Source organism: Pleurodeles waltl, chromosome 10 (genome assembly GCF_031143425.1).
Source record: "Pleurodeles waltl isolate 20211129_DDA chromosome 10, aPleWal1.hap1.20221129, whole genome shotgun sequence".
In the NCBI taxonomy this organism is placed as follows: Eukaryota; Metazoa; Chordata; class Amphibia; order Caudata; family Salamandridae; genus Pleurodeles; species Pleurodeles waltl.
The window spans coordinates 75,723,052-75,794,380 of record NC_090449.1 but is presented as its reverse complement, the minus strand read 5'-3'; the positions used below and the strand labels follow the sequence as shown (position 1 = coordinate 75,794,380).

Here is a 71,329-nt window from a genome sequence, read left to right as displayed (position 1 = left end):
GCCATATCCTGGAGAGTGCAAAGCCACAGTCTCTCAAGTCTCTACAGTGGGTGGCTTGCCCACTGTCCCATCCTGGGGAGTGCAAAGCCACAGTCTCACAAGTCTCTACAGTGGGTGGCTTGCCCACTGCCATTTCCTGGGGAGTGCAAAGCCACAGTCTCTCAAGTCTCTACAGTGGGTGGCTTGCCCACTGTCCAATCCTGTGGAGTGCAAAGCCACAGTCTCTCAAGTGGATAACAGTCTCCACTGGTACTGGAGGGGGACTAGTGCCCAGAGTGCTTCGTGCAGCCCTGCCCGACACAGATGCGGGCCTGCCCCTTCTGCCAATGGGCCAGCCGTGCTTGAGATGAAGGGCCCAGTTCAGCGGTGCTTGAGACGGCGGTGCCCAGCGGAGCGGTGCTTGAGATGAAGGGCCCAGCGGAGCGGTGCTTGAGATGAAGGGCCCAGCGGAGCGGTGCTTGAGACGGCGGTGCCCAGCGGAGCGGTGCTTGAGATGACGGGCCCAATTCAGCAGTGCTTGAGATGAAGGGCCCAGTTCAGCGGTGCTTGATTGAAAGGGCCCAGTTCAGCGGTGCTTGAGACGGCGGTGCCCTGTTCAGCGGTGCTTGAGACGGCGGTGCCCTGTTCAGCGGTGCTTGAGACGGCGGGGCCCAATTCAGCGGTGCTTGTGATGAAGGTGCCCAGTTCAGCGGTGCTTGAGACGGCGGTGCCCTGTTCAGCGGTGCTTGAGACGGCGGGCCCAATTCAGCGGTGCTTGTGATGAAGGTGCCCTGTTCAGCGGTGCTTGAGTGAAAGGGCCCAGTTCAGCGGTGCTTGTTTGAAAGGGCCCAGTTCAGCGGTTCCGGCCCAGGCATGGGTGTCACTCGCCACCTGGCATGTGGCTGGCAGGGCCTTCCTGCCCATCTGTCCGTTGGCTTGCGTGGCCCTCCTGGGCTGCCGTACCGGGCCTCTGGGTGTCCTCCTGCACACCTGGGAGGGGGCTGGTGGGGCACTCCTGGGCAGCTGGCCTGCTGCCGGACTTGTCGGCCGTGCTGCCCTTCCCACCCTTCCCTGGTCATCTGTGGCCCTTTGATCCCTTTGGCGGTGTGCCAGGTGGCACCCCACTTCCAGACGGAGCCAGGGTAGGGATTTTGGTCCCTGGTGTCCGTGACCTCTCGCGCCGGGCACTGCTCACTTTTGGGTGCTTTTCCAGGGGTGGGCTGGGCGTGCCTTGGCTCCTCGCCGGAGTTGTTGCCCTTGAGAGTGGGGGACTCCACAGTCCTTGGACAACAGTCCTGATAGGTCCTGGTTTGGTGGTGGCTGAGGTGCTGATTGCAGTCTTATGAGATGGACGGGGTGGGGGAGTTGTTGGAAAGAGGATAAGGTTGGCAAGGAAAAGCAATTTGGAAAGAGAGTGACGGGTAGGTGTAGTGGGTATGGGAGTGGAGGAAGAGGATGTGGTTGTAGGAGTGTGAAGTCTGGTGTCTTTGGGTGCAGGTGCTTGGGCTGGAGGCTGTCGTGAGGTGGATGGCTGTTGGGTGGGTGGCTGCTTGCGTTTGTGTGGTTTGGAAGAAGGGGTGACAGACACACTGGGAGAGGACACAGGGGACGTGTACATGGTAGTGGGGGTGGTGACTGCACGTGTGCGGAGTGTTCTGGTGGGTGTGCTGGTGATGGACGTAGTGGCTGAAGATGTTGTGCATGCAAGTGTGAGTGGAGACGTCACAGGGAGGGAGGAGGGAGACGAGGAGGAGGGGGACACAGTGGAGGCAGTGGCTGTTGGTATGTCTGCATGTGGATGTTGCCTGTGTGAATGCTTGTGTGATGTGTGGTGCTTATGTCTGGATGAGCTTCCCTTGGGTGTTGAGGTGTGTGCAGGCTGGTCTGTAGGTGTGTCTGGGATAGGCAGAGGTACAGGGTCTGGGTGGAGGAAGTTGGAGGGGGAGGCTAGAGACAGGGACAATTGCTGCCGTCAGTGTTGAAGCCAGAGCGTTGAACGATCGCTGATGGGCAGCATGACCCGAATGAATGCCCTCCAGGTATGCATTACTCCAGTGCACCTCCCTTTCTACACCCTGGATGGCATTCAAAAGGGTAGACTGACCAACAATGAGCGTCCTCAGGAGGTCAATGACCTCCTCACTGAGGGCAGCAGGGGTGACTGGGGCAGGGCCTGAGGTGCCTGGAGCGAAGGAGATGCCCACCTTCCTGGGTGAGCGGGCACGGGGCGAAGGCTGAGGGGCTGCTGGGAGGGCGGTGCTGGTGCGCTGGGTGGCGGCTGTACCTGTTGTTGCGGGGGGCACGGATGTTGCCGCCACCACAAGGGAGCTCCCTTCAGAAGACGAGTCGCTGCCACTGACATCAGCACGAGTCCCCGCTGTGGAGCTCCCCTCGCCCTCCGTCTCACTGGTGAAATCCGACTCAGTTGCATGGCCCGCCATGGCCATGTGAGATGCAGCTCCCTCGTGCTCCGATGCCACTTCTCCTCCGCCTGATGATGCTGATGCACACATGAACAGGAAGACCACAAAAAAGGGGGGGGAGAAATGAAGACATGTTGAGTGCATGGATTACCGCTACCGTTGGCGGACAAGACAGACACAGAAGCCCCCTGCACTACGCCGCGCACTTGGGGTCCACTACGCAATCCGTGGGACATGGCCTACAAGCCTATCGATGACAACTGCACACATAGATGAGAAAGGGCCATGGATACCTGAACTTGGCACCCTACAGAGGTGGGGGGCGGGGGCACAGGGCCATGCCTTACGGAGGGGCCTAGCCTACAGAATTCGCCCTGGCCTAGGGAGACCCACAGCCCTCCTCCCCCACCCAGACACCTCCACTGCGCGCAAAGTCACCAGAATGAGACTGTACTCACCCCCTTGTGTCTGCTGTGATGTCCTCACGCGCCCATCCAAATCGGGGTAGGCCACCGCCAGGATCCGGGACATCAGGGGGGTCAATTGACGACTGGCACCCCTCCTACGTTGGGAGGCCATCCCCAGCAGAGCCTCCGCCGTCTTCCTGCTCCCGCGGCGGATGTCCTCCCACCTCTTCCGGCAGTGGGTGCCCCGTCTGTTGTGGATCCCCAGGGTCCAGACGTCCTTGGCGATGGCATGCCAAATCGCGATTTTCTGGTGGGCGCTGACCTATGTGACATGTACAGGGAGAAAAAAATTGTCATCACCTTCTGCATGCTCAATGTGAGTGGCCCCCCATCCCCACCCTTGCCATGTGGCACATGCTCTCATCTGTCGTCTGATGCATGACTCAATCGCTCCCCTCCTCACCATCTTTCATCCACCCGACTCAACCCAGGCATTGCCCACAAAGCATGGTCCCAGTGTACTTACCTGTTGGTCTGGAGGACCGTAGAGTAGCGCATACTGGGGGAGGACCCCATCCACGAGTTTCTCCAATTCTTCAGAAGTGAAGGCAGGGGCCCTTTCCCAGTCGCAGCAGCCATTGTCTCTTCCAGACCGAGGTCACAGCAGCACTTGCAGTGTAGGTCCTCTCCTGTGGAAGATCAGGTATCGAGTGATTAAGCTGATAGAAAATGGCGGTCACGCCTGCGGCGGTACGTACCGCGACCGCCGGCGCACATCGTCATTGGCTCCTGAAACCCATAGGATTCAATGTGAACCAATGCGGCTTTGCGCCGCGGTCTTCGACCGCCTACCGCCACGGTGTGCCACGCCAGCGCATTGACCTCACATCCCAGTGTCACACTTCACAGGTCAGGCAGCCGTTATTTCAAGGGCCCACATGGCTTAAATTCTACTGCGTCACACATACCTAGGCCTTTCCTAAACACTCATACACACCATTCAATGCATAGTGAATCGTGTTGTGTGCAAGCTGTGGGAACGTACCTGTGGGTTGATTGACTCTGTGCTCGCTGTTGTCCTTTCTAGGCACCGTCCGCTTGGCAATGCGAGGAGATGGAGGAATCTTCCCGTGTACGGACCGCTGGTGGACCTGTCGACAATGGAGGAACGACATGTCATTCTGACATACAGGCTTGACCTAGCCACTATACATGAACTGTGTGCCCAGCTGGAGGCAGACCTGATGTCACCCATCCGCCAACCCACAGGGATCCCCCCTCTAGTGCAGGTGCTGTCAGTACTCCATTTCTTAGCAAGTGGGTCATTTCAAACAACAGTGGCCATATCATCAGGGATGTCTCAACCTATGTTTTCCAAGGTGTTGTCCAGAGTGTTGTCTGCCCTGCTCAAACACAGGCGGAGCTACATCGTTTTCCCTGAGGTGGGGGATTTGCCTACAGTGAAGGGTGACTTCTATGCCCTTGGACATATCCCCAACATCATAGGTGCCATTGATGGGACCCATGTGGCTTTGGTACCCCCAGAGAAAGTGAACAGGTGTACAGGAACAGGAAAAGTTATCATTCGATGAATGTACAGATGGTCTGTTTGGCAGACCAGTACATCTCCCATGTTAATGCCAAGTTCCCTGGCTCTGTGCATGACGCCTACATCCTGCGCAATAGCAGCATCCCGTATGTGATGGGGCAACTCCAGAGGCACCGTGTGTGGCTATTAGGGGACTCTGGTTACCCCAGCCTTTCCTGGCTATTGACCCCAGTGAGGAATCCCAGGACCAGGGCAGAGGAACGCTACAATGAGGCCCATGGGCGGACTAGGAGGGTGATCGAACGCACCATTGGCCTCCTGAAGGCCAGGTTCAGGTGCCTCCATATGACAGGTGGATCCCTAATGTACTCACCAAAGAAGGTGTGCCAGATCATCGTGGCCTGCTGTATGCTTCACAACATGGATTTGCGCCGCCAGGTGCCTTTTCTGCCGGAGGATGGTCCAGATGGTGGTGTTGTAGCAGCTGTGGAGCCTGTGGAGAGTGAAGAAGAGGAAGCCGAAGAGGACGACATAGACAACAGGAACACAGTAATAGAGCAATACTTACAGTGACACACAGGTAAGAGTACACACCGGCATATTACATTTACTTAAAGACTCCTACCTCTCTACTGTCTGACTTTTTCCCCCAGTGTATGGTAACTGTGTTGTGACTTTCTCTTCCGTTTTCAGAGCTGTGGACCCCACTGCGTGACATCTGCTTAGTTTCCCCATGGACTACAGCTGTGTGACAGCGTTTTTTTGGCATCACTATGTGAATAACAATTTTGCCACTGTCATGTCTAATACATTTGTTAAAATCACAGACAGACTCCAGATTGTTTATGTGCAATAAGTGTGTTTATTCAAGTGCTCTAATTTGGATGGGTGGTTGCAAATCGGTGAGGGGTGATGGTGGAGGATTGTCCATGGCAGAGTCCAGACTATCAGGTTCACAGGTGCATTGTCCAAATGCCTGTGGGAAGTGGAGCAGGGGCAGTTTAAGATTGGACAGGGTGACAATGTGGGACAGTGGGATGACAATCAGGGCGGTATCCTTTGCTGGCGGGGTCTTGACATGTTACTCTGTCTTCTTCCTGGATCTCAGGGCCCGCTTGCGGGGTGGTTCGCCTTCTGCAGGGGGTGGGGTTCTGGTGGCCTGTTTGGTCTTCTGTCGGGGCCTCCTGTCCACTAGCGCCGGCGGAGGTGGTAGCCTGTTCTTGGTCCATGCTAGTGTCAGGGGCCCTTTGAGGTGCCACAGTGGTCCGCAATGTGGAGATTAACTCATTCAGGGCCACTACGATGGTACCCATGGCGGTACTGATGTTTCTCAGTTCCTCCCTGAACCCCATATACTGTTGTTCCTGCAGAAGCTGGATTTCCTGAAACCTGGCCAGGACCGTCGCCATCGTCTCCTGGGAGCGGTGGTATGTTCCCATGATGGAGGAGAGGGCCTCGTGGAGAGTGGGTTCCCTTGGCCTGTCCCCCCCTGTCGCACAGCTGCCCTCCGAGTTCCCCTGTTTCCTTGGGCCTCCGTCCCCTGGACCGTGTGCCCACTACCACTGCCCCCAGGTCCCTGTTGTTGTTGGGGTGGTGGGTTACCCTGGGTTCCCTGTAGTAGTGGACACACCGCTGATTGACGTGTCCTGGGGACAGAGGTATGGGCCCGCTGGGTGGGTGCTGTGCTGGTGTTCCCAGAGGGGGGAAGGTCTGCCTGTGCCTGTCTGAGGGGAACCGACTCTCCCGAGGTCCCCGATGGACCGGGCTGGTCATCTAGATCCAGGGAGACAGCTGCTGTCATCAATGTGGGCCTCTTCTGGGGGTGGAGGGGACATCTGTGGACCCTCCTGCGCGATGACCTGGCGTTCGGGTCCTGCAGGGGTATAAAAGTATGGTTATTGCTTCTGTGTTTGCCAATGGCGTGCAATGGGTGGGTGCCTGTGTACCCCAGTGCTGGCATTCCTTTGTGGGGGCTGTTGTGACGGTGTTTGGGGGGGGGTGATGGGTACGTGCATTGGGCATGCTTTGGTGATGGGTGTCCATGCCTTGGGGCCGCATGCAGGGCTAAGTTTTGGGATGGGTGGGTTGTGATGGTGAGACATTTGAAAGGGGTAGATGTGAAGGGGGTGAGGGTGGGGGTATGAGTTGGCATGCAGGTGGGGTGGGGGGGATGAAGTAGTGAAGATGAGACTTACCAGAGTCCATTCCTCCGCCTACTCCAGCGAGGCCCTCAGGAGGCAGGATGTTCAAGACTTGCTCCTCTCATGTTGTAAATTCGGGGGGAGGAGGTGGGGGTCCGCCGCCAGTCCGCTGTACCGCGATGTTGTGCCTTGATACCATAGAACGCACCTTCCCCCGTAGGTCGTTCCACCTCTTCCTGATGTCATCCCGATTTCTTGGGTGCTGTCCCACAGCATTGACCCTGTCCACTATTCTGCTCCATAGCTCCATCTTCCTGGCAATGGTGGTGTGCTGCACCTGTGTCCCGAACAGCTGGGGCTTTACTCGTAGGATTTCCTCCACCATGACCCTGAGTTCAGCATCTGAGAACCTGGGTGTCTTTGAGGTGCCATGGGGTGGTGTGGATGATGTATGGGGTGGAGTGTGTAGTGATAGGTGGGGTGCTATTTAGTGGTGTGTTGTGTGAGGTGCGTGGAAGTTCTGTGGGTATTGGTATTGTGTGCCTGTGGATGCTTGTTTGTAGACTGTGGTGTCTCTCTCTGGTCTTCGTTCGAAATTTCTGGTCGTAGGGGATTGTGAGTGATGTGGGTGTGTGTTTTATAATGTATTGGGTGTGTGGGAGTGGTGTGTGTATGTGTATCAGGTGTGTGTATTTCGAATTGTCCAATGTGGTAGTGTTTTGTAGGTGTATGTGTATTTCGACCGCGGCGGTGTGTACCGCCAATAGAATACCGCGGTTGAAAGACCGCCGCGTGGATTCGTGGGCCGTAATGGCATGGGCGTATTTCTGTTGGCGTGACGGTGGAGGTTTGGTCATCGGCAGTTTATCGCTGACCTTTGGTGTGGTGGACTTTTGTGGATGGCGGTATTTTAGCGGTTTGCCTAGTGTGGGTCAGAATGACCGTGGCAGTTTACCGCGACCGCGGCGGTGTTATGGCGGTCTTCTGTCTGGCGGTAAGCGCCTTTTACCGCCGAGGTTGGAATGACAACCTTTATCTTTATGACAATATGCCAAAAGTATCTCAGTGAGTACCCTCAGTATGAGGATGCCAAATATGCACAAGATATATGTACACAATATCAAAAATATGCAGTAATAGCAAAAGGAAGTAATGCAAGCAATGTAAAGTTACAGTAGATTGCAATAGGAGCACATAGGTATAGGGGCAACACAAACCATATACTCCAAAAGTGGAATGCGAACCACGAATGGACCCCAAACCTATGTGAGCTTGTAGAGGGTCGCTGGGACTGTAAGAAAACAGTGAGGGTCAGAAAAATAGCCTACCCCAAGACCCTGAAAGTAGGTGTAAAGTGCACCTATAACCCCCAGAGAGCACGGAAGTCGTGATAGGGGGTTTCTGCAAGGAAGACCAGCAAAGCAATAACAGTGGATTTCCGTACCTGAGTACCTGTGAAACAAGGGGACCAAGTCCAAGAGTCGCGACAATGTCGAGAGTGGGCAGATGCCCAGGAAATGCCAGCTGAGGGTGCAAAAAGCTGCCACCGGATGGAAGGAGCTTCGGTTTCTGCAAGAACGAAGAGGTCTAGGAACTTCCCCTTTGGAGGATGGATGTCCCACGTCGTGAAGAAGCTTGCAGAGGTGTTCCCACGCAGAAAGACCACAAACAAGCCTTGCTAGCTGCAAGGGTTGCGGTACGGGTTTTTGGATGCTGCTGTGGCCCAGGAGAGACCAGGATGTCGCCACTTGGATGAGGACACAGAGGGGGCGCCCAGCAAGTCAGGGAGCCCTCACAGAAGCAGGCAGCACCTGTAAAAGTACCAGAACAGGCACTTGGAAGAGGAGTGAACCGGAGTCCACCCGAAGACACAACAGGGAGTCCCACGACGCCGGAGGACAACTCAGAAGGTTGTGCACTGCAGGTTAGAGTGTCGGGGACCCAGGCTTGGCTGTGCACAAAGGAAATCCTGGAAGAGTGCACAGGAGCCGGAGCAGCTGCAAATCACGCGGTACCCAGCAATGCAGTCTAGCGTTGGGAGGCAAGGACTTACCTCCACCAAACTTGGACTGAAGAGTCACTGGACTAGGGGAGTCACTTGGACAGAGTTGCTGAGTTCCAGGGACCACACTCGTTGTGCTGTGAGGGGACCCAGAGGACCGGTGATGCAGTCTTTTGATACCTGCAGTTGCAGGGGGAAGATTCCGTCGACCCACTGGAGTTTTCTTCATAGTTCCTGGTGCAAGAAGGAGGCAGGCTACCCCCCGAGCATGCACCACCAGGAAACAGTCGAGAAGGCGGCAGGATAAGCGACACAAAGTTGCAGTGGTCGTCTTTGCAACTTTGTTGCGGTTTTGCAGGCGTCCTGAGCAGTCAGCGGTCGATCCTTTGGCAGAAGGTGAAGAGAGAGATGGAGAGGAACTCTGGTGAGCTCTTGCATTCGGTATCTGAAGAATTCCCCAAAGCAGAGACCCTAAATAGCCAGAAAAGGAGGTTTGGCTACCTAGGAAGGAGGATAGGCTAGTAACACAGGTAAGAGTCCATCAGAAGGAGTCTCTGACGTCACCTGCTGGCCCTGGCCACTCAGAGCAGTCCAGTGTGCCAGCACACCTCTGAATCCAAGATGGCAGAGGTCTGGGGCACGCTGGAGAAGCTCTGGGCACCTCCCCTGGGAGGTGCAGGTCAGGGGAGTGGTCACTCCCCTTTCCTTTGTCCAGTTTCGTGCCAGAGCAGGGCTGGGGGATCCCTGAACCGGTGTAGACTGTCTTATGCAGAGATGGGCACCATCTGTGCCCATCAAAGCATTTCCAGAGGATGGGGGAGGCTACTCCTCCTCAGCCCTGACACCTTTTTCCAAAGGGAGAGGGTTTAACACCCTCTCTCTGAGGAAGTCCTTTGTTCTGCCTTCCTGGGCCAGGCCTGGCTGGACCCCAGGAGGGCAGAAACCTGTCTGAGGGGTTGGCAGCAGCTGCAGTGAAACCCCGGGAAAGGCAGTTTGGCAGTACCCGGGTCTGTGCTAGAGGCTTGGGGGATCATGGAATTGTCTCCCCAATGCCAGAATGGCATTGGGGTGATAATTCCATGATCATAGACATGTTACATGGCCATGTTCGGAGTTACCATTGTGACTCTATACATAGGTAGTGACCTATGCATAGTGCACGCGTGAAATGGTGTCCCCGCACTCACAAAGTCCGGGGAATTTGCCCTGAACTATGTGGGGGCACCTTGGCTAGTGCCAGGGTGCCCACACACTAAGTAACTTAGCACCCAACCTTCACCAGGTGGAGGTTAGATATATAGGTGATTTATAAGTTACTTAAGTGCAGTGGTAACTGGCTATGAAATAACGTGGACGTTATTTCACTCAGGCTGCAGTGGCAGACCTGTGTAAGAATTGTCAGAGCTCCCTATGGGTGGCAAAAGAAATGCTGCAGCCCATAGGGATCTCCTGGAACCCCAATACACTGGGTAGCTCAGTACCATATTCTAGGGAATTATAAGGGTGTTCCAGTATGCCAATGTGAATTGGTGAAATTGGTCACGAGCCTGTTAGTGACAATTTAGAAAGCAGAGAGAGCATAACCACTGAGGTTCTGGTTAGCAGAGCCTCAGTGAGACAGTGAGACAGTTAGTCATCACACAGGGAACACATACAGGGCACACTTATGAGCACTGGGTCCCAGTGACACATACACTAAAACAACATATATACAGAGAAATATGGGGGTAACATACCAGGCAAGATGGTACTTTCCTACGCAACCCCCCCCAAACGAAGGACAATAAGACTAGCCATGACCTGATGAGTCTTCATTGTCTAAGTGGAAATATCTGGAGAGTCCATCTGCATTGGAGTGGGTACTCCCAGGTCTATGTTCCACTGTATAGTCCATTCCCTGTAGAGATATGGACCACCTCAACAATTTAGGGTTTTCACCTTTCATTTGTTTTAGCCAAAGAAGAGGTTTGTGGTCTGTCTGAACAATGAAGTGAGTGCCAAACAGGTATGGCCTCAACTTCTTCAGTGCCCAGACCACAGCAAAGGCCTCCCTCTCTCTGGCAGACCAACACTTTTCTCTATGGGTCAACCTCCTGCTGATGAAAGCAACAGGTTGATCCTGGCCCTCAGAATTGAGTTGTGATAAGACTGCCCCTACCCCTAATTCAGATGTATCAGTTTGAACAATAAATTTGTTGGAGTAACATGGGCTTTTTAGGACAGGTGCAGACCACATGGCCTGTTTCAGCTCCTCAAAAGCTTTCTGACAGCTAGCTGTCCACAATACCTTTTTAGGCATTTTCTTGGAAGTGAGATCATTAAGTGGGGCTGCAATGGAGCCATAGTTCTTAATGAACCTCCTGTAATACCCAGTGAGGCCTAAGAAGGCTCTCACCTGAGTCTGAGTTGTAGGGGGAACCCAATCCATGATTGTTTGGATTCTCCCCTGAAGTGGTGCAATCTTTTCTCCACCTACCAGGTGTCCCAGATAAACCACTTTCCCCTGCCCTATCTGGCACTTTGAAGCCTTGATAGTGAGACCTGCCTTCTGCAGGGCCTCCAAAACTTTCCACAGGTGGACCAGGTGATCATCCCAGGTGGAGCTAAAGACAGCTATATCGTCCAGATATGCTGCACTAAAAGCCTCCAACCCTTGCAGGACTGTATTCACCAACCTCTGAAAAGTGGCAGGTGCATTTTTCAAACCAAAGGGCATTACTGTGAATTGGTAGTGCCCCCCCAATAGTCGAAAATGCAGTTTTTGCTTTAGCATCCTCTGGTAACTTGATCTGCCAATACCCTGCAGTCAAATCAAAGGTGCTTAGATACTTGGCAGATGCCAGTGTATCTATGAGCTCATCTGCCCTGGGTATAGGGTGAGCAGCAGTTTTAGTTACCTGATTGAGACCTCTGTAATCCACACAAAACCTCATTTCCCTTTTTCCATCTTTGGAGTGAGGCTTTGGTACAAGCACCACAGGAGAGGCCCATGGGCTTTCAGAATGTTCAACCACTCCTAGTTCAAGCATTTTATGAACTTCTTGTTTTATGCAGTGCCTGACATGGTCAGGCTGCCTATAGATCTTACTTTTGACAGGCATGCTGTCTCCAGTATCTGTGGTGTGCCCACACCAAGAAGTGGTGCCTGGCACAGTAGAAAAGAGTTCAGAAAACTGACCTAGGAGGTTTATGCAGTTGTCTTTTTGCTCAGCAGCAAGACAGTCTGCCAAAACTACACCTTCCACTAGAGCATCCTGTTCTGTGGAAGAGAAGAGATCAGGGAGAGGGTCACTCTCTTCTTCCTGTCCTTCATCTGTTGCCATGAGCAGGGTGAGATCAGCCCTGTCATAGTAGGGTTTAAGGCTATTGACATGGAGCACCCTAAGGGGACTCCTGGCAGTGCCCAGGTCAACCAAGTAGGTGACCTCGCCCTTCTTATCAACAATGAGATGGGGTCCAGTCCATTCGTCTTGGAGTGCTCTTGGGGTCACAGGCTCCAATACCCACACCTTCTGTCCTGGTTGGTACTCAATCAGAACAGCCTTCTGGTCATGCCATTGCTTTTGGAGCTCTTGGCTGGCCTGAAGGTTTTTACTGGCCTTTTTCATGTACTCAGCCATTCTGGATCTTAGGCCGAGTACATAGTCCACCATGTCTTGCTTAGGAGCTTTTAAAGGTTGTTCCCAACCCTCCTTTACAAGTGTTAGAGGACCTCTTACAGGGTGACCAAATAGGAGTTCAAAGGGGCTGAAGCCCACTCCTTTTTGGGGTACCTCCCTGTAAGCAAAAAGGAGGCAAGGTAACAGGACATCGCATCTCCTCCTGAGTTTTTCAGGAAGTCCCATTATCATTCCTTTGAGAGTTTTATTAAACCTCTCTACCAGTCCATTTGTTTGTGGATGATAAGGTGTGGTGAATTTGTATGTTACAGCACATTCTTTCCACATGGCCTTCAAGTATGCAGACATAAAGTTGCTACCCCTGTCTGATACCACCTCTTTTGGGAAACCCACCCTGGAAAAGATTCCCTGGAGGGCTTTTGCCTCTGCAGGAGCTGTAGTGGTCCTTAGACGAATAGCTTCAGGATATCTTGTGACATGGTCCACTACCACCAAGATAAACCTATTGCCTGAAGCAGTAGGAGGGTCAAGAGGGCCAACTATGTCAACCCCTACCCTTTCAAAGGCAACCCCAACCACATGCAGTAGAATAAGGGGAGCCTTTGGAGTGCCACCAGTCTTGCCACTGGCTTGGCAGGTCACGCAGGACTTACAAAAGTCTTTTGTGTCCTCTGACATCCTAGGCCAGTGAAACAGGGGGACAAGCCTTTCCCATGTTTTAATCTGACCCAAATTTCCAGCCAAATGAATGTCATGTGCTAGAGTTAGGAGGAACTCTCTGTACTGCAGGGGAATGACCAATCTCCTGGCTGCTCCAGGTTTTGGGTCCCTTGCCTCTGTGTACAAGAGGTTGTCCTCCCAGTAAACTCTATGTGAGTCACTGACATCCCCATTTTGCTGTTTGACAGCTTGCTGTCTGAGACCCTCTAATGTGGGACAGGATTGCTGTGCCACACTCAGCTCCTCCCTGGCAGGCCCCCCTCCACCCAAAAGCTCAGCAGTGTCTGCTGCCAGCTCCTCTGGTGAAGGTTCTGCACAGGGTGGAAATTCTTCTTCCTCAGAAGTTGAATCATCTGTAGAGGGAGGGATAGTAGGTATGGATTTACCCTTACTAACCCTAGCTTTAGGGAGCACTTGGTCCATTGTTCCAGGATCCAAGTCACCCTGTCCTTTTTGGCCTGAGCCCTTGTCAAAGCAAAAATATGCCCAGGAATGCCCAGCATTGCTGCATGAGCCTCCAACGCCACTTCTGCCCAAGCTGATGTCTCTAAATCATTCACTAGTAGACAGTCTACAGGTAAATCTGAGGCTACCACAACTTTCTTTGGACCAGTAACCCCCCCCCCCCTCCCCCAGTTGAGATTTACAACAACCATGGGGTGGCTAAGTGTTGTTATGAGCGTCTGTCACTTGGTACTGGTGACCAAGTAGGTGTTGTTCAGGGTGTACCAGTTTCTCTATTACCATGGTAACACTGGCACCTGTGTCCCTGTAGGGCTGAACCTCAACACCATTGATTAGGGGGAGTTGCTTGTACTTATCCATATTAAGGGGACAAACAACCAAGGTGGCCAAATCAATGGCACCTTCAGAGACTAGCACAGCCTCTGTGGTCTCCCTAACAAGACCAACCCCAACTAAATTACCAAAAGTGAGCCCAGCTACTCCCTTGGATTGGCTATTAGTAGGTTTGCTCCCACCACCACTGCTATTACTAGGGGCACTAGAGGTTGCAGTAGGGGTTGTGGTAGTGGGAGGCTTGGTGCTTTTCTTTGGACAACTGGCATCAGTTGTCCAATGGCCTTTTACTTTACATAAATAGCACCATGGTTTTTTACTTGATTAGAAGAGGATTTGGACCCACCACCCCCACCAGAGTGTTTTTGTGGGCCTTATGAAGACTCATTTTTAGATTTGTCCCCACCCTTGTCTGAAGACTTACCATCCTTCTTCTTGCCATCCTTGTCACCCCCTGTATGAACTTTTCTGTTCACGCTGGTTCTGACCCATTTGTCTACCTTCTTTCCCAATTCTTGGGGAGAGGTCAGATCTGAGTCCACTAGATATTGGTGTAACAAATCAGACACACAGTTATTCAGAATATGCTCTCTCAAGATTAGATTGTACAGGCTTTCATAGTCAGAAACTTTACTGCCATGTAACCACCCCTCCAAGGCCTTCACTGAATAGTCAACAAAGTCTACCCAGTCTTGTGAGGACTCTTCTGGTTTCTCTGAACTTAATCCTGTATTGTTCAGTGGTTAAGCCAAATCCATCCAAGAGTGCATTCTTCAAAATTGTAAAATTATTGACATCACTTTCCTTAATAGTAAGGAGCCTATCCCTACCCTTTCCACTGAAAGATAGCCATAGGATAGCAGCCCACTGCCTTTGAGGGACTCCCTGTACCATACAGGCCCTCTCAAGTGCAGCAAACCACTTGTTAATGTCATCCCCCTCCTTGTAAGGGGGAACTATCTGGTGCAGATTCCTAGAATCATGCTCTTTCACAGGATTGCTATCAGGAATACTGCTGCTGCCACCATGGGGTCCAAACCCCAACCTCTGTCTCTCTTTTTCTAAGTCTAGGGATTCCCTGTCTAAAGCTAGCTGTTGCTGTTTAAGCTTCAGCCTGGTCTCTTCCACTCTCAACTTATTGAGTTCCCTTTCTAACATCTTGTCATCAGGGTGGGTGGGTTGGAAATGTTTTGACACAGAAGAAAGATTTGAATGAGCAGAGGGAGACGTGGCCCTAACAGTTGGCACCCTAACAACCTGGCCTACAGGAACAAAAACATCCCTACTGTGATGGGAGCTTCTGGTACTACCAGCATTGCTAGGTGGTCTGCTAAGGGGCAGATTAAGAAGGGCACCCTGTAACACTCTCTCAAGGGGCTCCCCTGAGTCAGAGTGGGAGCTATCTATCAACTTTGCAGATGAGGTGCACCCTGGGCCTTATCATTCTCAATAAGCATATTAGACAGTAACTCTCTAGAAGGGTTCTTTTCTACCACTAAACCTCTATCAATGCAGAGACTCCTTAGGCTCTTAAAGTTAAGATTGTCATAAGTTGTACTGACCATATTAAGAGGAATTCCTACACCACACATAATAGAAAAAGGTTTAGAGACAGATAAAAGATAGAAAAAGTTTCAGGACTTTTTAAGGAACAAGAAAAAAACTTTTTCAACTTTTTTGAAACTTTTTTTGAAAGTTTAGGAGTACTTTTCAGCACTTAGCAGATAGTGTAAGAGAAGAAAAGCAAATCTTTTTGGTTAGGTGTACATGGACTGAACTTGTTTTGTATATTATTCTCTTATGAAAAGTACACAATGACAAAGTGGTAAGTAGTTGCAAGTACTTATCCCACTGCTGCACAACCAATGTAGGAAGCTGGCCTGGCTTGTAGTGGATACCAAGGGGTACTTACACTCTGTACCAGGCCCAGTTATCCCTTATTAGTGTAGAAGAGGTGTTTCTAACAGCTTAGGCTGATAGAAGGTAGCTATAGCAGAGCAGCTTAGGCTGAACTAGAAGACATGCAAAGCTCCTATTATACCACTGGTGTCATATGCACAATATCATAAGAAAACACAATACACAGATATACTACAAATAAAGGTACTTTATTTTTATGACAATATGCCAAAAGTATCTCAGTGAGTACCCTCAGTATGAGGATGCCAAATATACACAAGATATATGTACACAATACCAAAAATATGCAGTAACAGCAAAAGGAAGTAATGCAAGCAATGTAAAGTTACAGTAGATTGCAATAGGAGCACATAGGTATAGGGGCAACACAAACCATATACTCCAAAAGTGGAATGCGAACCACGAATGGACCCCAAACCTATGTGAGCTTGTAGAGGGTCGCTGGGACTGTAAGAAAACAGTGAGGGTTAGAAAAATTGCCCACCCCAAGACCATGAAATGTAGGTGTAAAGAGCACCTATAACCCACAGAGAGCACGGAAGTCGTGATAGGGGGTTTCTGCAAGGAAGACCAACACCAGCAAAGCAACAACAGTGGATTTCCAGACCTGAGTACCTGTGAAACAAGGGGACCAAGTCCAAGAGTCGCAAAAATGTCGAGAGTGGGCAGATGCCCAGGAAATGCCAGCTGAGGGTGCAAAGAAGCTGCCACCGGATGGAAGGAGCTTTGGTTTCTGCAAGAACGAAGAGGTCTAGGAACTTCCCCTTTGGAGGATGGATGTCCCACGTCGTGAAGAAGCTTGCAGATGTGTTCCCACGCAGCAAGACCGCAAACAAGCCTTGCTAGCTGCAAGGGACGCGGTTAGGGTTTTTGGATGCTGCTGTGGCCCAGGAGGGACCAGGATGTCGCCACTTGGATGAGGAGACAGAGGGTGCGCCCAGCAAGTTAGGGAGCCCTCACAGAAGCAGGCATCACCCACAGAAGTACCGGAACAGGCACTTGGAAGAGGAGTGAACCGGAGTCCACCCGAAGACACAAAAGGGAGTCCCACGACACCGGAGGACAACTCAGAAGGTTGTGCACTGCAGGTTAGAGTGTCGGGGACCCAGGCTTGGCTGTGCACGAAGGAAATCCTGGAAGAGTGCACAGGAGCCGGAGCAGCTGCAAATCACACGGTACCCAGCAAAGCAGTCTAGCGTGGGGAGGCAAGGACTTACCTCTACCAAACTTGGACTGAAGAGTCACTGGACTGGGGGAGTCACTTGGACAGAGTTGCTGAGTTCCAGGGACCACGCTCGTCGTGCTGAGAGGGGACCCGGAGGACTGGTGATGCAGTCTTTTGTTGCCTGCGGTTGCAGGGGGAAGATTCTGTCGACCCACGGGAGATTTCTTCAGAGCTCCTGGTGCAAGAAGGAGGCAGGCTACCCCCAGAGCATGCACCACCAGGAAACAGTCGAGAAGGCGGCAGGATAAGCGATACAAGGTTGCAGTAGTCGTCTTTGCAACTTTGTTGCGGTTTTGCAGGCGTCCTGAGCAGTCAGCGGTCGATCCTTTGGCAGAAGGTGAAGAGAGATGCAGAGGAACTCTGGTGAGCTCTTGCATTCGGTATCTGAAGAATTCCCCAAAGCAGAGACCCTAAATATCCAGAAAAGGAGGTTTGGCTACCTAGGAAGGAGGATAGGCTAGTAATACGGGTAAGAGCCCATCAGAAGGAGTCTCTGACGTCACCTACTGGCCCTGGCCACTCAGAGCAGTCCAGTGTGCCAGCACACCTCTGAATCCAAGATGGCAGAGGTCTGGGGCACGCTGGAGGAGCTCTGGGCACCTCCCCTGGGAGGTGCAGGTCAGGGGAGTGGTCACTCCCCTTTCCTTTGTCCAGTTTCGCGCCAGAGCAGGGCTGGGGGATCCCTGAACCGGTGTACACTGGCTTATGCAGAGATGGGCACCATCTGTGCCCATCAAAGCATTTCCAGAGGCTGGGGAAGGCTACTCCTCCCCAGCCCTGACACCTTTTTCCAAAGGGAGAGTGTGTAACACCCTCTCTCTGAGGAAGTCCTTTGTTCTGCCTTCCTGGGCCAGGCCTGGCTGGACCCCAGGAGGGCAGAAACCTGTCTGAGGGGTTGGCAGCAGCAGCAGCGGGAAAGGCAGTTTGGCAGTACCCGGGTCTATGCTAGAGGCTCGGGGGATCATGGCATTGTCTCCCCAATGCCAGAATGGCATTGGGATGACAATTCCATGATCTTAGACATGTTACATGGCCATGTTTGGAGTTACCATTGTGACGCTATACATAGATAGTGACCTATGCATAGTGCACGCGTGAAATGGTGTCCCCGCACTCACAAAGTCCGGGGAATTTGCCCTGAACTATGTGGGGGCACCTTAGCTAGTGCCAGGGTGCCCACACACTAAGTAACTTAGCACCCAACCTTCACCAGGTGGAGGTTAGACATATAGGTGACTTATAAGTTACTTAAGTGCAGTGGTAAATGGCTGTGAAATAACGTGGACGTTATTTCACTCAGGCTGCAGTGGCAGGCCTGTGTAAGAATTGTCAGAGCTCCCTATGGGTGGCAAAAGAAATGCTGCAGCCCATAGGGATCTCCTGGAACCCCAATACCCTGGGTACCTCAGTACCATATACTAGGGAATTATAAGGGTGTTCCAGTATGCCAATGTGAATTGGTGAAATTGGTCACTAGCCTGTTAGTGACAATTTAGAAAGCAGAGAGAGCATAACCACTGAGGTTCTGGTTAGCAGAGCCTCAGTGAGACAGTTAGTCATCCCACAGGGAATACATACAGGGCACACTTATGAGCACTGGGTCCCTGGCTGGCAGGGTCCCAGTGACACATACACTAAAACAACATATATACAGTGAAATATGGGGGTAACATGCCAGGCAAGATGGTACTTTCCTACAGAGGCCCAGGCCAGCTTGGTTGCTGACACCTGCTTTGGGCTCCTGAGGAGCCTTAAACCTATTCTTGTTTTTTTTTTATTCCAGTAAGCGACTATTGTCCAGGCGGTAGTTCTATCCCAGTTGGATTACGGTAACATGCTGTACTTAGGAGCTAACAAGTCAATTATTAGAAGACTTTATCTGGTCCAAAATGCTGTAGCTAGGCTGCTATTCTGGCTCCTAAAGTCTTGTTCTTTGTCCAGACGTTTGTGTAAATTACACCGGCTCACTGTGGCCTTATGCGTGGTTCATAAAATTCTGTATTCCCAGAGGGCTCCAATTTTGTCTAAACTGGTTCTTCCATATTGGCCCTCCCGCTCGCTGCGCTTGGCGGATATTATTCTGGCTGAGGTTCCCCGCGTCAGGTGCATAAGGGCCGGAGGACGCTCCTTTCGAGCCAAGGGCCCTGCCGGCTGGAACTTGCTACATTTTTACATCAGGAACACTGAGAACCCCCTGTGTTTTAGGAAGATTTTAAAGACTTGGCTTTTTTTCCTCCAGCACCTTGCAGAGCACTGCTCCTTCACTTTTAGCAGTAGCAGTTCCTTCCACCGCTCAGGCTTAGCACTGGGAAGCCCCGTTGCTGCGGCAGCCATGCACTTTACAAACCCATTCACATAACATAACATTATACATTCACAATGTAGCATATTGAACTTGTCAATTGGAATTTACACTTATCCAATCTTGACCTATTAAATTACATTATGATAAGATGTGATGTTTCTAGTAATAATTCCCATTCTGGTACATTCAGTTCCACTTTTCTATTCCTATTGTAAATGTTAGTAATACCATTGCCTTAATGCAAGGCTGGATACAAATAATATGAGAAATAAAATATGGATTCTAAACTGCTAAACATTTTTGATTTCTAGAATGTTTTATAAAGAAAATTGTCTCAATTTGTAATTACTGTTTGGGTTTTGTCACACTGCTCTATCACTTTGGGTCTGCGTTCGTGATATATATCTCTCCATATAAAGGCACGAACAGTCCATGGTTTCATTAAACAAAAATATTTTCACAAGAAATTTGTAGAAAAGTGATATTTTATTAAACTATGTATATTATGAAAAAAACATTAAATAACACACACAGTTTTTCATACAATCTACATTAAGCGAAGCAAAAGCGTTGGAATTAACGCAGCAGATGCTATAAATCCATCAAATGGACAATTCTTCTCTTCTTTGGAAACGTGTGTACCAAAGGCTGGGTCTGGCCAAATTCTCCATTGTTGCAGAGCGCTCTTTTGTGCAGTGCGCTTGTCATGGTTATTCTAGAACAGAAAATAAAAATGAGTTAGTGTTATGAAGTCTTTCTTTCTTCCTCCTGCAGCAGGAATTAGAAATACGCATAGCACCTGGAAGAATCTAATGCAAAGATCTCAGCTGCTCCATGTCGGCCCCTTGTCAGGTATAGAAATGTGAGCAAGCCCAGGTTCTTCTTTACATTCTGGTACTGGTACTTTTGCTTTTCCCAGAACGTGGAGGACATACAGGCACACACTCCCACAACACAGAATGGCAGGAGCCCTGGAAGGCAGAGTGAAGGGCCCTGGGGGTTCCCACCATCCATAATATCCACTCCCCTCCTCCCACAAGCAGGCCAGATGAGGGCTACACAAAGAGCTTGGCCAAGCGGAAGGTCCTGAAGTTCTATCAGCCCCTGCGGTGCAGACGCTTCGTGGATCTATGTTTCACCTCGGCAGGTCCAGAAAGCAAAAACTATGACTACGGTTGCTACACAGAATTGACACTGAACAACTTGAGACATCTGGCACAGCAACTACCATCACCAACCACTTTCAGAGTTTGGAGGGAAATGAAAATCCTCCATTTTCTGGAGGAAAGTAATACAGAGTAGAATCCAATGGCAATTCAGACAGATGAGGGCCAATGCTTTTGACAGTCATCATGGTGTTCACCCTCCATTGTACAGAACACATTCTGGTACTAACATTAATCCTGTGCCAACCACTGCAACTACAGTGAAATGCAACATGCGTGAACACTGTACAGCACATACCGCGACCCGAGCTGCCTGTTGGTGTTTGGATGAGTTCAGAGACAATGTCCACCAGCCAATCAAAACAAGGGACCAAAGGTGGTCTTGAGTATTACGTTTTGTTCAAAAAGTCTGAACCTAGCAAGGGCTGTGGTCTTACCTGCAGTGTAACGTAGTTTAAACCCCCTCATCTGCACAGTTCTGTCACTGGAGAAGATTATTTGCACAGAGCTTCTGAAAGACACCCAAGTGTTGGGTGCAACAGTGCCGCAGTATTTGCTTTTCGGAATGTATACTGGAATTTCAGATAGGTCATCAAACTTCATGAAGTCGAACGTACAATTCATGCCACTTTCCAACTCAAAATCTACAAATGTTATGTTCACCTGTGAGAAAGGGAAAGGCACCGTTAAATACCACAAAGCAAATGATTATTGTATTCCAGCAAAGCAGCCCTTTTAGTACCACCCACCAGCAGGAGGCAGTGTGGGGCACATTACTTATGTAAATAACAGCAGATCTTTCATTCCCACCAAGAGGTGTCGCTGTGTGGCCATTACATGGTGTGTCTGTGTGGAAGATGAACGTAATCTATTCTCGATTACTGTTATTTTCTTACCTTGTTAACCCTTGCCTTCCTTACATTTTTTTACAAAAATTGCCATTTTGTGAATTTTGGGGCAAATCACAAAATCCTGGAGAGTTTGACTAAACCATGACAAGTCACATAGGACACGTGACTTGAATAACAAACATATATTATGAAACATCCTGGGATGACCGGTCTGAGCCCCACCAACAGAATTGATAGCCACCCTGGTATTGATGTTAATAGGAGGATGTGCCTTTGGATGCATTGAAGAGTCTAAGTGTGAACCTCTCTTACCAGTTTAGTGGCTCTGATGATCCAGGTGCACTGTGTAGATCTTGGGTACTGCAGAGGATAGTATGGGGTGGTTATTTCTCCAGACTTAGCCGTCAGTGTGCCACCACAAGCTGCAAGAACATTTAAAATTTTACTCATCATTGACACATACAGAAGGTAACCTTCATGGGTTCTCCTATGACAAAGCAGGCAACCTCACAGGTATGCTTTAACATCATGCACAAGCCATCGTTTCTTGCAGAGTTGAGGGAACAGACCACTTCTGAAGCCCTTTATGTCTGTTAGATGTTTTTATTCAGCACCCTGGCTTCTATGTCACAATAACAAACATATAGGAAAGTACAGATTTACTATTGTTAACTTTGCCTAACTTGAAGATATAATGGTAGTCTAAACTGTGGATTCCATATTTTTGCAGAGCTATATTTTTGTACCATTTTTTTATTAACCGTCCCTCCCACTCCCAACTGATCTTGGTCTATTGCCCTAGAACTGGCTGACATTGTGCACAGGTGACTATTTTGGCAAATACCTGTTTTCCCAAAAACTGGTCTGCTCTACAGCAATGTTTCAATATGATTTTAATGGATACATTGCCTAAGGATCATTCATCCACATTCATCATTTGCACTAAATGGAAGAAAGCCACTGTCTGCTGCACCCCCCCCCATCTCCCCCCTCCCCACCAGAAACACATAAAGGGAATGGAAACACCTTGGTCAATCAAGTTAATATTCAAAGGAAACTGTGGCTCTAATGATGCACAACACCTTCTGTCTGAGGGATCACCCCTTCCTATATTAGAACCAAGTTTCCCTCTTCCAGTGGCAGCTCTTGTTTCTGAATACCTGCTACTTTACGCTTTCTGAGCCTGACTTACCACACATTCACAAACACCAAGTCTTCGTTGGCTGCATGGAATATCTGTTTATGTGGAGATTGTAGACTCAACCGCACCCCAGTAAAGGAATGTAATCAGCATCCTCTACTCTGTTCAGTGTTTGCATGCCTCATATTTCCTTGCACCCAGAGTCTATTGCTCCCACCCAAAGCTAGATCTGGCCACCGAGCTTGAGCTAATGTGAGCTGATATGTTGTCTTCTCCAGGAAGAAGCAGCTCCAGAACGATGCAATGATATGGAGGTACCTAACACACTGGAATATGCTCCGATTGCAGCGAGAGCCCATTAGCAGCACACTGGATGCTCTTATTACAATGATGGCACACAGGGAGCTGTTCTTATTATAGTGACAGCACACTAAAACAGAACCATTCTAACACTTCACTGAAAAAATACTGATGTGATGGAAAAAGACAAAATTCAGAAAAAGACACATAAATATGTTTTATGGCTATTGAGTCAGCTTTGCAGATGAAACCACCTTCCTAACTTTTTAGTTGTGTGGTCCACGTTGTAAAGTTGTATAATATATTGAAGATTCAGAATCCTGTGGTTCTCCTTTTAAATTTGTAACAATGTCAACTCAGTAGTAAAACTGTGAAATAAAGCAAAGGTTATTGCAACTTTAAGCCCAAGGGCCCGATTCTCAAAGAGCCTCTACACTCATGGCGAAGGCGCCGCAGTCATCGCGAGGGGGGGCGCATTATTGGCAGGGCCTTTGCACTGCAGTTTCTCATTATGGAGGCCCCACCACAAGGGCAATCCCCCCACCATGAATGCAGTGCCTCCAACACGAGTACAGAGGCCCTTTGTGATTGGGACCCACGTGTTTTCAGGTTGTGGTTGTAATACCTACCTCGATCATTGGAAACAGTGGTGGTAGTTCCCAGAGTAGTTGGAGTTGTTGTTGCCTTTGTGGTTGTAGTTTCAGTTGTTTTGGTCGTTGTCGTTGGAGTGCTGGTAATTATCTTCATCAACGCAGTGGGAGCCTTTACAGTGGTGGAGGTCGCTGAAGTGGGGGTGGTGGTTGTTGCTGCTGTGGTGGTGGTTGTGGTCTTCATCGTCGTACTTGGAGTGCCGGTGGTCGTAGGTGTTGTGGTGGTTGGAGTGGTAGTGGTGGTGGTTTTTGCTGAAGTGATGGACTGAGAGGGCAGGGCAGTCCTCTGAGGATTCAGAGGTCGCTGGTCCCTGGGGAGAGCGTCGCTGGAGCAGTGTCTTTAGAAGTGGGGAGACAGGACGGTAGAGCTGGGGCCAAAGCAGTTGGTGTCTCCGTCTTCTCTGCAGGGTTTTTCAGCTTAGCAGTCCTCTTCTTCTTAGGTTGCAGGAATCTGAGTTCCTAGGTTCTGGGGAGCCCCTAAATACAGAATTTAGGGGTGTGTTTAGGTCTGGGAGGGCAGTAACCAATGGCTACTAGCCCTGAGGGTGGCTACATCCTCTTTGTGCCTCCTCCCAAGGGGAGGGGGTCACATTCCTATCCCTATTGGGGGAATCCTCCATCTGCAAGATGAAGGATTTCTAAAAGTCAGAGTCACCTCAGCTCAGGTTGCCTTAGGGGCTGTCCTGACTGGCCAGTGACTCCTCCTTGTTTTTCTCATTATCTCCTCCGGCCTTGCCGCCAAAAGTGGGGCCGCGGCCGGAGGGGGCGGGCAACTCCACTAGCTGGAATGCCCTGGGGTCCTGTAACAAAGGGGGTGAGCCTTTGAGGCTCACCGCCAGGTGTTACAGTTCCTGCAAGGGGGAGGTGATAAGCATCTCCACCCAGTACAGGCTTTGTTACTAGCCACAGAGTGACAAAGGCACTCTCCCCATGTGGCCAGCAACATGTCTCGAGTGTGGCAGGCTGCTAAAACCAGTCAGCCTACACAGTAGTTGGTTAAGGTTTCAGGGGGCACCTCTAAGGTGCCCTCTGGGGTGTATGTTACAATAAAATGTACACTGGCATCAGTGTGCATTTATTGTTCTGAGAAGTTTGATACCAAACTTCACAGTTTTCAGTGTAGCCATTATGGTGCTGTGGAGTTCGTGCATGACAGACTCCCAGACCATATACTCTTATGGCTAAGGTTTTGCTTAGACACTGTAGGGGCACAGTGCTCATGCACTGGTGCCCTCACCTATGGTATAGTGCACCCTGCCTTAGGGCTGTCAGGCCTGCTAGAGGGGTGACTTATCTATACTGCATAGGCAGTATGAGGTTGGCATGGCACCCTGAGGGGAGTGCCATGTCGACTTACTCGTTTTGTCCTCACCAGCACACACAAGCTGGCAAGCAGTGTGTCTGTGCTGAGTGAGGGGTCCCCAGGGTGGCATAAGATATGCTGCAGCCCTTAGAGACCTTCCCTGGCATCAGGGCCCTTGGTACCAGGGGTACCAGTTACAAGGGACTTACCTGGATACCAGGGTGTGCCAATTGTGGAAACAAAAGAACAGGTTAGGGAAAGAACACTGGTGCTGGGGCCTGGTTAGCAGGCCTCAGCACACTTTCAAATCGAAACTTAGCATCAGCAAAGGCAAAAAGTCAGGGGGTAACCATGCCAAGGAGGCATTTCCTTGCAGGATGTTAATATTGATTGGAAGCTGTGAAAAGAATGAACCTTGTTGTTGGCATATGAGAGTGCTATTTTACTACTAATGTATTTCTGATGGGGTGCAGTTGCACCTGCTTGCTTCAGTGGCTTATTCATGGGAGTTATTTCTATGCGTGGTGTAGTGTCTTGAGTTTAGAATGGAATCTTAGTAGATTCCTTTATAGAACGGTCGGGGGACGTGCAAGGAGAAGGGAGAGGAGAGTTGGAGAGTGTCGGTTGGTAGCGCCGGTGGCTGAGGTCTTTTTTCCTGATTTATGTCTTAATAAACTTATCTCTTCGGAAGAACTGAAGAATGGATTTCGTGAATTAATCTACACAGAATACAACACTTGGCGACGAGCGTTTTACGATTGAATTCTACAATTAAGACCTCAACATCAAGATATGCAGCGTGGAATTTCTACCGTTATGTTGAAGCTGTGAGTCTCTCGTTTAGTGGGAATTCCTTTGTTTTCAAACATTACTAAATTTGGAATCACCTGTTTAACAAGCTGACCTGCTCTTTTAACGGATTGCATATACCTCGCGCTCACCGATAGTGGTCTCGTGACACTTTTCAGTCAAGCAAGCGCACGTGCCATCCTCTCTCTCTCGTGTTTTTTTTTTTGTCTTAACTCCTCAACTCAACATGAGCAACATGGAAATAGACAAGAGACTATATTTCTTTTACTAGAGTCTGGTACGCTAACCTGCAACTCCTGTGAATTCTTTTGGCTGCCATTTTTTTTTTTTTAATAAAGAGAAGGATATAGTGATTTCTTATTACTATTGGAATTCAACTATCATATATTTTCTTGTGTTTTTTCTCTTCTATTTTTTTTGTCTTTTCATCGAAAATTGATAATGCAGAATGTATCTGCTCCACCATTTTTTTTATCCTCCCCAAGTGAACCACCAATCCAATGGTTGAAATGGAAAAAAGTATTCTCACATTATGCCAGAGTGTGTGGTACGTCTTTAAGTGCCGAAAGAAGAACCTCCCTTCTAATGCATTACTTAGGGTCAGAAGGGCAAGACATTTTTGAACATCTTCCAGAACTTCAAGACCAAGAGGCCACTAACCTGAATGAATTTGAGATTTGTATTAAAAAATTGGACGTGCACTATCTACCCAAAATCAGTACCGTTCTTGAGAGATTTCATTTTGGGAGACGCACTCAACGTTCAGGGGAAACAATTGAACAATATATAACAGAATTACGCAAGTTAGCTTCTACATGTAATTTTGGATCTTCCTTAGAGGAGAGGCTAAGAGATCAGTTAATGCTAGGTAGTTCTTATGAAAAAGCCTGGGAGAGCATGAGGCATAAACACAATCCTTTACAAGACGTGGTGTTGGCTGCTAAGAATGTTGAACATGCGAAAGCCTGTACGGAAGTTTTAAGGAAGGAATTGCCTTCGACTTCAAGTGGTTTTGAAACTGGAAAGGGAGACTTTATACATACCATACAAAAATCTAAAGTTGCCAACAAAAATATTGAGTCTAGTAAGACTGTCAGTGGATTTCACCAAGGGAAGTGCTTCAGATGTGGCAATGAAGGCCATTTCGCAACCAATAAAGGATGTCCTGGGTGGAAAGCTATGTGTAAATCCTGTGGGAAGAAGGGACACTTCACCAGATGTTGCAGATCTACAAGAAGCTTGAAGAAAGTTCAAGAAATTGATTTAAGTGAAGGAAATCCGGAGGAAAGTTACAATATTTTTCAAGTTAAAGGTTTTTCTCCAAATGGCCCATTAGAAGAAGTCAAAGTCAACGGGAATATTGTTAAAATGCTGTTTGATTCAGGAGCCAAGATAACTTTGATTCCAAAGACATTTTATGATCATAAATTGGCTGGGCATGTTCAAATATTCAAACCGGACATCAAACCTAGAGGTTATGGGGGTGTTCCAATACCTCTTCTGGGATATTTTTGGGGAACCATTGAGTTTAGTGACATAATTATTTCTGGAAAGATATATATTTCTATGAAGGGTGATTCTCTAATAAGCTGGTTACACCAGCGAGGTCTAAACGTAATTTTAGATCCAAATGCTGACTTCCCTGTGTGTAGTAGGAAGAGTATTGCTAGCTCTCTGTCCGTTGATTCTGTTAATGTGCTAGGGGAAAATTCATCAAGTAGTGAGCAAGAAAGTAGTATGTCTTGGATGAAAGAATTCCCAGAAGTATTTAACAAAAAGATTGGATGTCTTAAGAATGATTTGCACTTAATAAAGTTGAACTCCAATGCTAATCCAAAAATAGCTAAAGTTAGAGGGGTACCGTTATCAGTGCGAGACAGTATGAAGATGGAGTTGGATAGGTTGGTTAGTGAAGGGATTATACAGAAGGTGGAGGCTACAGAGTGGTTGTCTCCAGTAGTTATGGCTTGCAAGGGTAATGGGGAGGTGAGATTATGTGTAGATTTGAAAGAGTTGAACAAAATGGTGGTAGTGGATCACTACCCTCTGCCCAATATATGTGAGTTGTTGTGCTTCTTAGATGGTGCCAAGCATTTTTCGTCACTAGATTTGGCATCCGCCTATCATCAGATAAAGTTACATCCAGACTGTCAGGAATTAACTGCTTTTGTTACACCGTTTGGTACATTCAAATACACAAGAATGCCGTTTGGGTTGATTTCAGCTGCTGCTGTGTTTCAAAGAAGCATGGAACATATTCTGAAGGGTTTAGAAAGAGTCAGAGTTTACCAAGATGATGTATTAATTGTGGCTTCGTCTGAAAAAGGACATGATGTGCGGGTGAGAGCAGTATTGTCAAAGCTGAAGGATGCAGGTTTGACTCTGAAGAAAACAAAATGTAAATTTAATGTTGCAGAAATTGAGTATTTGGGTCATATCATAAGCAGCACTGGGATTAGACCAAAAAATGACTTAGTCAATACCATCAACAGTATGAGATCTCCTCAAACTAAGGAGGAAGTATTTACATTTTTGGGTATGACTGAGTTTTATAGTAAGTTCATTCACAACATGGCTCAAAATACTACACCCATAAGAGAACTTTTGCGTAAAGGGAAGGAGTTCCGTTGGACAGAACATTGTGAAGAAGAATTTTGTTTTTTGAAGCAATGCTTGAATTCAGCTCCAAATCTAGGTAGCTTTGACTGTAGAGATGAGACTTGGGTTGTGACTGATGCCAGTTCCAAAGGTTTAGGAGCAGTGCTAATGCAAAGGAAGAATGGACTAGAACGGACAATTTTATTTAGTTCACGTGCATTGAGAGGAGCTGAGTATAACTATTCTGTGGTTGAAAAGGAGGCGCTTGCTGTGTATTGGTCGGTATGCAAACTAAGGAAGTTTTTGTGGTGAAGGAAGTTTTTGGTTAAAACTGACCACAAACCACTGAAGGAAGTATTTGGTAAGAAAGGGATTGACCTAGTGTCTCATAGGAAACGTAAGTGGGTTGTGGCATTACAGGAATTTAACTTCGAGGTGACATATATCCCTGGTGTGGACAATGTCTTGGTTGATTGTCTTTCAAGATTGGTGGAGATTGGATGCGAGCTGGAGGATGATTGTGAAGATTCTGAGGAGAAAATCAGAGTGTGTGCGATTTCGGAAGGAATTATTTCTGAGGATCAATGGAAAGATGAGTTGAAGAAGGATGATGTTTTAATAAAGGTTATGTTTAATGTATGTAATACTTGGTGTGAAAAAAATAAATGTGAAGAAGGTATGAGAGGCTTTTGGCAAATCAGGAATGAATTATCTGTGTTGGATGTACTACTCATGAGGGGCACAAAATTAATTCCACCTGCTGCTGTGAGGAATGTGTTGATAAAGCATGCTCACGCTAGTCATATGGGCATAGCCAAAATGAAAGAAAGAGTAAGGGAAGGATACTGGTGGCCTGCCATGGACATAGAAATTGAAAGACTGGTTAGAAACTGTGTTGAATGCTCTCAGTGTGATAAGGGTTTGAAGTGTAGGACACAACCCATGGTTGTGAGAGAACAAGCTAGTGGCCCATGGTCTGATATTTCAATTGACATTTTGGGGGGCATAAAATTTCATTCTTGTGACAGATATGTTTTAGTATGTATTGACATGTTTTCACGTTGGCCAGAAGTAAAAATTGTGAATTCAGTAGAGTCTAAAGTTGTCATGGGATTCTTATAAAGCTTATTTGAGAAAGAAGGGTTTCCTTCTTCAATTTATTAGACAATGGTGTACAATTTGTCTCCAATGAGATGGAGAAATTTCTTCAAGAAAGAGGGGTAAGACATAAAAGGGCTGCTTTATACCATCCTGAAAGTAATGGCGTTGTGGAAAGGTTTATTAAGGTGTTGAAAGAAAGTATACAGTTAGCAGTATCGACGGGCAGTAATTGGGAAAGTGTTGTATATCAAAAAGTGAGGGAGTACCGTTTTACCCCGCATTCGTCCACTGGGGTTTCGCCGTTCAAATTGTTTAGAGGAAGGAGACCTAATACTCACATCATGCCTTTGTGGGTTTTTGAGAAAAGAACATTGGTTGACAATCAAGTTGACAATACTGGGGAATGGAGAGAGAGAGAGAAAGAGAAAATGTTGAGTAGGAAGGTGGTGTTTGATGAGAGAAATGCTGTTAAGGAGACAGTAGTGAGAGTGGGAGACTGTGTTAAAATAAAGTCTCCTAAGAAGTTAGGTTCATCTGGTTTTAGTCAACCTTTTAAGGTGATCAAGGTATTTAGGAATGCTGTGAATCATAGGGTGTGGAACCTTAATAGAGTAGCTAAGTTCATTCCCATCAAAAAAAGTGAGTTGGTGGGGAGGAGCTTAGAAAATAGCTCCTCAAGCAGTGAATCTGTACAAGGATACAAATCTCAACGTGTTCGGAAACGTCCTTCTTACATGAAAGATTATGTCTTGTAATGTTATTAGTATGATATACACACGTTGCATACGCATACATAAAAAAAAAAATTATAATGTTACCTTGTAAAGTTAAGTTTATACATATGTTGTACATCTATTTAATAGTGAATTGAGGGAGGTGGTGTAGTGTCTTGAGTTTAGAATGAAATCTTAGTAGATTCCTTTATAGAACGGTCGGGGGACATGCGAGGAGAAGGGAGAGGAGAGTTGGAGAGTGTCGGTTGGTAGCGCCGGTGGCTGAGGTCTTTTTTCCTGATTTATGTCTTAATAAACTTATCTGTTCGGAAGAACTGAAGAATGGATTTCGTGAATTAATCTACACAGAATACAACACTTGGTGACGAGCGTTTTACGATCGAACTCTACAATTAAGACCTCAACATCAAGATATGCAGCGTGGAATTTCTACCGTTATGTTGAAGCTGTGAGTCTCTCGTTTAGTGGGAATTGCTTTGTTTTCAAACATTACTAAATTTGTAATCACCTGTTTAACAAGCTGACCTGCTCTTTTAACGGCATATACCGGTGATGCTGGTGCAATGAGGATGTATCAGAGGTATGATGGAAGGACCTGGTCATATGGGACTGCAGCTAGCATGATTATGTGGCAATTTTACATGAGCTGATGAGGTGGTATAACATGGACCGCTGTAAACTGAGGCTGGTATAAATAAGATGGTGGGCATATGGGGCTGCAGGTAGCAAACAATGGCTGTTTCTTAGCATAGCAAGGCTTTTTCCAGTGTGTGCTTGTCAGTGACGGTCCCTTAGCAAGTGAGGCAGTATCTATCAAAAGGAGAATGTATTTACGCAAGAAGTGCCATATCTAGCTATGGGAACCTGCACCTGGTTATATAAGGCTGTCTCAGGAATAAAATAGCAGTACCTGGGCATGTGTGTATGTACCTGGCACATGATGGTTACACGGGTCCGCAACTTCAATACCTGAGCATGTAAATTTGTACCAGGACAGCCGTGGTCGTGGCTGTGCATGGAAATGTGAAACCATACATGAACACGAGAAACTGTGGCTGTGTATAGTCTGCTATATCTGGCACATGATCACAATATCTGGTCCTGGGATGGTTTACCTGGGCACTTGAGCCTGAGCATGTCAAGCTACACACGGGCATCTGAGGGTGTAGCGGCCATAGACAACTGAAGGCAGTCTGGGAAGGCCGACCATCTGGATTTGCCAGTGCTAATTTAAAGATCAAAGTATTTGCTTAACAGGGTTTGGGTGGGTAGAGTAATTGTGTAATTAACCGAGACCCCTTAATTGGAGGCGACAGAACTATGAAACAAAATGGGGAGTTTTGCATACCTAATTAAAATGTAAGCACACATTGTGAAATAAAAAATGTATGTCGTCTAGTCTGACACATTAGTGAGAAAGACTCTCCTTTTCACTACAGACCTTCCCGCACTGCACTTTGGGGGTCATGCCATGTGAGAAGTTCTACAGTACAGCTGGATGTCAAACCATAGCACATAGGGTAATCTAATAGTGACTGAAAGGCCACATGGAGCACAATGCTGCAACCTTAGCCAACCTCACCCTTGCTAGGTGCTGACCACATGGGAACCCTGCTTCCCAACGCACTGGGATGCTGTAACCAGGTAACATGTCCTTGGCTACAGATTAGATGCATCTAATTGTCACTCAGCTACACTGCCGTTTGCAAGACGAATAAAGAAAAGACAGTAAAATTAGAAAACTGCAGTGCTTAAAATAAATAGAAGACGAGTCGATAGCAACTGGACTGGGAACAGATATTTCCCATGTAAGCTGCAGATCACTTGTAACAGTTATTTCTGCTGGTAGATGCTGGACCCCGTGGGAATCATTCTACACTACAAATGCGTCAATTAGATATTACTGTAAAGATGCTATAGTGCTACCAGATGAACAGTGCTGGGGTGTAGCTCCCAGAACATGGACTACTACGTTGGAGAGAGCTCAAACCTTCAGGTAACGTTACGTAACCACAAAACTTATTTCATCTCAATGCACAGATAGAGAAGAGTCAATTTTGTGCAGCAGAAGTGCCTTATCTAATATGGAAATGATAATTTTGCATTTTGGCATGGCATCTCTCCTTTGCTTAACACAGGCCATACATGAGTTTTCCCATCTAGTCATTCTCCTTCAAGATGTGTGGAGTATACTGGTCGGAGTGATGCTCGGAGGAGCACTGACCAAGCACATCGACCAATGGAGGTTTCTGCCTCTTCTCCCCTCCCGCCCCAGGACCAGCAACCCATTTTGGGGAAACATACATCATTATCTATGACTCTTAAAAGTATGGAACATCCGTATGTATCACAAAAATACAAAGAGTATTTTCAATTTGCTGTCATCCCTCCTTGCACTCCATGCAAGGTATCCCTTCTTCTCAAAATAGTAAAGAAACCTGTGTTTCTAAAAATCGAGTCTCTTTATTTATAAGCATCATGAGAAGGCACTGATCAAAACGTCCCATGACATGAAAAACTCCCAGGCTGTGGAAAAATCATGAGCCTTGTGAAAAAATAAAGAGAGATAGAAATTCAAGATAGCTGGCAAATGTACCATTTTTTTTTTATAGTCGCAGACATCTGATTAAAACACAGGAGATTAAATATTCTACCCCAATGAGTATCTGTTCCACAAAGTGTAAAACATATGCAGAAATCTATTACAAACTGTATCCCAAGCATACTATGCTCACCTTCCAGGTCTCTCTTCAGTCTATGATTTCTCTCCAAAAGAGGATTCTGGGGGGGGGAAAAAAATCATCACTTGGAACCACGGTTTATTTCAAGAAACTAAAAGCCTCATACAGGCTAATGCTAAATGCAGCACTTGAGGGCAGTTACTCAATATGAAACCTGAGCAGGAGGGGTTAAATCAATGCAATCCTATATAATCCCCATCAACAGACAGGCGTGTTGTGAATTCAAAATATCCCTTCCTTAAACATGGCATTCACTCCTCTTTCGATGTAGGGCCTAGATTACGTAGGTTGCACAGGTTGTATGCAGATTTGTTGTCAAATGTCCATGTTACATATTTGCCCCAATATTTACAGTAGCTTTCTGTATGTATGTTTGTGGTTCTAAAGGGGCTAGGAGGTGGGTACAAACATTTCAATTTTGGGTAAAATGCTATGCTTTCTTTTGAACAGTTATTTTGTCTCTGGTTGCTTTCAAAATCAATTAGGAATAATCTTACTGAGTAAAAACCTTTTCGACTTGTTTTAAGGTAATGTTTAAAAGTGGGAAAATGCCACATTTTATTATTTTGTTTTACCTGTCTTGGAAGGAAAATACTAGTCATGCTGGTAAAATACTGATCGGGTGACATCCCTAGTGAAACAGGAATGCCAAATTGCACCAGCACAAGTGCAGCCTATATAATCCAGAAATATATGTGCAAAATGTCACTAGCAGTCACGCACAAAATGTAACTCCCACCTAGACTTAAAACACAGAGGTCTACAACTGCTTGACTGCTCAGATTTGCAAAATAATGGCTGTTGAAGTAAAGTCACAATGATGCAGTGTGTACTGTATGCTTCTTTTAACACCAGCATCCATTGGTGGGTTTTTAAGAACAATAATATACCACGCCACACGCGCACCTCAAGAGCAAAAGTTTTAGTGAAAGCGTTGTGGCGCGCGGGTAGGGACAACGTAGTTCACAAGCAGTCTCGCCTCTACCAGGCAGCGTCAGACTAACCTAAACTTGCGCACCCTGTAACGTTACGCCGACGCGAGCGCATTACGTCATTGCGCCTGTTGTCTCCCAAAACCTTCTACACATGCACACAGTACGTCTTTCTGCATAGGTGTGAGTTGTTACAGTGACATCCATAAGAATGTGTGCCTAAATAAAGTTTGGTGTCTATATAAAGTTTCTGGTAACAAATTAATACACCTGTCTGTAAGTTTATCTACTAGGACAAATGTTTGTGGGAATTCTAGATCCATTAAGTAGGCACGCCCCTGCCAAAAAGCAAAGAGGTAAGGCTAGGGTGCCTAGGAGACCCTGAGACAAAGAAGGAATATTGTCCCGTCAGATGTGATGTGCAGTCGGCCACTAGAGGCCTGTATCGCTCCCCCTAACGCTCTAGTGAAAGATGTTTGGCTCTGGTGGAGTCCACCCAGTTCTGGAACTAGAGGGGCACTTGGACTCCCCGCAGAGAGTGCAATCTGAAAAGAGTAGTTATTACCAGTGCATGACATGGAAAAATAGAAGCGTAGGTACTCTGCACCACGGTAACTGCTTGTTTCTGAGAAGTGCCGGTTCTCTCCAATTATAAGTATGACGTTTTTTCTTGAGAAGTGCAGCTACTCTCCCTCAGAATAAAAAAGTGCCGGCACTCAGTACCGGACAGTACCGACCCATTTAAAGCACTGGTAAACATCACCTTGTTTTCCGAGGAAGAGATGGCGTGCTCGCCCAGCTACTTCTTAGATTAAAACAATAAAGTGACGAATGCTTACATTCATTAAATACACCCGATTTTCCCCCTCGCCCACACACACACAACCGACACATGAAGTGGTAGAAACAAAATCTGAAGCGCTCTTCCCGCTGAAGCAAGACTTACCAGTGCAGGGAGTGCCCACCCGGTGGCACAGAGTGCCAGCAGCCCCATCAGTGCCAGGGCGTGCATGGTGCAAGCAGTTTCTGAGACAGCAGGGGCTCGGGTGCCGCGTGCCAGGCAGAGGGCGCGATGCTTCGTGCCGCAGGAGTGGCCAAGTATGAGGTGCCATCCCCGGTTTAAGCCCTTTATACTCTGTCATTCGAACCACACCCCCTACCCAGGGGCATTCGCCGAGTCCGAATCAATCCCATGGACCTCAGTTTCTGGGAAATGACAGCAGGGAGCTATTCTGAGGCTAGTGAGTGTCTAAGAAAGTGTGAAAACCGCATGTAATCGCGCTGGGCGAAAAACAACGAACCTCGGATGGGGACACATTCTCATATGAAGTGTCTTTGTTTAATAGGAGGTGACCCCTGCATTGGGAAATTCCAGCTTCCCTTCTGAATTGCTTCAAGGTGTATCTAGGGGTATGAAGTCACTGACCCGGGGTTCAAACGAGTCTTGGATAAGGCGGTCCCCACTTCACCCGGCTAGTAAAGAAAGTGTGATCATATATTCATTCGTCGTGTTATACTGTATTGTAATCCCACATATATAATTCTTACTTTCTCTCAGAAGCCTAATCATGGCTGCAAACATTTAACCAGAGTGTCCTGCATGTGATGCTAAGAAGCCCCCCAAAAAAGTATTAACGGGTCACCAAAAGTTTTCTCTTTTGTTTCAAGCTCTCAGGGCATCGTGCCCTTCCACGATGCCTTGTACCCCTCCCTCCCACCCCTCTGCCTGGGAATGGACTCTTTTCAACACCATCGACTGGTTTTGCCTCCTGTTTACACTCAGAGGTGTATTTATTTACTAAAAGTTATATTACCCGACAGCGTAAGAACATTCTATATATAAAAGAATCACATTACACACGTGTAAAACGTTGCACGAGAGTTGCAAATGGAATTACAGGTTATAGGCACGAATAAAGTTGGATAAACTTATTTAAATTTCACTACGCCATTTTTCAGGCCTTTTAACAGGGGAACACCCCCCTTGCATATATTATGCCTGGTATAGGCATAATGTGGCACAAGGGGGTACAAACTGGCGCATTTCTAAATATGGCGAGGGGTAAAGGCCACCTTAGCGCCGCTTTAGCGTAAAAAAAAAGACTAATGGCTAAAGTGTCCACGGGGTTCTTAAATCTGCCCCATGTGATTTGCCCAGAATAACAGGATGTGGAGCCAACGCAGATTCGAACGTTGTTCCCCAGCTCCAAGTCCGGCAGCTCTGGCCGCTACTAAAGAATATACCATTCACGAAATGTGAAACACGTCATTATTCTAATGATGTTTTATGACTACCACTCCCTGAAAGTTAATTGAAGCTTTGCCTTGCCCTTGGGTGTTCGGAGCCCTCCATCTCAAGGGGAATCCCTTATCTGGCTCTGCTAAGGCTTTGGGGATGCTTCCCACCAGGTCACGTGATTCCAAGAGATGCGGTGCGTTTATCAGCGCTCCGGGGCAGGGCAGAGGCGCTATAAACAAAGGACGCTGGCCCTTTCGAATTTAAAATAGCTTAATCTTTATTAATTAGGGCATTAGAAAGGTGTTCACAAGGCCAAGTTATTAATCCACATAATTATAAGGTATTCTTTCGGATTTATTAAACTCACATCAGCATCTGCAGGGCCCCTTTCGAGTTTACAGAATGACCAAGAAAGACCACCGAGGGGGACATTGTTTACTTGCTGCTGCAGACCCATGGGGAACAGGGTCAAGACTGATTTGCATATGGCTGGGTCCAAACTGGGGTGGCATGGTGAGCAAAAGAACGATGGATTAAACCCAGATCTGTGACTGGGGGTGAGTGGGCAGTGGCCTCACAAAACGTGATGGCCCCCCCCTCACTACAAAGTACCTTGAGGCCCTCTCCACCCTGTCCCCCAGTCAGGGGCCTGTCGCCTGTGCACACTGTATTGTGCTGAGGGGGCCCCCTGGAGCGGGGGCCTTTGTTAAGGTACCTGGTGGTGGGGCGCATTTTCAAATACATTATAGGACAAGTAGGGAGCACGAGAGGTGTTCATGGGGCGGTGGAAAGGACGAGAGATGCGGATGGGCATGGTACTACTAAGTGAGAGAAGACAACAAAATATTTGGCAAAATAATCAACATTTTTGCAGACTTTCAAAATAGAGACAGAGGAGAGTCTGTGTGTGGGTTTCTGTCAGTGTGTCTGGAACAACTCCTGGTGAAATCCGACAGGCACCTCACAATACCCAACTGAAAGCCCCCGTTCCAAATTATTTACCTGAAAATACATTTATTGGGGGGAGGGGTAACACCCCAAGCACCCCCCATCGCCACCACTACCTGAAGATAGGCCCCTGGTTACTTGCCAGGAGCTGTGGGCGGGCGGGGGGGGGGGGGGGGGGGGTGCTAATGAACAGCAGCTAAAGTAAAGTGCAGAGATGTGGGGGGGGCACCTCCCCCCACCCTCTCCACCACCACCTGACGTTGGCCCCTGACTGATTGCCGGACTGTGGTCGGGGTTTAATGTACAGCAGCTAAAGTAAGGGGCTGAGATGGCGGCTGTAGCAAATACAACAGCGAGTCCAGGGAGAAGCCGTCAGTAGCAGATTCTATGATCTGAAACAAACTGAATTAAAATTAATTAGTGAATTAAGTGCACAATTACGTGATTTACCTCCACGAACTGCATGTTTTCAAGTAACTGAAGTCTCACTCGTTCAGTGTGACCTTCACGCTTTTGCGGACAGTCTCACTCTTGGTCACAATAGTATAAGAGGGCTTCCATGCCAGGGAAACGCCATGCAACAGGATGTTCGTAAGGGGTGCATTCTGTGGCAGTGCATTGCGTAGCATTACTGGTGGCAGCAACCACGCCCTGCATGCATTAGGCGTGGGCCTAGGGGGGGTGGGGTACAAAGCACGGCATACCGAGGTGTCTGGTGGTGCTGCACAGGACATTGTACATTAAACAGTATGGATTCGTGCTCTGAAAAATAATAGTGCAAGGCAGGAGCAGGGCTGACCCAGGACTTGCTGTGATCAAAGGCGTAACACAGGCCCCTGCAGCCCCTATGGTGCAGTTTGCGCCCCAGCTATCAAGGGGTACCGCATTCAGCCCAATGACCAAGAATATCTGTAGGATAAGGCAGACTCGGGATCCCTCATCACATTCTGCACAGGCCCCATCCTTTTGTGCTACCCTGCTGACCATGATGGGATCTCACAAGGGATGGAGTACTTTCCTGCTGCACAAAGAACTGCTAAACATGCTCAACATATAAAAAAAAGTCGCAAACTTTGCATTATGTGGACTTTGCATGGTTTAAAAAAGAACTTGCAAGTCTAACTTTAGATCTTTGCTTCCCTCTCCTGTGCCACCACACATTGCGCTGCCCTTTGATCTAAAAGTTGGTGTGAAATACTCTACAGCAAAGGACATGGCCTATAGAATGCAGACTCTGTTCTCACGAATGGCCCCATCTTGGATTTATTGCCAACTATCCACTATTAATACACTGTTTTTATTGGTCCATCAGAACACGCAATTGTTAGAGTACTTGGGGTCTTACAACAAGGAAATACTTCCTCCTAGGTTTCAAATTTAAGGAGAATCACCTTACCTTGGGGTGCATCTCAGAATTCACCTACTTAGTTTCCTTTGCCTTTGTTGGAGTATGTGATAACATTGTGAGCACTTGTTCGAATAGGCCATTTGCATTTGGTGTACCCCTCATATATGGTCATGTTAATTCTCTCACGCACACTTACTTTGACCTCCCCCCCAAACATTTTGGGCAATGATATGTAATTTCATCTGGTATGAAAGTGCCAGTGGTGCAATCGTGGTTTCCAGGAGCACTTGCATGCGCACACTAACATGTGTGGTTGCTATGGTGCACGGGGAGGAGGTACTAGTGTGAAAGAGTTTGGTGTGGCGTGTGAGTTTGAGAGATTTGTTCCAGTCGTGCCATGGCAGGCGTGCTGCTGAAGCAAGGTGGGCATATGCCAGGGAGAGGCTTATTAGATTGTAACAGTTCCGTACATTTCATGGCTGTCATGGCGAGGTCTTCCTGAGGCACATTGAAGACTGAATGCCGGTGGATGTAGTGTGGAGACCACATGGCTCAACAGCCATGCGAGGGAAGCAGCCGTGATGTAGCAACGCTTTGTATGGAGGGTTGGTCCTAGAATGTGGTAAACAGGACGGATCCTGAGTGCTTCAGTGCAGTCAGGGGGTAACAGCCTACTGTTGAGAGCTCTATGGAAGGAAAGATGCTCACGGATTAGGTGGCTGCATCCACACTTTTACAGTCTGGACTAGGAAGGAGGGAGCTCGCGATAGAGATGTAGTATCGAGTAATCTCAGTTACGAGGAGGGTATTTGAGTGTAGACTTGCACAGAGTTGGTAGCTTCACAACTCCTCTTGCACGTTGTTTTATCTCATTCCCTGGAGTCTTCAGTATTCATTGTGAAGACCAAGATTGAGGTTGACCATGACCAGAAGCTGGTGCAGGGCTTGCAGCGGTGGAGGGATGCTGTTCAATGGGTGCAGATAAAAAATGAGGGGTGTAGCTTTGTTCTGAACCCATTGGAGTTTGACGAGTGAGTACAACTGTAGGTCAAAGAAGAACCCAATGCTGTGCTTCTGGTAAGAGAGTATTAGGAGGACGTGGCGGATTGAACTCATTGCAGCAATCCAAGGAAAGGAAACATTCCCCTTAGGCGTCTGAGCATGTGGGAAGGAAACTTGACCTCAAAGTTGGCTTTAGGTCCCAACATGACTGTGAGTTTCCTCACAGAGCTCTCTTGCTTGGTAAGGAGTGTAGCTGTATTAGCCAAGAGTAGGGGAGGGTTTTGTTTGCAGAGAGAGCCAGTTGCCATGTGTCATAAGTATGATTTTGATTCATTCAGTTTCGGATAGTTCTTGGTCATTCAGTCATCAACTAGGAGCCACGGAACAAATGTGCAAGTTGAGAAGTGAGATGAGCATTGTAGTTTCAGCATGTCCTGAGTGCATTGTGAAGGGGATGAAGCACTGGGGGTCAGAAAAGTTTGCTTGACATGCTTTACTAAATGAGGCAGACACCATAAGGAGATATGTAACTAAAGGTACCTAGCGCATGGACATAAAGTGCACTAGTGATACAGGGCAAAGCCAACATGATTCACAACACTGGATTAAATCAAAATACATTGGCAAGGAAATATTATTCAAAAGTTATGGTAAAGAAAGATATTCAGTCACCTTGTCCATTGATATCCTAAACGTGACAGAGACCTTCCTTAACTTTTGGAATAAAAAAGCTTGAAGTTGCATAGTGATTGGCTGCATGAGAAGCCCGGCAATGCCAATTATTTTGGCAGCACAAAGGAACTGCCTGGTGTCAATAACCGGGAGCTAAGCGAAGGCTAGCTAAACAGAAGTGAGACAAGAACATGAGCAGCTCAGTGTTTAGTTTGTAAATAACAACGTGCGCGTGCCCAAAGCCCTCCTCTTAAACAAGCGGCTGCTGCAATTAAATATGTGAACACAGAATACTGAGGCTGCAGCGTAAATCTTGAGCCATCTCGGGCCCCTTTAATCCATTCTAAGCCACTCCGTGCCCCTTCAGCCCACTCTTGCAGCTTTCTGCTTTCTCCCGTTGTGACGCTTTTTTTGTTTTTCTCTTCCTCATTCTTTCCCATATGTGTTTTTTGATGGCAGTAAATGTTTGAGGCAGAAAAATAAGCGCCGGCCCTCAGAAATAAGTGCCGGTGCTCCGCACCGGAAACAACAAGCACAAATTAAGCACTGGTGCAGCTAGACATTGCAAGGTAAACTTAAAGAAGTCTTCAGTTATGTGTCCTTGTATATATGAGTGTGTGCCTGCCTGTCTTATACTGTGTCTGTATGTGTGTCTCTGACTGCTTGTCTGTTTTAGGACAATTTTACCATGTACTCTTTCAGGACATTTGCCCTTTCAGTTGAGAAGATAGGAAGTAGGATCAGTAAAATATTCTGTTCCACCTGCGAAATTGGCAGAATTTTAGCAACTTCTCATTACTCTTAGAACACAGAGTTCTGTCCAAATTTCACCAATCGCTGTGTGGCAGATTTTTATCTCTTGAAATATGCCCCATAGTCCTGTGTTTTGCAGCAGGCATATTAACCCTCTATGCTACTTTATGTTGAGTCAAAGCTGCGGCTAGGCAAAACTCCCATCTCTCTCCCTAGCAGGAACATGAATCACAAGTGGTATCTTGACATTTTAATTGTTTCCTGAAGGCTGGACGCGCAAGGAACTTTTCAGCAGGTGCTTTTAAATCGCAGGTTTCGGAAGTTATTGATAACACAGCGCCCCCTCTGAGGTCAGCGCCTGGTGTGGCCGCACCGCTCGCACCGCCCAGAAGCCAGCCCTGCGCACATTCAGGTGCTCATTCTGACTTCGGCAGTAACTGAGCCGCCACGCCGGCAGCAGTCTTTTGACCGCCGCCATGGTGGAGGTGCAGACCGCCAAATAAAAAGTGTGGCGGTTTGGCCTGTGCCAAACCACCATTTCCCTGTGGTTACTGCCAGGGCGGTTGGACCCGCCGGGCCGGAGATGAGCATCTCCGACCCTGCGGGCCACCCAATACCGCTGGCGGAATTCTGAGTCCCCTTTCCACAAGAGATTCCGTGGCAGTAGCACCGCTGCGAAATCCCTAGCAGAAAGGCTACCGGCAACAGGAATTTGCATTCCTGTTGCCAGTAGATGACTCCCCCCCTCCACTCCCAGTAGTGAGCCCCCCACTACCACCCTAGTAGAGACCCCCCCAGGAAAGATCCCCCAACCCCTGTAGAGACCCCCCACCCCGATCCCCTTACTGAACCTCGCCCCCCAAATACACACATGCACACCCTTCCACTCATGCGCACACACGCATCCCCACAATTACACACAGACACACACACATGCACACACAAACACTCCCCTCCCACCCCCCATTCATTACACGCATACACAGACTCACACACACCCATTCAGACACCCCAACTCCCTCCCCTTGTGGAGGACACTTACCTCGTCTGACGAGGTGGTCCTCCCTGAGGCAGTCCCCCCACCGGCCCCGCACCACCATCAGTACACCGCCAGGCCGCACAGGTCGTAATACGGTTGGCGGAGTCCTTTTTGGAGGGGTGGGGCCGGCGGTGAAACCGACTCTGCACGGCCGACCGCCAGCATGACTACTGGAGGATTTCTGCCCAAATTGAGGCAGAAGTCCTTCAGCACTCGGAATATGGCAGTCGGAGGACCACCAGCACTGGCGGTCCTCTGGCGTCCGCCACTTCGGCGGTTTCACCAGAAGACCGCCGAAGTCGGAATGAGCACCTGAGTGTTTGGCCTCTCTGCAGAGAGTAATGAGAGATGGATACAAATGTGCCAATCATAGTTAGGATTCTATGGGACAGTATGAAAGAGCTGTCGAAATATGTGTGTGGGAGTGAAAGGGTATGGTGACATAAAAGAGACAAAAGGGAACACATGCTGAAGGAGAGAGTGAAATTATAACAATGGAGAGGAAGTAGTTCAGAAATGGAGAGTGTGTAAGTGACTGACAGAGAGAGAGAGATTGTAGAGGACATTGATATGAAGGCACAAATAGGAGCTGCTACTCATTTATCGGACATTGAATAAAAATCAGTCCTAACAAGCACTGGTAAAGGCAATAGGTCTGACTGGTTTTAGCTGTGTGTTCGTTGCTGTGTGAATTACGTGAATTAACTGACAGGAAAATAACAATCTGTCCACATCCAAATGCTGGTCAGGTGGCACGCAGTGTCAAGCACAGGATTGTATTAGGACACAGGATGTTGGGATACAGGATGTTTTAGGCCACGCCCTTAATTATGTGAACACATTGGACTGGGCGCTTGTAAATAGTGACAGGTATGCTGGAGGGCAAGCATCTGTAAAGGGTGCCTTCTGGGTGAGGCTTCTGGCAGCACAATCTGAAACACTACCAGGATAGCTCTACCAGGAGAGGGCCTGGATAGCCTCACGGGTGATTGGCCGTGCTCTACAAATCCGAGTTGATTGATTGAACAATTGCTGGACAATATGGGTGGATGGAGGAACGGTGGGCATCCTTGCGGAGCAAGTGACAAAAGGAGGAATTCCAGACCACTAGCGAAACAGAATCACTGCCCAGATTGCACCCTTTGATACCACCCTAGGACTCTCTCAACATTGCTTTGTTTAAGCAGTTCTGCATGCTTACATTGCCTCAGAGTACTGCGAAGTGGCTAAAAGATGAAATATTAGAACTACAAAATTCACCTCAATAATCAAGCAAAACCCGCTAGACTAAGTAAGTTGGTTCAGGGTTCAAGAGTCCCCCTCAAAAGACTGAGATCTTTGGTACAATATTCTACATTTTGTATTTGGACCGGGTATAACTATCTGAACAGGACAAATCACATTTGTGCTGTCACACACATTGAACTGAGAGGCTCAGAGGGCCTAGGAGTGTATCAAATCATTGGATGAGATACTTTCTTACTGACCGGTATGTGCATAAAGGTCGTTTATAGGACATTATGCACAGACCCAAGAATCAATGAGTGTTTGTGTCTGGCATGGACAGTGTTGGAGCATATTTAATAAACGTTTATGCAACGCAAGCCAGCAAACAAAGTTGCTGTGTGATGCGCTGTGGGAGAGAGTTGAACAGTGCTGTTTCTACTAAGATATGGTGCTCTTCAGCTTCTCTTCTACCTGCACTGGCGCTCTTGAGGCGGCTGGACCCAAAGCAGGCACCCTTGTGCCATGCTGCAAGGATGCCTGTATTACAGGCAGGATTGTGTTCGTGCAGGAAGGACCACCTTCCTGCACAAAAATAATCCTAAAAGGCAATTTCCTCTTTTTATGTGTGATGCAGAATGTGCTATACATTGAATGAGGATGTAACAAGGGAGAAATAAACATGTTTCTCCTTGTTTCACCTCCAGTGGTAGGTCTCTCCTCCAGGGCTACTGTGCCTTGCTGCCTAGGTTCTCGAGCTCCCACAGCAAGCCTTCTCTCTGTTATCCCCTTCTCCACAGCAAGGCATATTAGTCTGCTAAACCTCGGTCTTCATGCCTCCCCCTATAAGTCCCTAATCTGCTTGGAGACTGCTCCAAGCACTATGACTTCGTAGACATCCGCCCTGTAAGGAAATGCCTCCTTGGCATGGTTACCCCCTGACTTTTTGCCTTTTGCTGATGCTAAGTTTTGATTTGAAAGTGTGCTGAGGCCTGCTAACCAGGCCCCAGCACCAGTGTTCTTTCCCTAACCTGTACTTTTGTTTGCACAATTGGCACACCCTGGCATCCAGGTAAGTCCCTTGTAACTGGTACCCCTGGTACCAAGGGCCCTGATGCCAGGGAAGGTCTCTAAGGGATGCAGCATGTCATATGCCACCCTGGGGACCCCTCACTCAGCACAGACACACTGCTTGCCAGCTTGTGTGTGCTAGTGAGGACAAAACAAGTAAGTCGACATGGCACTCCCCTCAGGGTGCCATGCCAACCTCACACTGCCTATGCAGTATAGATAAGTCACCCCTTTAGCAGTTCTTACAGCCCTAAGGCCGGGTTCACTATACCATAGGTGAGGGCACCAGTTCATGAGCACTGTGCCCCTACAGTGTCTAAGCAAAACCTTAGACATTGTAAGTGCAGGGTAGCCATGAGAGTATATGGTCTGGGAGTCTGTCATGCACGAACTCCACAGCACCATAATGGCTACACTGAAAACTGTGAAGTTTGGTATCAAACTTCTCAGCACAATAAATGCACACTGATGCCAGTGTACATTTTATTGTAACATACACCCCAGAGGGCACCTTAGAGGTGCCCCCTGAAACCTTAACCGACTATCCGTGCAGGCTGACTAGTTCTAGCAGCCTGTCACACACCAGACATGTTGCTGGCCACATGGGGAGAGTGCCTTTGTCACTCTGTGGCTAGTAACAAAGCCTGTACTGGGTGGAGGTGCTTCACACCTCCCCCTGCAGGAACTGTAACACCTGGTGGTGAGCCTCAAAAGCTCACCCCCTTTGTTACAGCACCACAGGGCACTCCAGCTAGTGGAGTTGCCGGCCCCCTCCGGCCACGGCCCCACTTTTGGCGGCAAGGCCGGAGGAGATAATGAGAAAAACAAGGAGGAGTCACTGGCCAGTCAGGACAGCCCCTAAGGTGTCCTGAGCTGAGGTGACTCTGACTTTTGGAAATCCTCCATCTTGCAGATGGAGGATTCCCACAATAGGGATAGGAATGTGCCCCCCTCCCCTCGGGAGGAGGCACAAAGAGGGTGTACCCACCCTCAGGGCTAGTAGCCATTGGCTACTAACCCCCCAGACCTAAACACGCCCTTAAATTTAGTATTTAAGGGCTCCCCAGAACCTAGGAACTCCGATTCCTGCAACCTAAGAAGAAGAGGACTGCTAAGCTGAAAAACCCTGCAGAGAAGACGGAGACACCAACTGCTTTGGCCCCAGCTCTACCGGCCTGTCTCCCCACTTCTAAAGACACTGCTCCAGCGACGCTTTCCCCAGGGACCAGCGACCTCTGAATCCTCAGAGGACTGCCCTGCTCTAGACGGACCAAGAACTCCTGAGGACAGCGGCCCTGTTCACCAACGACTGAAACTTTGAAACAAAGAAGCAACTTTGAAACAACTTGCGTTTCCCGCCAGAAGCGTGAGACTTGACACTCTGCACCCGACGCCCCCGGCTCGACTTGTGGAGAACAATCACTTCAGGGAGGACTCCCCGGCGACTGCGAGACCATGAGTAGCCAGAGTTGCCCCCCCTGAGCCCCCACAGCAACGCCTGCAGAGGGAATCCCGAGGCCCCCCTGACCGCGACTGCCTGCTCCTCAGATCCCGACGCCTGGTAAAGACTCTGCACCCGCAGCCCCCAGGACCTGAAGGATCCGAACTCCAGTGCAGGAGTGACCCCCAGGAGGCCCTCTCCCTTGCCCAGGTGGTCGCTACCCTGAGGACCCCCCCTTTGCCTGCCTGCATCGCTGAAGAGACCCCTTGGTCTCCCATCGCTTTCTATTACAAACCCGACGCGTGTTGGCACACTGCACTCGGCCGCCCCCATGCCGTTGAGGGTGTACTTTCTGTGCTGACTTGTGTCCCCCCAGTGCCCTACAAAACCCCCCTGGTCTGCCCTCCGAAGACGCGGGTACTTACCTGCTGGCAGACTGGAACCGGGGCACCCCCTTCTCCATTGAAGCCTATGCGTTTTGGGCACCACTTTGACCTCTACACCTGACCGGCCCTGATCTGCTGGTGTGGTAACTTTGGGGTTGCTCTGAACCCTCAATGGTGGGCTACCTTGGACCCAAACTTGAACCCCGTAGGTGGTTTACTTACCTGCAAAAACTAACAAACTCCTACTCCCCCCAGGAACTGTTGAAAATTGCACTGTGTCTAGTTTTAAAATAGCTATATGTGATTTATGTGAAAACTGTATATGCTATTTTGCTAATTCAAAGTTCCTAAAGTACCTACCTGCAATACCTTTCATTTGAAGTATTACATGTAAATCTTGAACGTGTGGTTCTTAAAATAAACTCAGAAAATATATTTTTCTATACAGAAACTTATTGGCCTGGAATTGTCTTTGAGTGTGTGTTCCTCATTTATTGCCTGTGTATGTACAACAAATGCTTAACACTACTCCTTTGATAAGCCTACTGCTCGACCACACTACCACAAAATAGAGCATTGGTATTATATCTTTTTGCCACTATCTTACCTCTAAGGGGAACCCTTGGATTCTGTGCATACTATTCCTTGCTTTGAAATAGTGCATACAGAGCCAACTTCCTACATTGGTGGATCACCGGTGGGGTACAAGACTTTGTATTTGCTGGACTACTTAGCTAATACCTGATCACACGACTAAATTCCAAAAATTGTTATTAGAAACTGATTTTTGCAATTTGAGCTATTTTTCTAAATTTTTAAAAGTCCTGCTAGGGCCTTGTGTTAGTCCCTGTTAGCATTTCTTTTAGAGTTTAAAAGTTTTGTGAAAGTTTGAATTAAGTTCTAGAGATAGTTTTAGATTCTTAAAAAGTATTCCAACTTTTAGAAACATAGGGGGTCATTCCAACCCTGGCGGTCGGTGTTAAAGCAGCGGCCAACCCGCCAACAGGCAGGCGGTCAAAAAAATTGAATTCTGACCCTGGCGGGAACTGCCAACACAGCACGCCACTTTAACACTCCGACCGCCACGGCGGGACAAACAAACAGCTTGGCGGTCACCGCCAACAGGCAGGCGGCAGACAATGTACCGCCCACCCTATCACAACTCACCAATCCACCACCTTTTCCGGGGCGGGAGCCCCGCCGATAAAAACACGGCGGAAACAGACTACGAACGGGAAAACGCTCACCTCTATACACTCCACGAGGAATCTGGACAGCATGGAACCTGAATTAAACATCCTACCAGCTATTGTCTACCTGCTCTTCTACCAGGAGCACGAACGCCGGCACAGACGACAACGGTGAGTACTGCACCTACGACACAGGGGAGGGGGGAGGAGAAAAGGTCACGGGCACACACATACGCGATACACCCACCCCCCCACCCCAAATACCTACACACCAATGCAGAGCAACAAGTCAGAGTGACACCCCCAAACCCCCCGGAATAATGCAAAGACAAAATAAAATGATCATTAAAATAGAAGTATATTATAGCTCAAATGAAGTAATGTGAATTATGAAAGATGAAATATACATATTAAATAAAGAACATAGTTAAAAATATATACATAGGCTATAAGTCCAGCACATTTTGCCAAAGTTCCATCGTTCGTGGGCCAATGTGCACAAACACATGGGCAAAGCCCACACACGAGACCAGATACCATTGGAGAGAACACTGCTGGGGCATCAGATGATAAAATTACAGGCACCTCAGGGGGAAGGGAAGGGGGGGCACCTCAGCCACATGAGTCCACGACGCCAGATCCACGAGGGGCCTCCATGGCCACTGTACCATCCTGGGGAGTGCAAAGCCACAGTCTCTCAAGTCCATACAGTGGGTGGGTTGCCCACTGTACCATCCTGGGGAGTGCAAAGCCACAGTCTCTCAAGTCTCTACAGTGGGTGGATTGCCCACTGTACCATCCTGGGGAGTGCAAAGCCACAGTCTCTCAAGTCTCTACAGTGGGTGGATTGCCCACTGTACCATCCTGGGGAGTGCAAAGCCACAGTCTCTCAAGTCTCTACAGTGGGTGGATTGCCCACTGTGCCATCCTGGGGAGTGCAAAGCCACAGTCCATCAGGTGGATTACAGACTCCACTGGTCATGGAGGAGGCATGGTGGCCCGAGTGCTTCGTGAAGCCCTGCTCGACACAGAACCGTCACTGCCAATGGGCCAGCGGTGCCTGACAGGAAGGGCCCAGCAGAGCAGTTCAGAGACGGCGGTGCCCAGCGGAGCGGTGTTTGACAGGAAGGGCCCAGCGGAGCGGTGCTTGAGATGAAGGGCCCAGTGGAGCGGTGCTTGAGATGAAGGGCCCAGCGGAGCGGTGTTTGACAGGAAGGGCCCAGCGGAGCGGTGCTTGAGATGAAGGGCCCAGCGGAGCGGTGCTTGAGATGAAGGGCCCAGCGGAGCGGTGCTTGACAGGAAGGGCCCAGCGGAGCGGTGCTTGGCAGGAAGGGCCCAGCAGAGCGGTGCTTGACAGGAAGGGCCCAGCGGAGCGGTGCTTGAGATGAAGGGCCCAGCGGAGCGGTGCTTGACAGGAAGGGCCCAGCGGAGCGGTGCTTGACAGGAAGGGCCCAGCGGAGCGGTGATTGACAGGAAGGGCCCAGCGGAGCGGTGCTTGAGATGAAGGTCCCAGCGGAGCGGTGCTTGACAGGAAGGGCCCAGCAGAGCGGTGCTTGACAGGAAGGGCCCAGCTGAGCGGTGCTTCTCACGGCGGCCCCTGTTCAGCGGTGCTTGTCTTGGCGGGGCCCTGTTCAGCGGTGCTTCTCACGGCGGGCCCCTGTTCAGCGGTGCTTCTCACGGCGGGCCCCTGTTCAGCGGTGCTCCTCACGGCGGGGCCCTGTTCAGCGGTGCTTCTCACGGCGGGCCCCTGTTCAGCGGTGCTTCTCACGGCGGGCCACTGTTCAGCGGTGCTTCTCACGGCGGCCCCTGTTCAGCGGTGCTTCTCACGGCGGGGCCCTGTTCAGCGGTGCTTCTCACGGCGGCCCCTGTTCAGCGGTGCTTGTCTTGGCGGGGCCCTGTTCAGCGGTGCTTGTCTTGGCGGGGCCCTGTTCAGCGGTGCTTGTCTTGGCGGGGCCCTGTTCAGCGGTGCTTCTCACGACGGGGCCCTGTTCAGCGGTGCTTCTCACGGCGGGGCCCTGTTCAGCGGTGCTTCTCACGGCGGCCCCTGTTCAGCGGTGCTTGTCTTGGCGGGGCCCTGTTCAGCAGTGCTTGTCTTGGCGGGGCCCTGTTCAGCGGTGCTTCTCACGGCGGGGCCCTGTTCAGCGGTGCTTCTCACGGCGGGGCCCTGTTCAGCGGTGCTTCTCACGGCGGGGCCCTGTTCAGCGGTGCTTGTCTTGTGTTTCTAGGGAACCAGACCTGGCCAATACTTCCCGCTCAGTCGCCATCCGACCTTTCGGTTGCCGGGCCCTCCTGTGATGGAGTCCTGGGCCCGTGGGTGTCCTCCGTCACACCCAGAATGGGCTGGTGGGGCCCTCCTGGCCAGCTCGCCTGCTGCCTGACTTGTCCACCCTGCTGCCCTTGCCCTCCTTCGCTGAATCTCTGGGGCCCTTGCCTCCCTTTGTTGATGTGCCAGGTGACGGGGTAAGGCTACTGTCCTTGGTGGCAGCCATCTCAGGCTTGTCGCGCAGGCCCTTCACTTTTTTGGTCCTCTTCCCAGGGGGTGGGCTCGCTGTCCCCTTGCTGCTGGCCGATGTTCCTGCCCTAGGAGCTGGTGGACTCCAATAGCCCTGAACTATGGTCCTAGTAGGTGCAGGGCTTGTGGTGGCTGAGGTGCTGTTTGGACTCGTACGAGATGGAGGGGGTGGGTCAGGTCATGCAAAGAGGTCAATTTTGGAGAGGAAAAACTTTTTAGGAGCAGTGGGAAGGGTAGGTGCAGTGGGTATGGGAGTGGAGGAAGAGGATGTGGTTGTAGGAGAGTCAAGTGTGCTGTCTTTGGGTGCAGGTGCTTGTGACGGAGGCTGTCGTGAGGTGGATGGCTGTTGGGTGGGTGTCTGTCTGCGTTTGTGTGGTTTGGAAGAGGGGGTGACAGACACACTGGGAGAGGACACTGGGGACGTGTAAATGGCAGTGGGGGTGGTGACTGCACGTGTGCGGACTGGTCTGGAGGGTGTGCTGGTGATGGGCGTACTGGCTGATGGGGGTGTGCATGCAGGTGTGAGTGGAGACGTCACAGGGAGGGAGGAGGGAAACGAGGAGGTGGGGGACTGTTGGCATGTCTGCATCTGGATGTTGCTTGGGTGAATGCTTGTGTGATCTGTGGTGCTTATGTCTGGATGAGCTGCCCTTGGGTGTTGAGGTGTGTGCAGGCTGGTCTGATGGTGTGGATGGGGTAGGCAGAGGAACAGGGGTTTGGGACTGGGTGGAGGGAGTTTGAAGAGGGAGGCTGGAGACAGGGACAATGGCTGCCGTCAGTGCTGAGGCCAGAGCATTGAACGATCGCTGATGGGCAGCCTGACCCGAATGAAGGCCCTCCAGGTATGCATTGCTCCGATGCACCTCACTTTCTACACCCTGGATGGCATTCAAAAGGGTAGACTGCCCAACAATGATGGTCCTCAGGAGGTCAATGACCTCCTCACTGAGGGCAGCTGGGGTAACTGGGGCAGGGCCTGAGGTGCCTGGGGCGAAGGAGATGGCCGGCTTCCTGGCCGAGCTCGCACCGCCCAGAAGCCAGCCCTGCGCACATTCAGGTGCTCATTCTGACTTCGGCAGTAACTGAGCCGCCACGCCGGCAGCAGTCTTTTGACCGCCGCCATGGTGGAGGTGCAGACCGCCAAATAAAAAGTGTGGCGGTTTGGCCTGTGCCAAACCACCATTTCCCTGTGGTTACTGCCAGGGCGGTTGGACCCGCCGGGCCGGAGATGAGCATCTCCGACCCTGCGGGCCACCCAATACCACTGGCGGAATTCTGAGTCCCCTTTCCACAAGAGATTCCGTGGCAGTAGCACCGCTGCAAAATCCCTAGCAGAAAGGCTACCGGCAACAGGAATTTGCATTCCTGTTGCCAGTAGATGACTCCCCCCCCCACTCCCAGTAGTGAGCCCCCCACTACCACCCTAGTAGAGACCCCCCCAGGAAAGATCCCCCAACCCCTGTAGAGACCCCCCACCCCGATCCCCTTACTGAACCTCGCCCCCCAAATACACACATGCACACCCTTCCACTCATGCGCACACACGCATCCCCACAATTACACACAGACACACACACATGCACACACAAACACTCCCCTCCCACCCCCCATTCATTACACGCATACACAGACTCACACACACCCATTCAGACACCCCAACTCCCTCCCCTTGTGGAGGACACTTACCTCGTCTGACGAGGTGGTCCTCCCTGAGGCAGTCCCCCCACCGGCCCCGCACCACCATCAGTACACCGCCAGGCCGCACAGGTCGTAATACGGTTGGTGGAGTCCTTTTTGGAGGGGTGGGGCCGGCGGTGAAACCGACTCTGCACGGCCGACCGCCAGCATGACTACTGGAGGATTTCTGCCCAAATTGAGGCAGAAGTCCTTCAGCACTCGGAATATGGCAGTCGGAGGACCACCAGCACTGGCGGTCCTCTGGCGTCCGCCACTTCGGCGGTTTCACCAGAAGACCGCCGAAGTCGGAATGAGCACCTCAGTGTTTGGCCTCTCTGCAGAGTAATGAGAGATGGATACAAATGTGCCAATCATAGTTAGGATTCTATGGGACAGTATGAAAGAGCTGTCGAAATATGTGTGTGGGAGTGAAAGGGTATGGTGACATAAAAGAGACAAAAGGGAACACATGCTGAAGGAGAGAGTGAAATTATAACAATGGAGAGGAAGTAGTTCAGAAATGGAGAGTGTGTAAGTGACTGACAGAGAGAGAGAGATTGTAGAGGACATTGATATGAAGGCACAAGTAGGAGCTGCTACTCATTTATCGGACATTGAATAAAAATCAGTCCTAACAAGCACTGGTAAAGGCAATAGGTCTGACTGGTTTTAGCTGTGTGTTCGTTGCTGTGTGAATTACGTGAATTAACTGACAGGAAAATAACAATCTGTCCACATCCAAATGCTGGTCAGGTGGCACGCAGTGTCAAGCACAGGATTGTATTAGGACACAGGATGTTGGGATACAGGATGTTTTAGGCCACGCCCTTAATTATGTGAACACATTGGACTGGGCGCTTGTAAATAGTGACAGGTATGCTGGAGGGCAAGCATCTGTAAAGGGTGCCTTCTGGGTGAGGCTTCTGGCAGCACAATCTGAAACACTACCAGGATAGCTCTACCAGGAGAGGGCCTGGATAGCCTCACGGGTGATTGGCCGTGCTCTACAAATCCGAGTTGATTGATTGAACAATTGCTGGACAATATGGGTGGATGGAGGAACGGTGGGCATCCTTGCGGAGCAAGTGACAAAAGGAGGAATTCCAGACCACTAGCGAAACAGAATCACTGCCCAGATTGCACCCTTTGATACCACCCTAGGACTCTCTCAACATTGCTTTGTTTAAGCAGTTCTGCATGCTTACATTGCCTCAGAGTACTGCGAAGTGGCTAAAAGATGAAATATTAGAACTACAAAATTCACCTCAATAATCAAGCAAAACCCGCTAGACTAAGTAAGTTGGTTCAGGGTTCAAGAGTCCCCCTCAAAAGACTGAGATCTTTGGTACAATATTCTACATTTTGTATTTGGACCGGGTATAACTATCTGAACAGGACAAATCACATTTGTGCTGTCACACACATTGAACTGAGAGGCTCAGAGGGCCTAGGAGTGTATCAAATCATTGGATGAGATACTTTCTTACTGACCGGTATGTGCATAAAGGTCGTTTATAGGACATTATGCACAGACCCAAGAATCAATGAGTGTTTGTGTCTGGCATGGACAGTGTTGGAGCATATTTAATAAACGTTTATGCAACGCAAGCCAGCAAACAAAGTTGCTGTGCTGCGCTGTGGGAGAGAGTTGAACAGTGCTGTTTCTACTAAGATATGGTGCTCTTCAGCTTCTCTTCTACCTACACTGGCGCTCTTGAGGCGGCTGGACCCAAAGCAGGCACCCTTGTGCCATGCTGCAAGGATGCCTGTATTACAGGCAGGATTGTGTTCGTGCAGGAAGGACCACCTTCCTGCACAAAAATAATCCTAAAAGGCAATTTCCTCTTTTTATGTGTGATGCAGAATGTGCTATACATTGAATGAGGATGTAACAAGGGAGAAATAAACATGTTTCTCCTTGTTTCACCTCCAGTGGTAGGTCTCTCCTCCAGGGCTACTGTGCCTTGCTGCCTAGGTTCTCGAGCTCCCACAGCAAGCCTTCTCTCTGTTATCCCCTTCTCCACAGCAAGGCATATTAGTCTGCTAAACCTCGGTCTTCATGCCTCCCCCTATAAGTCCCTAATCTGCTTGGTGACTGCTCCAAGCACTATGACTTCGTAGACATCCGCCCTGTAAGGAAATGCCTCCTTGGCATGGTTACCCCCTGACTTTTTGCCTTTTGCTGATGCTAAGTTTTGATTTGAAAGTGTGCTGAGGCCTGCTAACCAGGCCCCAGCACCAGTGTTCTTTCCCTAACCTGTACTTTTGTTTGCACAATTGGCACACCCTGGCATCCAGGTAAGTCCCTTGTAACTGGTACCCCTGGTACCAAGGGCCCTGATGCCAGGGAAGGTCTCTAAGGGATGCAGCATGTCATATGCCACCCTGGGGACCCCTCACTCAGCACAGACACACTGCTTGCCAGCTTGTGTGTGCTAGTGAGGACAAAACAAGTAAGTCGACATGGCACTCCCCTCAGGGTGCCATGCCAACCTCACACTGCCTATGCAGTATAGATAAGTCACACCTTTAGCAGGCCTTACAGCCCTAAGGCCGGGTTCACTATACCATAGGTGAGGGCACCAGTTCATGAGCACTGTGCCCCTACAGTGTCTAAGCAAAACCTTAGACATTGTAAGTGCAGGGTAGCCATGAGAGTATATGGTCTGGGAGTCTGTCATGCACGAACTCCACAGCACCATAATGGCTACACTGAAAACTGTGAAGTTTGGTATCAAACTTCTCAGCACAATAAATGCACACTGATGCCAGTGTACATTTTATTGTAACATACACCCCATAGGGCACCTTAGAGGTGCCCCCTGAAACCTTAACCGACTATCCGTGCAGGCTGACTAGTTCTAGCAGCCTGTCACACACCAGACATGTTGCTGGCCACATGGGGAGAGTGCCTTTGTCACTCTGTGGCTAGTAACAAAGCCTGTACTGGGTGGAGGTGCTTCACACCTCCCCCTGCAGGAACTGTAACACCTGGTGGTGAGCCTCAAAGGCTCACCCCCTTTGTTACAGCACCACAGGGCACTCCAGCTAGTGGAGTTGCCCGCCCCCTCCGGCCACGGCCCCACTTTTGGCGGCAAGGCCGGAGGAGATAATGAGAAAAACAAGGAGGAGTCACTGGCCAGTCAGGACAGCCCCTAAGGTGTCCTGAGCTGAGGTGACTCTGACTTTTGGAAATCCTCCATCTTGCAGATGGAGGATTCCCACAATAGGGATAGGAATGTGCCCCCCTCCCCTCGGGAGGAGGCACAAAGAGGGTGTACCCACCCTCAGGGCTAGTAGCCATTGGCTACTAACCCCCCAGACCTAAACACGCCCTTAAATTTAGTATTTAAGGGCTCCCCAGAACCTAGGAACTCCGATTCCTGCAACCTAAGAAGAAGAGGACTGCTAAGCTGAAAAACCCTGCAGAGAAGACGGAGACACCAACTGCTTTGGCCCCAGCTCTACCGGCCTGTCTCCCCACTTCTAAAGACACTGCTCCAGCGACGCTTTCCCCAGGGACCAGCGACCTCTGAATCCTCAGAGGACTGCCCTGCTCTAGACGGACCAAGAACTCCTGAGGACAGCGGCCCTGTTCACCAACGACTGAAACTTTGAAACAAAGAAGCAACTTTGAAACAACTTGCGTTTCCCGCCAGAAGCGTGAGACTTGACACTCTGCACCCGACGCCCCCGGCTCGACTTGTGGAGAACAATCACTTCAGGGAGGACTCCCCGGCGACTGCGAGACCATGAGTAGCCAGAGTTGCCCCCCCTGAGCCCCCACAGCAACGCCTGCAGAGGGAATCCCGAGGCTCCCCCTGACCGCGACTGCCTGCTCCTCAGATCCCGACGCCTGGTAAAGACTCTGCACCCGCAGCCCCCAGGACCTGAAGGATCCGAACTCCAGTGCAGGAGTGACCCCCAGGAGGCCCTCTCCCTTGCCCAGGTGGTCGCTACCCTGAGGACCCCCCCCTTGCCTGCCTGCATCGCTGAAGAGACCCCTTGGTCTCCCATTGCTTTCTATTACAAACCCGACGCGTGTTGGCACACTGCACTCGGCCGCCCCCATGCCGTTGAGGGTGTACTTTCTGTGCTGACTTGTGTCCCCCCAGTGCCCTACAAAACCCCCCTGGTCTGCCCTCCGAAGACGCGGGTACTTACCTGCTGGCAGACTGGAACCGGGGCACCCCCTTCTCCATTGAAGCCTATGCGTTTTGGGCACCACTTTGACCTCTACACCTGACCGGCCCTGATCTGCTGGTGTGGTAACTTTGGGGTTGCTCTGAACCCTCAACGGTGGGCTACCTTGGACCCAAACTTGAACCCCGTAGGTGGTTTACTTACCTGCAAAAACTAACAAACTCCTACTCCCCCCAGGAACTGTTGAAAATTGCACTGTGTCTAGTTTTAAAATAGCTATATGTGATTTATGTGAAAACTGTATATGCTATTTTGCTAATTCAAAGTTCCTAAAGTACCTACCTGCAATACCTTTCATTTGAAGTATTACATGTAAATCTTGAACGTGTGTTCTTAAAATAAACTCAGAAAATATATTTTTCTATACAGAAACTTATTGGCCTGGAATTGTCTTTGAGTGTGTGTTCCTCATTTATTGCCTGTGTATGTACAACAAATGCTTAACACTACTCCTTTGATAAGCCTACTGCTCGACCACACTACCACAAAATAGAGCATTGGTATTATATCTTTTTGCCACTATCTTACCTCTAAGGGGAACCCTTGGATTCTGTGCATACTATTCCTTGCTTTGAAATAGTGCATACAGAGCCAACTTCCTACATTGGTGGATCACCGGTGGGGTACAAGACTTTGTATTTGCTGGACTACTCAGCTAATACCTGATCACACGACTAAATTCCAAAAATTGTTATTAGAAACTGATTTTTGCAATTTGAGCTATTTTTCTAAATTTTTAAAAGTCCTGCTAGGGCCTTGTGTTAGTCCCTGTTAGCATTTCTTTTAGAGTTTAAAAGTTTTGTTAAAGTTTGAATTAAGTTCTAGAGATAGTTTTAGATTCTTAAAAAGTATTCCAACTTTTAGAAACATAGGGGGTCATTCCAACCCTGGCGGTCGGTGTTAAAGCAGCGGCCAACCCGCCAACAGGCAGGCGGTCAAAAAAATGGAATTCTGACCCTGGCGGGAACTGCCAACACAGCACGCCACTTTAACACTCCGACCGCCACGGCGGGACAAACAAACAGCTTGGCGGTCACCGCCAACAGGCAGGCGGCAGACAATGTACCGCCCACCCTATCACAACTCACCAATCCACCACCTTTTCCGGGGCGGGAGCCCCGCCGATAAAAACACGGCGGAAACAGACTACGAACGGGAAAACGCTCACCTCTATACACTCCACGAGGAATCTGGACAGCATGGAACCTGAATTAAACATCCTACCAGCTATTGTCTACCTGCTCTTCTACCAGGAGCACGAACGCCGGCGCAGACGACAACGGTGAGTACTGCACCTACGACACAGGGGAGGGGGGAGGAGAAAAGGTCACGGGCACACACATACGCGATACACCCACCCCCCCACCCCAAATACCTACACACCAATGCAGAGCAACAAGTCAGAGTGACACCCCCAAACCCCCCGGAATAATGCAAAGACAAAATAAAATGATCATTAAAATAGAAGTATATTATAGCTCAAATGAAGTAATGTGAATTATGAAAGATGAAATATACATATTAAATAAAGAACATAGTTAAAAATATATACATAGGCTATAAGTCCAGCACATTTTGCCAAAGTTCCATCGTTCGTGGGCCAATGTGCACAAACACATGGGCAAAGCCCACACACGAGACCAGATACCATTGGAGAGAACACTGCTGGGGCATCAGATGATAAAATTACAGGCACCTCAGGGGGAAGGGAAGGGGGGGCACCTCAGCCACATGAGTCCACGACGCCAGATCCACGAGGGGCCTCCATGGCCACTGTACCATCCTGGGGAGTGCAAAGCCACAGTCTCTCAAGTCCATACAGTGGGTGGGTTGCCCACTGTACCATCCTGGGGAGTGCAAAGCCACAGTCTCTCAAGTCTCTACAGTGGGTGGATTGCCCACTGTACCATCCTGGGGAGTGCAAAGCCACAGTCTCTCAAGTCTCTACAGTGGGTGGATTGCCCACTGTACCATCCTGGGGAGTGCAAAGCCACAGTCTCTCAAGTCTCTACAGTGGGTGGATTGCCCACTGTGCCATCCTGGGGAGTGCAAAGCCACAGTCCATCAGGTGGATTACAGACTCCACTGGTCATGGAGGAGGCATGGTGGCCCGAGTGCTTCGTGAAGCCCTGCTCGACACAGAACCGTCACTGCCAATGGGCCAGCGGTGCCTGACAGGAAGGGCCCAGCAGAGCAGTTCAGAGACGGCGGTGCCCAGCGGAGCGGTGTTTGACAGGAAGGGCCCAGCGGAGCGGTGCTTGAGATGAAGGGCCCAGTGGAGCGGTGCTTGAGATGAAGGGCCCAGCGGAGCGGTGTTTGACAGGAAGGGCCCAGCGGAGCGGTGCTTGAGATGAAGGGCCCAGCGGAGCGGTGCTTGAGATGAAGGGCCCAGCGGAGCGGTGCTTGACAGGAAGGGCCCAGCGGAGCGGTGCTTGGCAGGAAGGGCCCAGCAGAGCGGTGCTTGACAGGAAGGGCCCAGCGGAGCGGTGCTTGAGATGAAGGGCCCAGCGGAGCGGTGCTTGACAGGAAGGGCCCAGCGGAGCGGTGCTTGACAGGAAGGGCCCAGCGGAGCGGTGATTGACAGGAAGGGCCCAGCGGAGCGGTGCTTGAGATGAAGGCCCCAGCGGAGCGGTGCTTGACAGGAAGGGCCCAGCAGAGCGGTGCTTGACAGGAAGGGCCCAGCTGAGCGGTGCTTCTCACGGCGGCCCCTGTTCAGCGGTGCTTGTCTTGGCGGGGCCCTGTTCAGCGGTGCTTCTCACGGCGGGCCCCTGTTCAGCGGTGCTTCTCACAGCGGGCCCCTGTTCAGCGGTGCTCCTCACGGCGGGGCCCTGTTCAGCGGTGCTTCTCACGGCGGGCCCCTGTTCAGCGGTGCTTCTCACGGCGGGCCACTGTTCAGCGGTGCTTCTCACGGCGGCCCCTGTTCAGCGGTGCTTCTCACGGCGGGGCCCTGTTCAGCGGTGCTTCTCACGGCGGCCTCTGTTCAGCGGTGCTTGTCTTGGCGGGGCCCTGTTCAGCGGTGCTTGTCTTGGCGGGGCCCTGTTCAGCGGTGCTTCTCACGACGGGGCCCTGTTCAGCGGTGCTTCTCACGGCGGGGCCCTGTTCAGCGGTGCTTCTCACGGCGGCCCCTGTTCAGCGGTGCTTGTCTTGGCGGGGCCCTGTTCAGCAGTGCTTGTCTTGGCGGGGCCCTGTTCAGCGGTGCTTCTCACGGCGGGGCCCTGTTCAGCGGTGCTTCTCACGGCGGGGCCCTGTTCAGCGGTGCTTCTCACGGCGGGGCCCTGTTCAGCGGTGCTTGTCTTGTGTTTCTAGGGAACCAGACCTGGCCAATACTTCCCGCTCAGTCGCCATCCGACCTTTCGGTTGCCGGGCCCTCCTGTGATGGAGTCCTGGGCCCGTGGGTGTCCTCCGTCACACCCAGAATGGGCTGGTGGGGCCCTCCTGGCCAGCTCGCCTGCTGCCTGACTTGTCCACCCTGCTGCCCTTGCCCTCCTTCGCTGAATCTCTGGGGCCCTTGCCTCCCTTTGTTGATGTGCCAGGTGACGGGGTAAGGCTACTGTCCTTGGTGGCAGCCATCTCAGGCTTGTCGCGCAGGCCCTTCACTTTTTTGGTCCTCTTCCCAGGGGGTGGGCTCGCTGTCCCCTTGCTGCTGGCCGATGTTCCTGCCCTAGGAGCTGGTGGACTCCAATAGCCCTGAACTATGGTCCTAGTAGGTGCAGGGCTTGTGGTGGCTGAGGTGCTGTTTGGACTCGTACGAGATGGAGGGGGTGGGTCAGGTCATGCAAAGAGGTCAATTTTGGAGAGGAAAAACTTTTTAGGAGCAGTGGGAAGGGTAGGTGCAGTGGGTATGGGAGTGGAGGAAGAGGATGTGGTTGTAGGAGAGTCAAGTGTGCTGTCTTTGGGTGCAGGTGCTTGTGACGGAGGCTGTCGTGAGGTGGATGGCTGTTGGGTGGGTGTCTGTCTGCGTTTGTGTGGTTTGGAAGAGGGGGTGACAGACACACTGGGAGAGGACACTGGGGACGTGTAAATGGCAGTGGGGGTGGTGACTGCACGTGTGCGGACTGGTCTGGAGGGTGTGCTGGTGATGGGCGTACTGGCTGATGGGGGTGTGCATGCAGGTGTGAGTGGAGACGTCACAGGGAGGGAGGAGGGAAACGAGGAGGTGGGGGACTGTTGGCATGTCTGCATCTGGATGTTGCTTGGGTGAATGCTTGTGTGATCTGTGGTGCTTATGTCTGGATGAGCTGCCCTTGGGTGTTGAGGTGTGTGCAGGCTGGTCTGATGGTGTGGATGGGGTAGGCAGAGGAACAGGGGTTTGGGACTGGGTGGAGGGAGTTTGAAGAGGGAGGCTGGAGACAGGGACAATGGCTGCCGTCAGTGCTGAGGCCAGAGCATTGAACGATCGCTGATGGGCAGCCTGACCCGAATGAAGGCCCTCCAGGTATGCATTGCTCCGATGCACCTCACTTTCTACACCCTGGATGGCATTCAAAAGGGTAGACTGCCCAACAATGATGGTCCTCAGGAGGTCAATGACCTCCTCACTGAGGGCAGCTGGGGTAACTGGGGCAGGGCCTGAGGTGCCTGGGGCGAAGGAGATGGCCGGCTTCCTGGCCGAGCTCGCACCGCCCCGAAGCCAGCCCTGCGCACATTCAGGTGCTCATTCTGACTTCGGCAGTAACTGAGCCGCCACGCCGGCAGCAGTCTTTTGACCGCCGCCATGGTGGAGGTGCAGACCGCCAAATAAAAAGTGTGGCGGTTTGGCCTGTGCCAAACCACCATTTCCCTGTGGTTACTGCCAGGGCGGTTGGACCCGCCGGGCCGGAGATGAGCATCTCCGACCCTGCGGGCCACCCAATACCACTGGCGGAATTCTGAGTCCCCTTTCCACAAGAGATTCCGTGGCAGTAGCACCGCTGCGAAATCCCTAGCAGAAAGGCTACCGGCAACAGGAATTTGCATTCCTGTTGCCAGTAGATGACTCCCCCCCCCACTCCCAGTAGTGAGCCCCCCACTACCACCCTAGTAGAGACCCCCCCAGGAAAGATCCCCCAACCCCTGTAGAGACCCCCCACCCCGATCCCCTTACTGAACCTCGCCCCCCAAATACACACATGCACACCCTTCCACTCATGCGCACACACGCATCCCCACAATTACACACAGACACACACACATGCACACACAAACACTCCCCTCCCACCCCCCATTCATTACACGCATACACAGACTCACACACACCCATTCAGACACCCCAACTCCCTCCCCTTGTGGAGGACACTTACCTCGTCTGACGAGGTGGTCCTCCCTGAGGCAGTCCCCCCACCGGCCCCGCACCACCATCAGTACACCGCCAGGCCGCACAGGTCGTAATACGGTTGGTGGAGTCCTTTTTGGAGGGGTGGGGCCGGCGGTGAAACCGACTCTGCACGGCCGACCGCCAGCATGACTACTGGAGGATTTCTGCCCAAATTGAGGCAGAAGTCCTTCAGCACTCGGAATATGGCAGTCGGAGGACCACCAGCACTGGCGGTCCTCTGGCGTCCGCCACTTCGGCGGTTTCACCAGAAGACCGCCGAAGTCGGAATGAGCACCTCAGTGTTTGGCCTCTCTGCAGAGTAATGAGAGATGGATACAAATGTGCCAATCATAGTTAGGATTCTATGGGACAGTATGAAAGAGCTGTCGAAATATGTGTGTGGGAGTGAAAGGGTATGGTGACATAAAAGAGACAAAAGGGAACACATGCTGAAGGAGAGAGTGAAATTATAACAATGGAGAGGAAGTAGTTCAGAAATGGAGAGTGTGTAAGTGACTGACAGAGAGAGAGAGATTGTAGAGGACATTGATATGAAGGCACAAGTAGGAGCTGCTACTCATTTATCGGACATTGAATAAAAATCAGTCCTAACAAGCACTGGTAAAGGCAATAGGTCTGACTGGTTTTAGCTGTGTGTTCGTTGCTGTGTGAATTACGTGAATTAACTGACAGGAAAATAACAATCTGTCCACATCCAAATGCTGGTCAGGTGGCACGCAGTGTCAAGCACAGGATTGTATTAGGACACAGGATGTTGGGATACAGGATGTTTTAGGCCACGCCCTTAATTATGTGAACACATTGGACTGGGCGCTTGTAAATAGTGACAGGTATGCTGGAGGGCAAGCATCTGTAAAGGGTGCCTTCTGGGTGAGGCTTCTGGCAGCACAATCTGAAACACTACCAGGATAGCTCTACCAGGAGAGGGCCTGGATAGCCTCACGGGTGATTGGCCGTGCTCTACAAATCCGAGTTGATTGATTGAACAATTGCTGGACAATATGGGTGGATGGAGGAACGGTGGGCATCCTTGCGGAGCAAGTGACAAAAGGAGGCATTCCAGACCACTAGCGAAACAGAATCACTGCCCAGATTGCACCCTTTGATACCACCCTAGGACTCTCTCAACATTGCTTTGTTTAAGCAGTTCTGCATGCTTACATTGCCTCAGAGTACTGCGAAGTGGCTAAAAGATGAAATATTAGAACTACAAAATTCACCTCAATAATCAAGCAAAACCCGCTAGACTAAGTAAGTTGGTTCAGGGTTCAAGAGTCCCCCTCAAAAGACTGAGATCTTTGGTACAATATTCTACATTTTGTATTTGGACCGGGTATAACTATCTGAACAGGACAAATCACATTTGTGCTGTCACACACATTGAACTGAGAGGCTCAGAGGGCCTAGGAGTGTATCAAATCATTGGATGAGATACTTTCTTACTGACCGGTATGTGCATAAAGGTCGTTTATAGGACATTATGCACAGACCCAAGAATCAATGAGTGTTTGTGTCTGGCATGGACAGTGTTGGAGCATATTTAATAAACGTTTATGCAACGCAAGCCAGCAAACAAAGTTGCTGTGCTGCGCTGTGGGAGAGAGTTGAACAGTGCTGTTTCTACTAAGATATGGTGCTCTTCAGCTTCTCTTCTACCTGCACTGGCGCTCTTGAGGCGGCTGGACCCAAAGCAGGCACCCTTGTGCCATGCTGCAAGGATGCCTGTATTACAGGCAGGATTGTGTTCGTGCAGGAAGGACCACCTTCCTGCACAAAAATAATCCTAAAAGGCAATTTCCTCTTTTTATGTGTGATGCAGAATGTGCTATACATTGAATGAGGATGTAACAAGGGAGAAATAAACATGTTTCTCCTTGTTTCACCTCCAGTGGTAGGTCTCTCCTCCAGGGCTACTGTGCCTTGCTGCCTAGGTTCTCGAGCTCCCACAGCAAGCCTTCTCTCTGTTATCCCCTTCTCCACAGCAAGGCATATTAGTCTGCTAAACCTCGGTCTTCATGCCTCCCCCTATAAGTCCCTAATCTGCTTGGTGACTGCTCCAAGCACTATGACTTCGTAGACATCCGCCCTGTAAGGAAATGCCTCCTTGGCATGGTTACCCCCTGACTTTTTGCCTTTTGCTGATGCTAAGTTTTGATTTGAAAGTGTGCTGAGGCCTGCTAACCAGGCCCCAGCACCAGTGTTCTTTCCCTAACCTGTACTTTTGTTTGCACAATTGGCACACCCTGGCATCCAGGTAAGTCCCTTGTAACTGGTACCCCTGGTACCAAGGGCCCTGATGCCAGGGAAGGTCTCTAAGGGATGCAGCATGTCATATGCCACCCTGGGGACCCCTCACTCAGCACAGACACACTGCTTGCCAGCTTGTGTGTGCTAGTGAGGACAAAACAAGTAAGTCGACATGGCACTCCCCTCAGGGTGCCATGCCAACCTCACACTGCCTATGCAGTATAGATAAGTCACCCCTTTAGCAGGCCTTACAGCCCTAAGGCCGGGTTCACTATACCATAGGTGAGGGCACCAGTTCATGAGCACTGTGCCCCTACAGTGTCTAAGCAAAACCTTAGACATTGTAAGTGCAGGGTAGCCATGAGAGTATATGGTCTGGGAGTCTGTCATGCACGAACTCCACAGCACCATAATGGCTACACTGAAAACTGTGAAGTTTGGTATCAAACTTCTCAGCACAATAAATGCACACTGATGCCAGTGTACATTTTATTGTAACATACACCCCATAGGGCACCTTAGAGGTGCCCCCTGAAACCTTAACCGACTATCCGTGCAGGCTGACTAGTTCTAGCAGCCTGTCACACACCAGACATGTTGCTGGCCACATGGGGAGAGTGCCTTTGTCACTCTGTGGCTAGTAACAAAGCCTGTACTGGGTGGAGGTGCTTCACACCTCCCCCTGCAGGAACTGTAACACCTGGTGGTGAGCCTCAAAGGCTCACCCCCTTTGTTACAGCACCACAGGGCACTCCAGCTAGTGGAGTTGCCCGCCCCCTCCGGCCACGGCCCCACTTTTGGCGGCAAGGCCGGAGGAGATAATGAGAAAAACAAGGAGGAGTCACTGGCCAGTCAGGACAGCCCCTAAGGTGTCCTGAGCTGAGGTGACTCTGACTTTTGGAAATCCTCCATCTTGTAGATGGAGGATTCCCACAATAGGGATAGGAATGTGCCCCCCTCCCCTCGGGAGGAGGCACAAAGAGGGTGTACCCACCCTCAGGGCTAGTAGCCATTGGCTACTAACCCCCCAGACCTAAACACGCCCTTAAATTTAGTATTTAAGGGCTCCCCAGAACCTAGGAACTCCGATTCCTGCAACCTAAGAAGAAGAGGACTGCTAAGCTGAAAAACCCTGCAGAGAAGACGGAGACACCAACTGCTTTGGCCCCAGCTCTACCGGCCTGTCTCCCCACTTCTAAAGACACTGCTCCAGCGACGCTTTCCCCAGGGACCAGCGACCTCTGAATCCTCAGAGGACTGCCCTGCTCTAGACGGACCAAGAACTCCTGAGGACAGCGGCCCTGTTCACCAACGACTGAAACTTTGAAACAAAGAAGCAACTTTGAAACAACTTGCGTTTCCCGCCAGAAGCGTGAGACTTGACACTCTGCACCCGACGCCCCCGGCTCGACTTGTGGAGAACAATCACTTCAGGGAGGACTCCCCGGCGACTGCGAGACCATGAGTAGCCAGAGTTGCCCCCCCTGAGCCCCCACAGCAACGCCTGCAGAGGGAATCCCGAGGCTCCCCCTGACCGCGACTGCCTGCTCCTCAGATCCTGACGCCTGGTAAAGACTCTGCACCCGCAGCCCCCAGGACCTGAAGGATCCGAACTCCAGTGCAGGAGTGACCCCCAGGAGGCCCTCTCCCTTGCCCAGGTGGTCGCTACCCTGAGGACCCCCCCCTTGCCTGCCTGCATCGCTGAAGAGACCCCTTGGTCTCCCATTGCTTTCTATTACAAACCCGACGCGTGTTGGCACACTGCACTCGGCCGCCCCCATGCCGTTGAGGGTGTACTTTCTGTGCTGACTTGTGTCCCCCCAGTGCCCTACAAAACCCCCCTGGTCTGCCCTCCGAAGACGCGGGTACTTACCTGCTGGCAGACTGGAACCGGGGCACCCCCTTCTCCATTGAAGCCTATGCGTTTTGGGCACCACTTTGACCTCTACACCTGACCGGCCCTGATCTGCTGGTGTGGTAACTTTGGGGTTGCTCTGAACCCTCAACGGTGGGCTACCTTGGACCCAAACTTGAACCCCGTAGGTGGTTTACTTACCTGCAAAAACTAACAAACTCCTACTCCCCCCAGGAACTGTTGAAAATTGCACTGTGTCTAGTTTTAAAATAGCTATATGTGATTTATGTGAAAACTGTATATGCTATTTTGCTAATTCAAAGTTCCTAAAGTACCTACCTGCAATACCTTTCATTTGAAGTATTACATGTAAATCTTGAACGTGTGGTTCTTAAAATAAACTCAGAAAATATATTTTTCTGTACAGAAACTTATTGGCCTGGAATTGTCTTTGAGTGTGTGTTCCTCATTTATTGCCTGTGTATGTACAACAAATGCTTAACACTACTCCTTTGATAAGCCTACTGCTCGACCACACTACCACAAAATAGAGCATTGGTATTATATCTTTTTGCCACTATCTTACCTCTAAGGGGAACCCTTGGATTCTGTGCATACTATTCCTTGCTTTGAAATAGTGCATACAGAGCCAACTTCCTACATTGGTGGATCACCGGTGGGGTACAAGACTTTGTATTTGCTGGACTACTCAGCCAATACCTGATCACACGACTAAATTCCAAAAATTGTAATTAGAAACTGATTTTTGCAATTTGAGCTATTTTTCTAAATTTTTAAAAGTCCTGCTAGGGCCTTGTGTTAGTCCCTGTTAGCATTTCTTTTAGAGTTTAAAAGTTTTGTGAAAGTTTGAATTAAGTTCTAGAGATAGTTTTAGATTCTTAAAAAGTATTCCAACTTTTAGAAACATAGGGGGTCATTCCAACCCTGGCGGTCGGTGTTAAAGCAGCGGCCAACCCGCCAACAGGCAGGCGGTCAAAAAAATGGAATTCTGACCCTGGCGGGAACCGCCAACACAGCCCGCCACTTTAACACTCCGACCGCCACGGCGGGACAAACAAACAGCTTGGCGGTCACCGCCAACAGGCAGGCGGCAGACAATGTACCGCCCACCCTATCACAACTCACCAATCCACCACCTTTTCCGGGGCGGGAGCCCCGCCGATAAAAACACGGCGGAAACAGACTACGAACGGGAAAACGCTCACCTCTATACACTCCACGAGGAATCTGGACAGCATGGAACCTGAATTAAACATCCTACCAGCTATTGTCTACCTGCTCTTCTACCAGGAGCACGAACGCCGGCGCAGACGACAACGGTGAGTACTGCACCTACGACACAGGGGAGGGGGGAGGAGAAAAGGTCACGGGCACACACATACGCGATACACCCACCCCCCCACCCCAAATACCTACACACCAATGCAGAGCAACAAGTCAGAGTGACACCCCCAAACCCCCCGGAATAATGCAAAGACAAAATAAAATGATCATTAAAATAGAAGTATATTATAGCTCAAATGAAGTAATGTGAATTATGAAAGATGAAATATACATATTAAATAAAGAACATAGTTAAAAATATATACATAGGCTATAAGTCCAGCACATTTTGCCAAAGTTCCATCGTTCGTGGGCCAATGTGCACAAACACATGGGCAAAGCCCACACACGAGACCAGATACCATTGGAGAGAACACTGCTGGGGCATCAGATGATAAAATTACAGGCACCTCAGGGGGAAGGGAAGGGGGGGCACCTCAGCCACATGAGTCCACGACGCCAGATCCACAAGGGGCCTCCATGGCCACTGTACCATCCTGGGGAGTGCAAAGCCACAGTCTCTCAAGTCCATACAGTGGGTGGGTTGCCCACTGTACCATCCTGGGGAGTGCAAAGCCACAGTCTCTCAAGTCTCTACAGTGGGTGGATTGCCCACTATACCATCCTGGGGAGTGCAAAGCCACAGTCTCTCAAGTCCCTACAGTGGGTGGATTGCCCACTGTACCATCCTGGGGAGTGCAAAGCCACAGTCTCTCAAGTCTCTACAGTGGGTGGATTGCCCACTGTGCCATCCTGGGGAGTGCAAAGCCACAGTCCATCAGGTGGATTACAGACTCCACTGGTCATGGAGGAGGCATGGTGGCCCGAGTGCTTCGTGAAGCCCTGCTCGACACAGAACCGTCACTGCCAATGGGCCAGCGGTGCCTGACAGGAAGGGCCCAGCAGAGCAGTTCAGAGACGGCGGTGCCCAGCGGAGCGGTGTTTGACAGGAAGGGCCCAGCGGAGCGGTGCTTGAGATGAAGGGCCCAGCGGAGCGGTGCTTGAGATGAAGGGCCCAGCGGAGCGGTGCTTGAGATGAAGGGCCCAGCGGAGCGGTGTTTGACAGGAAGGGCCCAGCGGAGCGGTGCTTGAGATGAAGGGCCCAGCGGAGCGGTGCTTGAGATGAAGGGCCCAGCGGAGCGGTGCTTGACAGGAAGGGCCCAGCGGAGCGGTGCTTGGCAGGAAGGGCCCAGCGGAGCGGTGCTTGACAGGAAGGGCCCAGCGGAGCGGTGCTTGAGATGAAGGGCCCAGCGGAGCGGTGCTTGACAGGAAGGGCCCAGCGGAGCGGTGCTTGACAGGAAGGGCCCAGCGGAGCGGTGATTGACAGGAAGGGCCCAGCGGAGCGGTGCTTGAGATGAAGGTCCCAGCGGAGCGGTGCTTGACAGGAAGGGCCCAGCAGAGCGGTGCTTGACAGGAAGGGCCCAGCTGAGCGGTGCTTCTCACGGCGGCCCCTGTTCAGCGGTGCTTGTCTTGGCGGGGCCCTGTTCAGCGGTGCTTCTCACGGCGGGCCCCTGTTCAGCGGTGCTTCTCACGGCGGGCCCCTGTTCAGCGGTGCTCCTCACGGCGGGGCCCTGTTCAGCGGTGCTTCTCACGGCGGGCCCCTGTTCAGCGGTGCTTCTCACGGCGGGCCACTGTTCAGCGGTGCTTCTCACGGCGGCCCCTGTTCAGCGGTGCTTCTCACGGCGGGGCCCTGTTCAGCGGTGCTTCTCACGGCGGCCCCTGTTCAGCGGTGCTTGTCTTGGCGGGGCCCTGTTCAGCGGTGCTTGTCTTGGCGGGGCCCTGTTCAGCGGTGCTTCTCACGACGGGGCCCTGTTCAGCGGTGCTTCTCACGGCGGGGCCCTGTTCAGCGGTGCTTCTCACGGCGGCCCCTGTTCAGCGGTGCTTGTCTTGGCGGGGCCCTGTTCAGCAGTGCTTGTCTTGGCGGGGCCCTGTTCAGCGGTGCTTCTCACGGCGGGGCCCTGTTCAGCGGTGCTTCTCACGGCAGGCCCTGTTCAGCGGTGCTTCTCACGGCGGGGCCCTGTTCAGCGGTGCTTGTCTTGTGTTTCTAGGGAACCAGACCTGGCCAATACTTCCCGCTCAGTCGCCATCCGACCTTTCGGTTGCGGGGCCCTCCTGTGATGGAGTCCTGGGCCCGTGGGTGTCCTCCGTCACACCCAGAATGGGCTGGTGGGGCCCTCCTGGCCAGCTCGCCTGCTGCCTGACTTGTCCACCCTGCTGCCCTTGCCCTCCTTCGCTGAATCTCTGGGGCCCTTGCCTCCCTTTGTTGATGTGCCAGGTGACGGGGTAAGGCTACTGTCCTTGGTGGCAGCCATCTCAGGCTTGTCGCGCAGGCCCTTCACTTTTTTGGTCCTCTTCCCAGGGGGTGGGCTCGCTGTCCCCTTGCTGCTGGCCGATGTTCCTGCCCTAGGAGCTGGTGGACTCCAATAGCCCTGAACTATGGTCCTAGTAGGTGCAGGGCTTGTGGTGGCTGAGGTGCTGTTTGGACTCGTACGAGATGGAGGGGGTGGGTCAGGTCATGCAAAGAGGTCAATTTTGGAGAGGAAAAACTTTTTAGGAGCAGTGGGAAGGGTAGGTGCAGTGGGTATGGGAGTGGAGGAAGAGGATGTGGTTGTAGGAGAGTCAAGTGTGCTGTCTTTGGGTGCAGGTGCTTGTGACGGAGGCTGTCGTGAGGTGGATGGCTGTTGGGTGGGTGTCTGTCTGCGTTTGTGTGGTTTGGAAGAGGGGGTGACAGACACACTGGGAGAGGACACTGGGGACGTGTAAATGGCAGTGGGGGTGGTGACTGCACGTGTGCGGACTGGTCTGGAGGGTGTGCTGGTGATGGACGTACTGGCTGATGGGGGTGTGCATGCAGGTGTGAGTGGAGACGTCACAGGGAGGGAGGAGGGAAACGAGGAGGTGGGGGACTGTTGGCATGTCTGCATCTGGATGTTGCTTGGGTGAATGCTTGTGTGATCTGTGGTGCTTATGTCTGGATGAGCTGCCCTTGGGTGTTGAGGTGTGTGCAGGCTGGTCTGATGGTGTGGATGGGGTAGGCAGAGGAACAGGGGTTTGGGACTGGGTGGAGGGAGTTTGAAGAGGGAGGCTGGAGACAGGGACAATGGCTGCCGTCAGTGCTGAGGCCAGAGCATTGAACGATCGCTGATGGGCAGCCTGACCCGAATGAAGGCCCTCCAGGTATGCATTGCTCCGATGCACCTCACTTTCTACACCCTGGATGGCATTCAAAAGGGTAGACTGCCCAACAATGATGGTCCTCAGGAGGTCAATGACCTCCTCACTGAGGGCAGCTGGGGTAACTGGGGCAGGGCCTGAGGTGCCTGGGGCGAAGGAGATGGCCGGCTTCCTGGCCGAGCGGGCACGGGCCGAACGCTGAGGGGCTGCTGAGAGGGCGGAGCTGGTGCGCTGGGTGGCGGCTGTACCTGTTGTAGCGGTGGGCACGGATGTTGCCGCCAACGCAAGGGAGCTCCCTTCCGAGGACGTGTCGGTGTCGCTGAGGTCTCCACGGGTCCCCGTTGTGGAGCCCCCCTCGCCCTCCGTCTCACTGGTCAACTCGGAGTCGGTTGCATGGCCCTCCGGGCCCATGTGAGATGCAACTCCCTCGTGCGCCGATGCTACTTCTCCTCCGCCTGATGATGCTAATGCACACATGAACAGGAAGACAAAGAAAATGGGGGGGGGAGAAATAAAGACAGGTTGAGTGCATGCATTGGCAACACCGTTGTCGGAGAGGACAGACACAGAAGCCCCCAGCACTACGCCGCGCACTCGGGGTACACTACTCAATTATTGTGACTTGGCCTACAGGTCTATGGACGACAAATGCACACATAGGTGAGGCCGGACCATGGATAGCTGTACATAGCACCCTACAGAGGTGGGGGGTGGGGGCACAGAGCCATGCCTAACGGAGGGGCCTAGCCTACAGAAAGCGCCCTGACCTAGAGATAGCCACAGCCCTCCTCCCCCACCCAGACACCTCCACTGCGCGCAAAGATAGCAGAATGTGCTGATACTCACCCCCTTGTGTCTGCTGTGATGTCCTCACGCGCCCATCCAAATCGGGGTAGGCCACCGCCAGGATCCGGGACATCAGGGGGGGTCAATTGGCGGCTGGCACCCCTCCTACGTTGGGAGGCCATCCCCAGCAGAGCCTTGGCGGTCTTTCTGCTCCCGCGGCGGATGTCCTCCCACCTCTTTCGGCAGTGGGTGCCCCGTCTGTTGTGGACCCCCAGGGCCCGGACGTTCTTGGCGATGGCACGCCAATTGTCGATCTTCTGATGGGCGCTGACCTATGTGACATGTACAGGGTTGGAAAGGAAATATCATCACTTTTCTGCATGGTCGATGTGAGTGGCCCCCCCTCCCCAACCTTGCCATGTGGCACATGCTCTCATCTGTCGTGCGTTGCACTCCTCATTCGCTCACCTCCCCACCATCTTACAGCCACCCCACTCAACACAGGCATAGCCCATACTACGTGCTCCCTGTGTACTTACCTGTTGGTCTGGAGGACCGTAGAGTAGCGCATACTGGGGGAGGACCCCATCCACAAGTTTCTCCAGTTCCTCAGATGTGAAGGCAGGGGCCCTTTCCCCAGTCGCAGCAGCCATTGTCTCTCCCAGACCGAGGTCACAGCAGCACTTGCAGTATAGGTCCTCTCCTGTGGATGATCAGGTCGCGAGTGATTAAGCAGTTAGAAAATGGCGGTCACGCCCGCGGCGGTGCGTACCGCGACCGCCGGCGCACATCGTCATTGGCTCCTGAAACCCATAGGGTTCAATGTTAACCAATGCGGTTTTGCACCGCGGTCTTCGACCGCCTACCGCTACGGTGTGCCACGCCAGCGCATTGACCTCACATCCCATTGTCACACTTCACAGGTCAGGCAGCCGCCATTTCAAGGGCCCACATGGCTTTATTTCTACTGCGTCACACAGGCCTAGGCCTTGCATTGCCACTCATACAAGCCATTCAATGCATAGCGAATCGTGTACTGTGCAAGCTGTGTGAACGTACCTGTGGGTTGCTTGACTCTGTGCTCCATGTTGTCCTTCCTAGGCACCGTCCGGTGGGACTTGCGAGGAGAAGGATGAATCCTCCCGTGTACAGACCGCTGGTGGACCTGTCGACAATGGAAGAACGACATATCATACTGACATACAGGCTTGACAGAGCCACTATACATGAACTGTGTGCCCAGTTGGAGCCAGACCTGATGTCCCCCATTCGCCAACCCACAGGGATTCCCCCTCTGGTGCAGGTTCTGTCAGTACTCCATTTTTTGGCAAGTGGATCATTCCAAACAACAGTGGCCATATCATCAGGGATGTCTCAGCCTATGTTTTCTAAGGTTTTGTCCAGAGTGTTGTCTGCCCTGATGAAATACATGCGGAGCTACATTGTGTTCCCTGAGGTGGGCGATTTGGCTACAGTGAAGGGTGATTT

General features: G+C 50.5%; 1 protein-coding gene across 3 annotated transcripts; it reads right to left on the bottom strand.

Moving 5' to 3' along the window:
- Positions 1–19,556: 19,556 nt before the first annotated feature.
- LOC138261110 (CUB domain-containing protein 2-like) lies at positions 19,557–34,609 on the bottom strand. Of its 3 annotated transcripts, XM_069209767.1 has the most exons (5): positions 34,363–34,548; positions 32,479–32,524; positions 21,419–21,528; positions 20,693–20,918; positions 19,557–19,804 (listed from the first exon to the last, which is right to left on the bottom strand). In XM_069209767.1, the coding sequence occupies exons 1-5, from the start codon at positions 34,426–34,428 to the stop codon at positions 19,800–19,802; spliced, it is 453 nt and encodes a 150-aa protein (XP_069065868.1). In that variant the 5' UTR covers positions 34,429–34,548; the 3' UTR covers positions 19,557–19,799. The 3 variants fall into 3 exon arrangements, with proteins under 3 accessions (XP_069065868.1, XP_069065867.1, XP_069065866.1); XM_069209766.1 differs by lacking the exon at positions 32,479–32,524 and having other exon boundaries at positions 34,363–34,609; XM_069209765.1 differs by lacking the exons at positions 32,479–32,524; positions 34,363–34,548 and adding an exon at positions 23,177–23,542.
- Positions 34,610–71,329: the final 36,720 nt, after the last annotated feature.

What these genes read in the sequence shown, in the direction of transcription:
- LOC138261110 (XM_069209765.1), bottom strand. Translation starts at nt 23,381, where the DNA reads ATGAAGACCACAACCACCACCACAGCAGCAACAACCACCACCCCCACT. An exon ending in CACTGTTTCCAATGATCGAG is followed by an intron (nt 21,529 to 23,176) that starts GTAGGTATTACA and finishes ATGTTCTTGCAG; the next exon opens with CTTGTGGTGGCACACTGACG. An exon ending in TCATCAGAGCCACTAAACTG is followed by an intron (nt 20,919 to 21,418) that starts GTAAGAGAGGTT and finishes CCTTTCTCACAG; the next exon opens with GTGAACATAACATTTGTAGA.